Source organism: Momordica charantia (assembly GCF_013281855.1).
Source record: "Momordica charantia cultivar OHB3-1 chromosome 8 unlocalized genomic scaffold, Mcharantia_2.0 BLBB01000008.1, whole genome shotgun sequence".
In the NCBI taxonomy this organism is placed as follows: Eukaryota; Viridiplantae; Streptophyta; class Magnoliopsida; order Cucurbitales; family Cucurbitaceae; genus Momordica; species Momordica charantia.
The window spans coordinates 17,264,686-17,317,107 of NW_028275166.1; the positions used below are offsets into that span (position 1 = coordinate 17,264,686).

The 52,422-nt window shown below is 42.3% G+C and overlaps 4 protein-coding genes and 1 long non-coding RNA gene across 5 annotated transcripts; 3 read left to right on the top strand and 2 right to left on the bottom strand.

Moving 5' to 3' along the window:
- Positions 1-8,526: 8,526 nt before the first annotated feature.
- On the bottom strand, positions 8,527-10,964 carry LOC148209659 (uncharacterized). The gene is made up of 2 exons (XM_088126940.1): positions 10,173-10,964; positions 8,527-9,351 (listed from the first exon to the last, which is right to left on the bottom strand). Exons 1-2 carry the CDS (start codon positions 10,962-10,964, stop codon positions 8,527-8,529), a joined length of 1,617 nt encoding a protein of 538 aa, XP_087983066.1.
- Positions 10,965-29,357: 18,393 nt separating this feature from the next.
- On the top strand, positions 29,358-29,720 carry LOC148209660 (uncharacterized). The gene has a single exon (XM_088126941.1). It carries the CDS (start codon positions 29,358-29,360, stop codon positions 29,718-29,720), a length of 363 nt encoding a protein of 120 aa, XP_087983067.1.
- A 2,296-nt stretch (positions 29,721-32,016) lies between these two features.
- LOC148209661 (uncharacterized) lies at positions 32,017-34,351 on the bottom strand. Its single transcript, XR_015792978.1, has 3 exons — positions 33,997-34,351; positions 33,708-33,892; positions 32,017-32,296 (listed from the first exon to the last, which is right to left on the bottom strand). It is a non-coding gene; the product is annotated as an uncharacterized LOC148209661 (long non-coding RNA).
- Positions 34,352-41,382: 7,031 nt separating this feature from the next.
- Positions 41,383-42,051, top strand: LOC111025667 (uncharacterized). The gene has a single exon (XM_022303562.1). It carries the CDS (start codon positions 41,383-41,385, stop codon positions 42,049-42,051), a length of 669 nt encoding a protein of 222 aa, XP_022159254.1.
- A 4,622-nt stretch (positions 42,052-46,673) lies between these two features.
- LOC111025779 (uncharacterized) lies at positions 46,674-47,120 on the top strand. Its single transcript, XM_022303670.1, has one exon. It carries the CDS (start codon positions 46,674-46,676, stop codon positions 47,118-47,120), a length of 447 nt encoding a protein of 148 aa, XP_022159362.1.
- Positions 47,121-52,422: the final 5,302 nt, after the last annotated feature.

The following is a 52,422-nucleotide window of genomic DNA, read 5'->3' on the forward strand; positions in this document are numbered from 1 at the left end:
AAAAAAGATGTAAAGAGAAGTTTTTAAAAACAAATCCAAAAAGTGCCAAGCGTAATCTGACCAAAATCCCGAGCGTGTTGAAAATCAAATCATTTGACTAAGGCATTCGACAAGGAGGTTGAAAACTAATTTAGCACATAATTAAATGAAAGTAAATGCACGAAAACATAAAGAAAGTATGTTTCATTGAATTTAAATGAATAAATAAGCCGTACAAGGAGTTATAGCTTGACCCTTTTCTCTCTCGAGCGTGAAGGGAGTTGAAACTCGCTAAAGAACTTTAAGATAACAGAATGAATAAAGAACAGAAGTAAGAACTCGAATTAAAAGCATTACGAAAGGTAAATGTGTGAAAAACGAAGAAATGAACAACTAGAACAGGAACATAAACCCTAAAAATGTGTTCTACAACTAGGGAGCATCTAAAAGAAGATGAAATGAAGCTTCGGATGGATGATTTGCTGTTCGAGGGATGGCTTCCTTTTATAGCACCCTAGGTTGGTTGAAACTCCCTTCTATTTTCGGTTGAAAATGGTGAGATTCACCTAACCACCTCACTTGGACTTGAACTCACGGTTTTGAACATGTGGGAAATGTCCTCCTTGCCCTTCATTAATCAAAACGTGCATTTTGACAAATTGCTCTCCAAAAATGCGTCGGGCGCATTTCTACAAAAACAGAATTCTATTATTTTCTTCCAACTTTGACCGCATTTATCTCGTATTATTCCTAAAATACCATAGGTTGACTTTTATGCAGAAATAATCTATGCATGTTCTACTTTAAGAATATGTGGTCCTTTTTGGCAAATAATAATGGGAAATGGGTCAAAAACATAGTCAAACAGGGTTACCGACACATGTTTCTGCAGTAAAAAAACAACCCTAACATTAGTTGTTGGGATGTTGTGCTGTTAGGAATGTATATAAGTTGTGTTTTTGCATATGTTTAATGTTCAAGCTTGCATGCTTCCTTTTTCTAGCTTCTAGATTGTCCTTAGCTTCTTCAATGCATCTTGTCTAAACTTTCAACATGTTCATTTTTTTAATGAAATGCTTTCCTTAGTTCTTTGTTTTTGTTTCATGTCGATCAGGATTCGTAAGGACATGAATAGGTTAGATTTCCTAGTTTTATGACCAAGTCATAAGTCATTTTCCATTTTTTTTGTTTCGGTTATAAAACTGTGTTTTGCATCTTCTTGTTTTGAACCTCAACTTTTTCATTGCTTTGGAAGTTCTTGTCTTTTTTGTGCCAAAATTTTGCATCTTTCAAAATTTATTTCCCCAGTGAGGACACCGTTTCTTTTAAGTTTGGTGGGGATAGTGTGTGTCTTTTTGTTTTAAGAAAGAAAATGCTTTTTATACGTTTTGAAAAAGAGTAAAAAAATAAAATGCAAGGAATAAAAGAGTCCTATGCAATAAAATTTTTCAAAGAAAAAATAGTATGAAAAAAAGAGTTCAAAAGAAGAAAAAGCAAGTAAGAAGAGTACCGAGAGAAAATAAGAGTGGGGAAAGAAAAGAAAAATAAAAGTAAGAGAAATACAATAGTGGTAAAAAAAACATGGACGGTAAGAAAATGCACTTACTTTTTCGTGAATCCCCACGATAGACATTTGTTTTCTTTAAGTGAGTGACGCTAGCATCTTGGAGGGAAGTAGCCTACATATTAAGGTGACGTCGTGAAAACCACTGTGGACAACATTTTATGCCAGGACGCTACCTAACGAGTTTCTATGAGTGGATGTGGTTTGAAACCGATGTTAGTCTGTTGAAAACCTTAGGGGCTGTTAGTCGGTCCATTTGTCTTCTTGGTGTAAAACTTTTTTAATCAAAATGAAAGCGTGCATATTCGTTGGTTTTGTAAGAAAGTTTTGTGTTTTAGAAAAGAATCATTTTTATTTCAAAACAAAGGATGGTTTATGGTTCGTTGGCTTGAGATTAAAGTTAGGACGTTAAGTTTGTGGAGCCTTTCTTGAGACATATATGATTCATTTACTTAGAATCTTTGGATTGTTGCTCATTCATGTTTCCAGCATGATTGATTGTTTTAGATTTGTTGTTGTTGTTTTTGGTTGAGCAAAAGCAACTGGCTAAGTTTCGAGCTGTGTTAGGCTCGACTTTTTACTGCAAAAATATGTGTCTGTTGGCCTGTTTGTCCTCGATTTTGACCTTTTTCCCATCATTATTTGCCAAAAAAGATTACATATTCTTAAAATAGAACATGCATAGAACATTTATGGATAAAAGTCAAAATACGATACTCTAGGAAGAATATTTGAAAAATGCGGTCAAAGTTGGAAGAAAATAACAGTGTTTTATGTTTTGCAGGAATTGCGTCTGGCGCAATTTTGTAGTCCATTGTGCCACAACGTGCATTTTGATTAATGAAGGGCAACGAGGACATTTCCCATTGTTTAAATCAAGCTATAATCATGAGTTTAAGCCAAATGGAATTGGTTATGTGTATCTCAACTCATTTTCACCTAAAATGGTGGGAACTTCAACAACTTCAAGGGCCTATATAAGAAAATCATTCCTCTAGCAACAAATCATCACTTCCAAGCTCGTTTTCAGCTTCATTTACTTTCTCACTCGTTTTATAACTTGGTCTTAGGCTTTTAATTCAAGTTTTAGCTGTTATGTTCTTGTATTTTCATACTTTTGCTTACCTTATTTGATAAGAAAACAATAGCCAATTGGATCTAAGAACCCTTATGGTTATGCAAACCCCTAGATCACAAATGCTAAAACCCCCAAATCGAGATGATGTCAACCCAAGGAAGAAGTTAGAACGGATTTACCTTGATGATCAATATCAAGAGTAGAGAAAACTTGTTTCTAAACTCAAGATTCGAACCACTCCACAAATAGCTTGATCAAGACTACTTGAATGATTCTAGCATGCAAATCTAACACTCAAGAATTGCAAAGAAAAACAAGCTCTAGGCTTTTTGAAGCAAAATAGCAACTTCATTCAATCATCAAAATCTGTCTTTCAAAGAAAACAAGCTAGACTATTTATAGCCTCCAAAACAACCCTAAAAGTAACCTAAAGGCATTTGAAAGGTTGTAACTCCCAATTACATGATGGCCATAACATCCACTAGCTAAAATGTAACTTAAAACACATAAATGAAATGTTTGAAACTGAAAATATAATAAAAAGATGTTTAAATCTGAGAATTGAAGTCTTGGTCACCCTTCAAAGTCTTTGTAACCTCCCAATTATAAATGAAGCTTCACTTGAAGTAGTTTGAAGTGTAGTTCCATTAATTGATGGATAACTTGCAATAAATGAAGCTTGAGATGCACTTAAGTTCATTTAATGCAACTTGAGTTCCTTGAATTGAACTTGGCTTTATTGAATGCAACTTGAGTTAAACTCCACTTCAACTTCAGCTCCTTTAAATGAACTTAGAGTTCATTTAATGCAACGCCTCCCTTAAGCTCTACTTGGAAGATATTGACTTGAAAAGTTCCATCTCTCTCTTGATCATCCCTAGCCGAGCTCACCAAGTATTGAACATGAGAAAGTAAAGCTTGTTGTAGCTTCTTGGCTCTTGATCTCGTTATGGGTCCTTGAGGCATGACAATGGTGCTTCCTTGGTTCACATCATTATTGCTTTTAATTCAAGTTATATCTTTTGTTATGCATTTATTTTGTTCTTATTAAGTTCTTTAGCGAGTTTCCACTCCCCTCACTCTCAAGAGAGAAGAGGGTCAAGCTAGAACTCATTGTACGGCTTGTTTATTCGTTTTGATTCATTGAAAAATACTTCTGCTATGTTTTCAGGCATTTTTTTTCCTTTAAAAATGTTCTAAATTAGTTATAATCTCTTTGTGGAAAACTTTAGTCAAAATGATTTGATTTTCAACACGGTAGAAATTTTGCCTAGAATTGGACCTGGCACTTTTTTGGGTTGATTTCTAAGAACTTCTCTTTACGTCTTTTTTCTATTTGGCCAGTGGGAACTTGATTTATAAACTAAAGTTCAACCATGAGAGGGGTGAGTTAGATAAAATAATAGGAAAACAATATGGGATGTGACTTAGACAAAAGCGCATAAAACATGGTCCTACATATAGGCCCTCTCACCCATAACGCAAATAAGTTGATAAATATTCTCTAGGATTGTAATCACACATAGACATATGATTTGTAGGTTACCTAGCCTCTGCAGCAACCAAAAGCGGTAGTGAAAGAGTAGAACTCAGTTTCCTAAGAAATGCTAGAATTGCATCTGACACGATTTCCCAACAAAGTGTATTTTTCGTGCTTTGCATCAAACTAAGGTTGTAAGGAAAGAGGTTGAGTTTTATTAAATTGCTGGATAGTTAAAACCCAAACAACAATATTTCATCACTATTTTCTCCATAAACCACAATTGCATATTTGAACCATTCACTTCTTTAAAATTGTTTTGAAAAGCAAAAAGTCTCTAAGGATTCGACCTTGGATTACTCCCAAGTATTACTTGTAACCATGTGCAATTGCACGAGTCTCTAATCTTTTTAAAGGTAGAGAAAGTCCCAACACATTTCACCAAGTGGAAGGTCCAAAAAGGGCTCTTACTCAAACACATTCCTGCCTTTACAGGAACACTCAAAGTTCCAAGGCTGCCCCCGAGTCCGGATTGGTAAGGTCGCTCCAGGACAAACATGCAGGCGCATTATAGGACTCTCACGGTGCGACCGAATGGAAGAGACCGTAGGATTTTGTTGACACTAATCCTTCACCCACTTACTATGAACTACTTCCCCTATTCACCCTATTCATAACCCATGCAAACACTCTCCGAAGGGAGGCCGCTCCCAGGGCGGCACGAAGCCCAGCATGGATCTCATGTTGTGAACTCTTAGGGACGCTAGAGCTAATTGTACGTTACTAATCTCCAGCTGAAGTGTCCTAAACGGTTTAGGGTATACTTTCACTTTAGGCATATGTTCAGGCTAAATAAACATATCCTATGTCTAGGTGATTGATCCAAATATAACTCTTATATTGGATTTAAAGCTACGATGTCTAGGGGATAATCCAATTTTATTACCTCACACAGCTCACACATGCTCATGAAATTGGTTAACACAACTCAATAACCGACTCAATCTCTAGGCAGGGGGTGTTCTGTAAACCGTCAACTTAAATACCCCCAGCCTTAGACAAGATTTTATAGGGTGAGTGTTCTTGTTTTACCAATTTATGAGTTAACGACCTAGTTGTTGCCTATGAATACTTTGCATTGGCCATTTAACCGTAAGTGAGTATGCATATTATCTTTGTTATGGATTTTAATGTCTATCTTTTTTTTAACACTTATAAACAATAGGGATGCTCCATAACCATACATTCAAATCATAATTTGAACTATACATTATAACTACTTATAACATATCTAATGCATGATACATGCTTAATCCTATGGTGGGATTTTAAATCTAAATGGCATACATTATTCACATTCAAGATAAAACATTTAATTCACACATTCATAATGCATAATTAAATCAACAATTAAATTGGACCGGTTTTAGCATCCTTACCGCTAATTTAAGCTAAAATATTACAAAAAAAAAAAAAAGTAGAGTCTTGAATCGGTCTTGAACGTCTTCAAACCTAACCAAAATGCATTGCAATGACTTGAACCGGACCTTCTTGAACCAAAACCGGCTTGAAACAGCACGAATCGGACCGAAATGGAGGAAGACCGAACCGGGTCGTGAACCAATTTTCAGTCTTTCTCTATCCCAATTTGACCAAATTACATCCCAATTACAACTCTTTGAAAAAATACAAATAAAAGGACATAATTACAAGCCAAAAATAAAAGGCTTGCCAAAACCATATGATATCCAATTTAATTCAACCACAACATTCATCAAATGAATTTGTACCCACGATTTGCAAATGAATGTTATTCTAGATGCTCTGATACCACATGATGGATCTTATACATACATGCGCAGTGGAAACAAGCAAGGATCGAAATAACAATCTAGATGCATATTCCAACCTAGGATTAAACATGCATGATCATACATTATGATGCTCCAACACCGGATGTTAGCGAACATACTGAAGAGAGCCAGAACGGTAATGGCGACCGTCATTGGAAGCGAACCAAGAGATCCAAGAAATCTTCCCACATCGACGATCAATTTTTTGATGGCGTTTCCAGCAGCTCTCAGATTCCTGACAACGTCGAAGCATTGGTAAGTGGTTCCTTTTCCTTTAGTTCTTACTCTTCTTGCTTTTCCTTTATTATCACGTCTTCTAATTTACCTCATTTCTTTTTATAGCTACCTCTGGAGGATTTCATCGAAAAAGTGGACCAAGAGCATAGTGGAGAATCGATGATGAGTCCAGATGGTTCTGAATCTTCCATAAAACATATTGAAAGTTCCAATACCTCTATAGTTGAGAAGATAACTTCCCCACCTCTTCCTATTATGGTCAATACTCCTCAACTAGCTCAGAATAAAGCACCGGTTGCAAACCCTGAGATCTCTCATTACTCTGCTGAAAATGTAATCTCTAATTTCGCCCAGCAAGCAGCTATGGCTATGTGGGAAGACATACAGGAGAAGATTGTTCGTACTCCCTTTGAGAATGTTGCTGATCTAAAAAACGAAGTACATAAAATATTCGGTTGGATCTCCAACACTCAAACAGGTAACTTAACATCTCTCCAGGCATTCATGGACGACTACTTCCAAAAATTTGAAAGATATAATAATCTAGAGTCCTCATTTTCTACTCAACTAACCAAAGCCCGTCAACAAGAAGAGATGAGAACTAATTTGAAGAAATCATTACTGGATGAAGATCACATACTCGGAGAGCAGCATGCGCTCCAAGAGAGATTCAATAAATTGGCCTCAAGAATCGATGAGCATGAGGCTGAGCTTAAAGCTATGAAGACTGAAGCTGAGACGCTTTCCTGTTTAATTTCTGAGAAAGCAAATGATTTGGACAAACATAGGCTTGAAACCTCTACGATACGTGACGAGATAAGTAGTATGGAATACACTACTATTACCAATGAAACAATTGTGAGATCTCTCGAAGGAGTTCGTAATGCTTTGGAAAGCGCACGCCAAGAGCTGAAAGAGTTCAAGTGGAAGCCCTGATTTTTTTTATTATATATATATATTTTTTGCTTTTATAATCTCATGTAGAGACATTTCATTTGCTTATTTATTAGCTAGTGACATATTAATGTACTTAGCATTGTTTCTTTGGTTTAATAAAATTCTTGAATTTTGTTTACACATTTTTTTTTTTTTTTGCTGAGACTGAACTTAAAATTTTCTTTAAGCTGCCTACGTACCCTCCGATGAAAGGGATCAAGTCATAACGTAGTTCAAATACAAGATACTTTTTTAGGCCGTTCACCTTTTTAACTCATGCGGGCCAGGAGTATCATGTAGTTTAGACTCTTACGATAAGGAGTGTTTACATTTCACGCATAAAATCTTTTAAGAAATTTGCCGTTAATCGGACCAATTCTCAATCCATCTTTATAAACGATCTTATATGCTCCATTTATGTAAACTTCTTTGATGATGTAGGGTCCATCCCATTTAGGTGTGAACTTATTCCCTGTGTGACGCGTCGTGATGATAGGTCTTCGAACAACAAGTAACATATCACCAACTTGAAATGACCGAGGCCGAACATTTTTATTGAAGGCTTTGGTCATTCGAGCCTGATAGCATTCCAATGTTTGCTGCGCATCAAGTCTCTTTTCATCAAGTGCTTCTAACTCTTGAAGGCGTAATTTTGCATTATCTTCAGTGGTTAAACCTTCTAGCACTGCCATTCTTAGTGATGGAATTTCTCGCTCCAATGGAAGGATAGCTTCTACACCGTAAACTAAAGAGTAAGGCGTAGCTCCTGTAGGAGTACGATGAGTAGTTCTATAAGCCCACAACACTTCACCGATCTTTTCTTGCCAGTCTCTTTTTGTCTTGGAGACCACCTTCTTCAATAAGTTGCATAACGTCTTGTTGAATGCTTCTGCCAACCCATTCGCTACAGTATTATACATGGACGATTTATATTGCTTGAAGCCAAACTTTTCACATAGTTTGTCCATCAGACTATTGAAGAATTGTCTACCATTGTCAGTGACAATTCGTTGAGGTATTCCGTACCGAAAAATTATATGAGTTCGTACGAAATTTACAATGTTCTCTTTCTTTGCCTCTTTTAGTGCAATCGCTTCAGCCCACCTTGAAAAATAATCAGTCGCTGCGAGTATGTAAGAATGTCCAGCTGAAGATTTGGGTGTTATAGAACCGACAAGGTCAAGTCCCCAAGATTCGAATGGCCACAAAGCTAGTGTGGGGTGTAGAGGCTCTGGTGGCTGATGTAGGAAATTAGCGTGAATCTGACAAGCTTCACACTTCTTTGCATATTCCATAGAATCTTGAATCATTGTGGGCCAATAATAACCCATTCTCTTTAATCAGAAATGGAGCTTTGGTCCAGATTGGTGAGCACCACAAACTCTCGAGTGTGCTTCTTCTAATGCCTTAGTTGATTCTTCCTTTCCCAAACATCGAAGGAAGAGGCCTTCAAATGAACGACGGTACAAAGTATCTTTGTAGTGATAAATCGAGCAGCTCTTCTACGTATTTCAGTCTTATGCCGAAGATCCACTGGAAGCTTTCCATGTTGAAGATAATCTAGAATGGACTGTCGCCAATCTTCTTCTTCAATAATGCAAACTGATATAGCATTTGCTTCTTGATGCTCACTTTCGATTGGTGGGGTGACCCATTTCTGGCAGAGTGAAATGTGCAACATCTCATCTTCTGAAACCGTAAGAGCAGTAGCCAAATTTGCTAGGGCATCTGCCTTTTTGTTCTCCGAACGAGGAACATGCTCTAGTGTTACACCCGCAAACCACTCCAGTAGTCGTCTCGCATAAACGAAGTAAGGCTTAAGGTCTCCGTGCTTCACATCATACTCCAGTAGAAGTTGGTTGATTATCAACTTCGAATCGTCGTAGATCTCAATGTATGTTATTTCGATTTCTATGGCAATTTGAAGTCCTATGATGAGCGCTTGATATTCAGCAGCATTGTTTGAACACAATTCACCAAGTGTGAAGCTATAGGGTAACATATGTTTCTTAGGTGAGACAAAGACAACACCTGCCCCCGCTCCATTTCTTCGTGCTGCACCATCAAAGTACATGGTCCAAGGTTCCTTTACTTCAACATATAATACTTCTTCATCAGGCAAGTCCTCGCACAATTTCCAATCTGATGGGACTGGATGATTCGCTAGGAAGTCTGCCAATGCTTGCCCTTTCATTGCCTTTTGCGGTATGTAAACAATATCGTACTGTTGGAGCAAAATAGCCCATTTTGCCAAACGTCCCGAAATGATCGGCCTCGACAAGATATATTTCATTGGATCAGCCTTAGCAACTAGATGCACCGTAAAGGCTTGTATATAGTGCCTTAATTTATCGACAGCGAAGAAGAGAGAAAGACAAATCTTCTCAATTGGAGAGTAGTTTAACTCAGCTCCGATTAAGGTTCTACTCAAGTAATAAATGGCTCGTTCTTTCCCTTTTTCTCCTTCTTGCGCCAACAACGCTCTGAGCGATCTTTCTTGCGCCGTGATATATAATATCAACGACTTTTCTGCTATGGGTGCACCTAAGACGAGTGGATTAAGCAAGTATTTTTTTTATGCTTTTAAAAGCATTTTCACATGCTTGATCCCACTCGAAACTTGTATCCTTCCTCATCAATCTCTGGAAAGGTTGGCATCGGCCAGCTAGGTTGGAGATGAATCTCCTGATATAGGCCAGACGACCCTGAAGGCTTCTCAGCTCATGTAAGTTCTTAGGTCTTGGTATTTTTTGAATAGCGTCAATCTTTGACTGATCGATTTCGATTCCCGATGTCTTACAATGAAACCAAGGAACTTTCCCGAAGTAACTCCGAATGCACACTTGAGAGGATTCATCTTTAATTGATACTTTCTCAAGCGATCAAAGACTACTTTTAGATCCCCTAGATGATCTTATCGCTTTTTGGACTTAACCACGAGATCGTCAACGTAACATTCAACATGTTTATGTAGCATGTCATCAAAGACCTTTTGCATGGCGCGCTGATTAGTGGCACCTGCATTTTTTAGTCCAAGGGCATTACCTTATAACAATATATCCCTTTCGGAGTTCGAAATGCTGTCATTTCTTCGTCTTCGAGTGCCATCCGAATTTGATTGTATTCTGATGATCCATCCATGAAAGATAAGGATTCATGTCCTGTAGTAGCATCAACCATGATTTCAGTGATTGGTAATGGAAAATCATCCTTGGGACATGCATTGTTTAAGTCACGAAAATCAACGCACACACGAAGTTGGCCGTTCTTCTTTCTTACCGGAAGAATGTTTGCTATCCATGTTGGATATTTCACCTCACGGATGAAACCCGCCTCTATCAATTTATTGAACTGAACTTCGATTTGAGGTATAAGTTCTGGTCGAAATCGACGTTGTGCTTGTTTCACTGGCCGATATCCTTGTTTAATTGCAAGGTGATGGACTGCCACTTTTGGATCAAGTCCTGGCATTTCTTTGTATGACCAAGCAAAAATATCTCTGTATGTGATGAGTAGGTCCATATATTTACTTTCTTCATCACGAGTAAGTGACGCACTTATGAAGGTTGGACGCGGATCTTCTATCGTGCGAAGATTTACTTCCTTAAGTTCGTCAACTGTTGGCTGATTGCCATCTTCTAATGATGATGGGGCTTCTTCGACATCTTCTTCAGATGTTTCAATGTCTGAGGCCTCTTCAACAGTAACATGGCAACATTCGGCCTTATCTTCCTCATATTCTTCACTCTCATCCAACGGTTTCGTTAGGATGATAGTATGCGGCTTCACCTTCAAGGAGCCCTCCGTACTTACAAAAATACGAGTCCTTCTTCTCATTCTGAAGGGAACACTACTACTGATTTCTTTGTCACCTTTCGTCTCAGTAAATTGCCTCTTTTTTTAAGCTTCTCCTGTCCCTTCATGTCCCAAGCGTTCGAAAACTGATGCAGAACATTTGTCCGTATTTTTCGCTGGTGTAAAGCTTAGTCTTCGGAAAACTGAAGGTCGTTTAGAAGAAATAGGTACACATGAGTTTCCTTCTTCTCTTGTGGTCGTGCCTAACCTCTGAAAAGCCGAAGTGCGCGTAGAACTAGAAGCTGGATATTGATATGAACCAAAGTGTCTTAGTCTTCAAAGAGTTAAAGGAAGTTGTTGGAGAATCCTATGTCCAAGTTGACAACAAATTGGAGTTGCATTAAATGCACTCTAGTGTCATTTATGGCAACCTCAAGTGGCATTGAATGAAGTCAAGAACAAGTCCAACTTCATTTACTACAAACTCAAGTTGCATTAATGGAAGTCAAAGTTGAACTCAAGATGCATTCATGGAAGTCAAAGTGAACTCAAGATGCATTCATGGAAGTCAAAGTTGAACTCAAGTTGCATTCAATGAACTTAAGTACATCTCAAGCTTCATTTATTGCAAGTCATATATCAATTAATGGAACTACACTTCAAACTACTTCAAGTGAAGCTTCACTTACAATTGGGAGGTTACAACCTTTCAAATGCCTTTAGGTTACTTTTAGGGTTGTTTTGGAGGCTATAAATAGCCTAGTTTGTTTCCTTTGAAATAGAGATTTTGATGATTGAATGAAGTTACTATTTTGCTTCAAAAAGCCTAGAGCTTGTTTTTCTTTGCAATTCTTGAGTGTTAGATTTGCATGCTAGAATCATTCAAGTAGTCTTGATCAAGCTATTTGTGGAGTGGTTCGAATCTTGAGTTTAGAAACAAGTTTTCTCTACTCTTGATATTGATCATCAAGGTAAATCAGTTCTAACTTCTTCCTTGGGTTGACATCATCTCGATTTGGGGGTTTTAGCACTTGTGATCTAGGGGTTTGCATAACCATAAGGGTTCTTAGATCCAATTGGCTATTGTTTTCTTATCATTTGGTATCAGAGCTCTAGGCTCTAGATCGGATATATGATTCCGTTTTCGTATTGCTCTTCTTGATCTTTGTTTTGAAATTTTTGTTCTTATTGTTCATCTCGTTACATTCTGTCCACGTATCTAAAATACAAAAAAAGTGTCATTTCCATTCTTCTTTTCGTCTTGTTGTCTTGTATGAGTTTGTAGATCTCTGTCTTATCTACAACTTTGTCTTATTTCATATCTTGTGATTCAATTTGCTTCTGGGTGAAAACTTCGAAAGTTGACATTCTATTCTGGAAAACTGCTATACTCGAGAGCATGTGTTATTCTTTGTTCTTTTCATTTTTACTTCCAAATCATACTAGATCTGAGTTGTGCTGTTGAAATTGCCTATTTTTGTTAATCTAGCTGTTGGTAATAAATCATATCAATTGTGTTTTGATTTATTTCCACAACTAACCGTTACTCATTAAATTTTTGGCGGTTACAATTGTCTCAATTAATTTCCAGCAATTTGTTTTTCAATTCTCATGATGTTTTTCTTGTGTAACTCATATCTGTTGTCAAGGCTAAATTAAACTCCATAAATTCTCAAAATAGCCTAATTGTTCAAGAGTTACATTTTCTGGTCTTTTGAACTTCTTGTTCCATCTTAATTATCATGTTCCAATTCTGTCACTTTCTTCTTTAGCTTGTTGCTAATTTGAGTTTTGAATTTACTCCATAGTCAAGTTATTTGAGTGTTTCTTTGTGTGTTATGTCTAACCACTTGAGTTGCAAACTTTGCTCATTGGCTTATGTGAATGAGATTGTGAGTTTCTTGAGAGTGATGTTTTTGCGTGTGACCACGAGTGACTATACCTTTACGAGTGTAAACACGTGAGGGAGTGCTTGTGAGGTCCATTTTTCTTTGTTACTTTGCTTTCTTTTGCAGCCATGTCTCAGCAAGAGAATTATGCAAAATTTTTCCACAACATGGAGCATTTGACAAAGACGTTTCAAAGGTTGGACTCGAGACTCAAATCTATTGAAAGACAGCCAACCCATCTGAAGCAAAAGAGGAGGAATAAGTCAATGCACCATAAGGAGTATTTGGAGGTCGAAGGAAGGGAACATGGTGGATGTTGCAATGCTGTCCAAAGGAGAAATCTAGGAGGAGTTCCAAGACAAAAAAAAAATACTTATTTTAGTTGATATTGAAATATTATTATTATTAAAAAAAGATATTTATAGTATCCATATAAATAATATTCTTATTTTTATTTTCAAACCAAAAAATAAAAAAATAAAAAACCTTTTATATCACGTGCTTCTCTTTCGCATAGTTTTGTATTAATTTTGTTTATGCAAGGATATGCACAAGCGTGTATTTCCGATTGCAGCTCGAACTCGGCCTCCGGACCGACCTGAATACCTGGGGCGGACCTGCACAAAAAGGTGAGCACTCCGACGATCAAGTCAGTACAGGTCGGACTCTTAGTGTAGTTCGAGGTCAGAAATCATCGTACCTGATCGTGGAGTGAGGTCCTCTACTTATGGGTGGTAGTCCTGCTAATCTCGCGACGGTTACACCCGGTAATCTCGGGACCGTCGGTTACTCCCGATAATCTCGGGACCGTTGGTTACACCCGATAATCACGCCGCTGACAGCAGCTCACATCGGCCCCTACCGAGCTTCCCGGTAGGTCGGACCTTGGCCAGGTTCACCTCGGCCCTCATACTTAGCATCCATCAACGCTAACGGTGGTGATCTCGGCAGTCCGAGCTGGGCATGACTCATAAGTCATCTTGGAGAACCAACAGGGGTCCTCCACGTGTCCAGGGTATTCTTTCCCCAAACATTGGCCCCCTCTCTGTCTGGTCCGATCTCGACCTGGCAGAGAAGTTCATTCGACTTGCTTTGGACGCGTGGCGATTTCCTACTCGTGGGAAAACATAACCGTTGCGGTAGATTTGTCGTCGGAATATTCAAATATTCAGACGTTTCGGATCTTAGGGAGGATCCTAGCCGTTCGTTGATGACACGTGTACGGTGGGGGAAATTTTTCCGACGAGCTATAAATACCCCCAATCCCTCAGGTCATACCTTACGTTCCCTGAATTCTTGGAGTTCGATCTGAAGGTAGCTCGAACCCTTGGCAGGTCGGTCTCTTCCCTCACTTTCTCTTTCGAACGCAATTGCCATGTCGTCCTCTTTTAGCAGCAACTTAGGATCCGATGAGGATTTGGCTCGTAGGTTAGAGTCCGAGCTCGAGGAGATAGAAAACTTTAGGCTCTCCGATGACGGGGAGGATAGTGATGCCTCCACCTCGGGCCAGGGTTTGGAATACCTTTCTAGGCTACCTGAGCATTACCTCGGATCCCTTCGTAGGGGGTTCGCTATTCCTGAGAACGTCCTCCTTAGGATGCCGGAGAAGGGGGAGAGAGCTGACAATCCTCCGGAGGGATGGGTCACTCAGTACGGCTTCAGACTTCCCCTTCACCCTTTTGTCCAAGAGGTTCTTTTCCGAACAGGGCTGGCTCCGGCTCAAGTGGCCCCCAATGGGTGGGGTGTCATTTTTGCTTTGGCCATCCTTTTTTGGCTACGAGCCCGGGATAGTGAAGAGGCCGAGCTGTTGGACGTAGACCAGCTCCTCGCGTGCTTCGAAGCGAAAAGGATAGCTAAGAAGCCTGGTCGGTTCTATATGTGCGCAAGGAAAGGCGCAGGCGGTATAGTTAAGGGGCCGACCTCCATCAAGGGATGGGTGAGGAAGTGGTTCTACGCTTCTGGGGAATGGCTTGCAAAGGACGAGTCAGGTCGTTCCTTCTTTGACGTTCCCACTAGGTTTGGGAACCTAGGTACGAAGTAGTTCTTACTTTTGTGATAACTTCTTTCCTGTTATTCAGGTCTGACTCAAATTTTGTCTTTGTGCAGTTTCAATCCGACCAGTCCCCGAGCTTACGCAAGCCTCCTTCGACACGCTGAAATACTACAAGGAGCGTTTTCCGAGGGGTAGGAAGGTCGGAACCTTGGTGACCGACAAGCTGCTGCTTGAGTCCGGGCTACTAGACTACAACCCCGCAGTTCGTCCCATTGAATCCTCAAGGTCGAACTCCGAACTTGGTATGCCGAGCTTGCTTCCCTCCTTTTCCCTCTGACCTTGTGCTGACCCCTGTTCTTTATTTTGCAGCCATGGTTTGCGGATTTGCAAGCAACGTGAAGCGCAAGTCCAAGGGCCGAGCCCATGCTCTTGAGGCCGCCCAGAGTTCGAAACCTGCCACTCCCGCTGTGGTAGGACCAGCCTCGGAAGATCCAACCCCAGTGATCGAGCTGGAGTCTTCTGGGGGTCCCTCGAGGGAGAAGCGCCCCAGGGATCAGACCGAGGCGGTGGACGCCTTGCCTTCGGGCGAGGAGGTGAGGGAGGAAGTCCCTCTGAAGCGAAGGAAGAAGAAGAAGAAGACAACCTCCCCCTTGGAGGTCGGAGCTCATGGGGTCTTGCCTGCTAGCTACGCAGATCGGGTGGACGATCCCGAGGCCAGGATGGGCGGGACGTCCGACGTGACGGCACGGTTCAGAGTTGAGCCGTCAAGTTTTGGGGTGAGGGACCAGGTGTCCCGCATCTCTGCCGCAAGTTTGGACCGCTGCCTAAGGAGGGCGTCCAAATTTGTGAGCGACCCAGGGTCCGTTCTGCAGAGGACCATTGACTACGCTGCTGAGGTAAGACTAGTGTCTCCATTTTTGCTTAATTTACCTATCAGGTAGCTCGGTCTAATTCTCTTCTTTGTACCTTTTCTCAGGCGTTCGTTGCTTCCATTCAATCGGCTCTGGCTGTAAAGGCCGAGCTGGATGGGAGGGAAGTTCTGGCAGCGAGGGAGAAAGAGGAGTTCTCCGCTGCCTTGGAGGCTGCTTCCTCCACTATGAAGGATGAGCTGCTGAAGGCTCATTCTGAGGTGGAAATTTTGAAGGCCGAGGTGGAGACCAAGGCCGAGCTGCTGAAGAAGGAAGAGGACAGACGCAAGACCCAGCTCCGAGCTGCCCATGCTATCACCAAGGGCTTGGAGAAGGAGAAGTTCCAACTCCTCAAGGAGAAGGACGACATGCTCCAGGCGCTTGAAGCGAAGGAGGAGGAGCTGAAGCGTGCGACTGCCGAGCTGGAGACGGTGAAGGAGCGTCTCAGCAATGGAGCCCTATTGGAGGAATCGTTTAGGCAACATCCTGACTTCGATGGATTTGCCAAAGACTTCTCTGACGCGGGCTTCAAGTTTCTCATGAAGGGCCTTCCCTCTGACATGCCTGACCTCCAGATCGATCTCAGTGGTCTGAAGAAGAAGTATGCCGAGCAGTGGGCGTCTGGGCCTGGCGGCACCCCTGGCCCCCAAGCGTTGGTGGATAAGTATGTCAGAGATCTGGACTCTGACTACTCCGATCTCGAAGAGGACCAGGTCGGCACCACTCAGGAGGGCGCTCCTCAGGCAGGCTTTTAGGCGATCATCCCTCATGAGGCCTTTCTCTGTCTTTCTTCCTTTTTTTTTTTGTAAGTGTCAGGGCAGAGCTGCAAGGTCTATGAGCCTTGGCTCTGCTCTCCAATTAATGAAGAAACTTTCATTTGTTTTTACTTTGTTGCCTTCTTTCTTCGGTTTTTCTTCAAGTTAAAGCCAATGTCACCTCGCGCCTCGTACCTTTGAGGTCGCGCCATTAACTAAAATACTTGAAATTTTGAACTCGGATCGCTGTCTAGTATTCAATGCATTGCACCAACTCTGGACTTTTTAACATCACACCTTTAACTTAAAAACGTTAAAAAGCTAAAATCCTAAGTCCATAACTGTTCTTCATATCGCACCTCGTACCCTCAGGTTCAAAGGCTTGATCATTCTGAACTTTTCACATCGCCCCTTTACCTTGAAGGTTTGAATTTTAAGTTCGTTAGTGATTTTGGCATCGCACCTCGTACCCTTAGGTTTTGGAGGGTTGAATTTTAACCGACTGCTGGAATGTGATCGCGTGGGAGTCCGTGGCCCCCATTTAATTTCTGGTCGAGCTCGGAACCATGAAATTAAATCATCTCATTTATTCCGATCATAATTCTTGTGAAACAGTCTTTACAGATCCATTGAATACCCTTTTGGCATTTCAAGGATAGTAACGCTTCAGGTGCTCCGCGTTTCACGGGTGCGCGAGGACGTCTCCTTTCAGATCGGCCAATACGTACGTCCCAGGTCGGATTATGCCCTTGACCTCAAACGGGCCCTCCCAGGTCGGATTAAGGGCACCCACATGGGTTTGGACCTTCCTTAAGACCAGATGTCCGACCTGAAAGGTCCGAGGTCGAACGCGGGCGTTGTAATGTCTGGCCATTCTGCCCTGATATTCCGCCAGGCGTAGCTGGGCCATCGCTCTTCTTTCTTCCAACAAGTCGAGGTTGAGGAGCAGCTCTGCCGCGTTTGCCGTAGGCTCGTAATGCTCGACTCTGTCAGATGACATGCCGATCTCAACCGGGACTACAGCTTCGGAGCCGAAGGCCAGGGAGAACGGGGTCTCACCCGTCGATCCCCTTTGGGTGGTCCGGTACGACCATAGAACCTCTGGTAGCTCCTCGGCCCACCTGCCTTTCTTGGAGTCCAGTCTAAGTTTGATGCCTCGCTTGATGATCTTGTTGACTGCCTCCACCTGCCCATTTGCTTGCGGATGTGCGGGGGACGAGCTAAGGTGACTTATGCCAAGCTTGCTGCAAAAGTCTTTGAACTTGGCGTTGTCGAACTGCCTCCCATTGTCCGTCACAATGGCCTGCGGTATACCAAAGCGACATATGATATTTGTCCATACGAAGGACGTGACTCTGGATTTCGTTATGTGGGAGAGCGCCTCGGCCTCGGTCCACTTTGTGAAGTAATCCACAGCAACCACAGCAAACTTGGTCTGGCCCTTGCCCAAAGGGAAAGGACCAATGATATCTACCCCCCACTGCGCGAATGGCCATGGGGCCGAGAAGGGGGTGAGCAGCTCGGGAGGTTGGTGGATTATAGTCCCGTAGCGTTGGCAATTGTCGCAAGTTCTAACGAATTTCTTGGCGTCCTGGCTGAGGGTCGGCCAATAGTATCCTTGTCGGATCACTTTGGCTGACAGCGACCGGGCGCCTGAGTGATTGCCGCACACTCCTTCGTGGATTTCTCTGAGGACGTACAAGCCCTCTTCAGGGGTTAGGCATCTCAATAAAGGTAGGGAAAAGCCACGCCGGTACAACACTCCACCGCGGACCACGAACCGAGCTGCTCGCCTCGCCAACTTTCTGCGCTCCTTGGGGTCTTGTGGTGAGTTGCCCCTAATGAAGTCCGCAATCGGGTCCATCCATGAGGACTCTGGAGCGCCGATCTCCATCAGATCTGGCTCTGAGATCGATGGATTATCTAAGATCTCGACGGGGACCGACCTGGCCAGGTCGGTCTCGTACGCCGATGCTAACTTGGCCAGGGCGTCAGCATTAGAATTTTCTGCTCGGGGAACCCGGCCTACTTCGTAAGTTCGAAACTGGGCGAGGTACGATCTGACCTTGCCCAAATACTTCTCCATTCGGGAGTCTTTGGCTTGGTACTCTTCTTTGATCTGGCTCACAACCAGCTGGGAGTCGCTGAAGACCTTAACACAAGAGGCCCCCAATGCTCTAGCGATTCGCAGGCCGGCAATAAATGCTTCATACTCAGCCTCGTTGTTAGAGGTCCGGAAGCCGAACCGCAAGGCATACTCAAATCGCTCGCCTCCTGGTCCGAGCAAGAGGATCCCGGCCCGCACCCCTTCTCATTGGAGGATCCGTCGACATAGACTGTCCACGGTAGGTCGGACTCGCTCAGCTCGGAAGCTGGTGTGAGCTCGGCTATAAAATCTGCCACTGCTTGTCCTTTCAACGCAGTTCTGGGTTCGAACTGGATGTCGTACTCACTTAGCTCCATTGCCCACTTCATCAGGCGTCCAGAAGCTTCTGGCTTATGGAAGATGTTTTTTAGGGGCAGGTTAGTGAGCACCACCACAGTATGGGCTTGGAAGTACGGTCTAAGCCGTCGGGCCGAGGTGACTAGAGCAAGAGCCAACTTTTCCATTTGAGGGTATCTGGTCTCGGCTTCGGTCATAGCCTTGCTTGTGTAGTAGACCGGGTTTTGCCGCGCTTCCACTTGCCTGATTAGGACCGAGCTGACGGCGCTGTCAGACACTGCCAAGTACAACTGGAGCTTGTCCCCCGACATGGGCTTGGCGAGCAAAGGTGCCGAACCGAGGTAGCTTTTCAACTGCTGGAATGCTTGCTCGCACTCCGCTGTCCATTCAAACGGCCCTTTCCTCCGTAGGACTTTGAAGAAAGGAAGGCACTTATCTGTCGATCTCGAAACAAACCGGTTCAGGGCCGCAATCCTGCCATTGAGGCACTGAATCTGTTTCAGCGTCTTAGGTGCCTCCATCTCGAGCACGGCTTTAATCTTTTCGGGGTTGGCCTCGATTCCCCGGTTGTTCACCATGAAGCCAAGGAATTTTCCCGAAGAGACTCCAAAGGCACATTTAGCTGGGTTGAGCTTCATTTGATATGTCCTCAGAACCTCGAAGGCTTCGGTCAGATCGGAGAGATGCGACTTAGACTGCTTACTCTTGACAAGCATGTCGTCCACATACACTTCCATATTCCGGCCGATCTGCTTGGCGAACATTTTGTTCACCATTCTCTGGTAGGTCGCTCCTGCATTCTTTAAACCGAAGGGCATGACCTTGTAACAGTACAGACCTTGGTCTGTTATGAATGCGGTATGATCTTGATCTGGGACATGCATCTTAATTTGGTTGTACCCAGAGTAGGCATCCATGAAAGTGAGCAGTTCGTGCCCGGCTGTGGCATCCACGAGCTGATCGATCCTCGGCAGTGGGAAGCAATCTTTCGGGCATGCCTTATTTAAGTTCGTGAAATCTACGCACATTCTTCACTTTCTGTTAGATTTTTTAACTAATACAACATTGGAGAGCCACTCGGGATACGAAATTTCTCTTATGTATTTAGCTTTCAAAAGTTTGCTAACTTCCTCAACAATTACATCACTCCGCTCCTTGTTATAGGTCTTCTTTTTTGCTTTACAGGTCGGAATGACGGATCTATGCTGAGGCGATGCGTCATGATCTTCGGGTCAATGTCAGGCATGTCCTCATGGGACCACGCAAAGACATCCGAGTTGGACCTGAGGAAGTGGATTAGCTCTTCTCTGTCGGTGGCCCCCAGCTTGGTTCCTATGCTCACTTGCTTCTCGGGACTAAGCAGAGGAACAAGCTCGAGCTCCTCAATGGGTGCGGCAAACTCCCTCCTCGGCAGGTCGGCCTCGAACTCGAGCGTCCCATCCCCACTGGTGAGAGTTTCAAGGGCGCAGACCGATGTACCTTTGAGTGCGGAGGCATAGCACTCCCTTGAAGCGGTCTGTTCTCCTCGGACCGTGCCCACGCCATTGGGGGTGGAATACTTCAAAACTTGATGAAGTGTCGAGGGAATGGCCCGAAATGAATGGATGATGGGCCTTCCAAAGATGGCGTTATAGGCCGACCTACCGTCAATCACCACGAACTCGGCCATTTGGGTGACCCGAGTTTGGTCCTGCCCAAGCGTGACCGGCAAGTCGATGCAACCCTCTGGGACGACTGATTCTCCGGAGAACCCAACCAGCGGTGTCGGGCTTTTCTTCAATTGCGACCTCGTCCATCCCAGGGCGAGGTAGGTCGGTAAGGATAGGATGTTAGCAGATGCGCCTCCGTCTACCAACACCCTCCTGACCACCACATGATCAATCAAGGGAGCGATCACAAGTGCATCATTGTGGGGCAGGTGAACCTCCTCCAAGTCTGCACTGTCGAAGGTGATTGGGCAGGTCGGCCTCTGCTCCCTGATGATACACACCTCGCGCCTGGCTGCACGAGCTAACTCCTTTCTTTTATGTCCGGACTGACCCCCGCTTGGCCCTCCGAAAATGGTATTGATGACCGCAGGTCGGTCAGTGCGCCGGGGCGGCGTCCTCGAACGCTTCCGCTCTTCCTTTTTTTCTGCCGAGTTGGTCCTGGGTTTTCCCACAAACTTCTTGAAGTAGCCATCCTGAATTAGATCTTCAATTTGGCGCTTCAACTCCCAGCAGTCCGACGTGTTATGGCCGTGCTCCCGATGGAAGCGGCAATATTTGTCCTTGCTGCGTCTCTCCGGGGCTCCCCGAAGCTTCTCAGGACGTTTGAGTAGTTTTTCCATTCCAGACTCCTCGATGTTCGTTAGGATCTCGGAAATTGGAATCGTGGTCGGGGTGAAGCGTTCGTAAGGTCGGCTCCTGGTAGGTCCGTTCTCCGCCCTCCGATACTCAGCCCGGCCGCTGGAAAAGGATCCCTTGTCCTTGGACTTGGGATCTGTCTTTTCCATATCTTTTCCACTTCTGCCTCGGCCGATTTTTCGTTCTGGTCGGCCGGTTTTGGTTCGAAGGAGCTCCTGTCCATCGATGACTTTCTTCGCTTTCTGAAGCACCTCGGCGAAGGTGGCCGGGGCCTCCTCTCCGAGTTTCACCGTGAGGGCCTCGTCGGCTAGACCGGTGAGAAAATAGCACATGGCCGAGTCGTAGGAGCAGTGTGCGACCTTCAACTGCTCCTCCTGGAATCTGGTGACATATTCTCGCAGTGTCTCACCCTCCTTCTGCCTGATGGTGGCGAGATGGGTCGCTGTCTTTTTGTCATAATGCCGAGAAGAGAACTGGGCGAGGAACTCCCTTCTCAGCTGAGAGTAGGTCGAGATCGACCTGGCTGGCAGTCTCCGATACCACAATCGCGCGCTGCCAGTAAGCGCGATCTGAAAGGCGCGGCATTTGATTGCGTCTGATGCCGCTTGGAAGTCCATGAGGCCTTCAAAGACCTCAACATAATCCTTGGGGTCTTTCGACCCATCATAAGGTTTCACAGTAGGAGCTTTGAACTTCGGAGGGATCGGTGCTTCCAAAACGTCCGAGGTGAAGGGCGATTCTCCCAAGTCGCCATCGTTCAGTGGACCTTCTTTCTGCTCACATTTAGCCTTTAAGGCCTCCACCTGAGCGTCGAGCTGGCCCCTCAGCTGATCGAACTCCTCCCTGGTAATCATTCCTGCAGGAGTTACTGGGTTGCGAGAGGATTCAGCCTGCTGGTTGGAGCTCCGGTGTGAGCAGGATGGTGACTGTCCTTTTCGGAGGGATGAGTCTCTCTTTCTGTTGAGGTGCTCACGAAGGTCTCCTCTCTGGCGAGTGTGCCCCTCGCTCTCGTTGTCCTCGGGGTGTTCCTCCTCAGCTGGGCCGAGGTGGGAACCCCTTTGCTCCCGTGTGTCAACGCGCGTCACTCGATTTTCAGATCGGGACCCTGCGCCTGCGGCTAGTATCATTTCGTTATACATTTCCTCCATGGACCGCATTTGTGTGCGCATTGCCTCCATTTCTCTCTGGAGTGCATCAAAGTCCTCACTCGCTGGAGCCGGGGCTGGACCCCGGGCGCCCTTCTTAGAGGTCCCACCTCGGCCACGGGTGGCCTTGGATGTCCTCGGGTGCGCAGGCGGTAGAACAGGCGCGGTGATTCGTGCCGACCTGCGGAGGGGTTCTGTTGCCGGGCCGCCGTGGCCTTGCCCCTCTACCACTGCCGCTCCGACCTCCCTCTGGTGGGCATCGCTGGCGGCTAGAGTCCTCCGATCCGCCGTATTGGTCGAGTTTGCTGGTTGAACCATTTTCTCTTGCGTATTGGTTTAAAAGGATTGGGATGACTTAGATTGTCGGTTCCCACAGACAGCGTCAAATGTTTATGCAAGGATATGCACAAGCGTGTATTTCTGATTGCAGCTCGAACTCGGCCTCCGGACCGACCTGAATACCTGGGGCGGACCTGCACAAAAAGGTGAGCACTCCGACGATCAAGTCAGTACAGGTCGGACTCTTAGTGTAGTTCGAGGTCAGAAATCATCGTACCTGATCGTGGAGTGAGGTCCTCTACTTATGGGTGGTAGTCCCGCTAATCTCGCGACGGTTACACCCGGTAATCTCGGGACCGTCGGTTACTCCCGATAATCTCGGGACCGTTGGTTACACCCGATAATCACGCCGCTGACAGCAGCTCACATCGGCCCCTACCGAGCTTCCCGGTAGGTCGGACCTTGGCCAGGTTCACCTCGGCCCTCATACTTAGCATCCATCAACGCTAACGGTGGTGATCTCGGCAGTCCGAGCTGGGCATGACTCATAAGTCATCTTGGAGAACCAACAGGGATCCTCCACGTGTCCAGGGTATTCTTTCCCCAAACAAATTTCTATGGAGAACAATGAAAACTAACGCAAAAACTTATTCCTTTCATTCTTTGATTTTCATTTTTTTTATTATTTTTCTTTTATAACTTGGACGGGGTTCATAGCACAAAATTTTCATAATTCAAGCATAAATTAATTAATAGTTTTACATCTTTTATTTTTTTTATTATTCTTCTTTTACAACTTGGACGGGTTCAATAACACAAATTTTTCATATTCAAGCCTAAATTCACTAATAAGTGTTACAGATTCTAAATAACTTAAATTTAAGTACAAACAAGATATATATACCAGCACAACAACAAAAGTTACAGATTTTATATAAACACTATAGGACGTTTGGCCCACACGTTCGGAATCAGTAGCATGAGTCTGTGAAGCTTGAGAATTTGATGTTGAGGTATTGTGTAGTTTGGATTTGGATAACCTCTAGGTTTGAAGTGCAGGGTTGGGAAACTTGGTTTCACAAGTTTTTTTTTCAATTTTTTTTTTAGCAAAAGGCTAAGTAGGTTATATAATCTAATTAAATTTGTAGACAATTTTTAAAAATGTAATTAATCTATCTATTTTGAAATTTACATATCTTAATTTATATATTTTTCAACCATCATTTGAATTTCGACAAATGTGGGATTAGACTCAATTGACTCTCTCCTCCCTCCCTCGATATTTTCATTATTATTATTTTTTTTTTTTTGATATTTCTTTTTTACATTATTTCTTGTTTTAAAAATAATAATTTAAACAAATTCTTTCAAATTTTTATATTTCTTTTTTAAAATTAATATATTAGCTATTCAAATACTTTTACTCATATACTAAAATTATTTCTCGTAGAAAAATATTAAAATTATTTCTATCACGTAGTAAAATTATAAAATTATTCAATTTTTTTTATAATTTAAAAAATATCAACATTATTAAAAATTACAACTTTTGAGATTGAAATGATTGAATTTTAGTCCAATTAAGCTACCATTAAAGTTTCATTTATTAACTAAACAATTTCTATAAGTTTTCGTGATTTTCACAAATGTTCTCAAAATTTTTACCAATATCAATGTGTACTTGGTGAATTTAGAAGCTCAACATTTCCCTCGATATCAATATTTCAATGTTGCTTAAATATATTTTATTACAACTTAATTAATAACATAATTGAGCAGGACTAAACTCTCACTTGCAAATTAAAACATTTTTCACTCATTTTCACGTGTCTCTATGGTTATTTATGAAATTTTTATTGACATCGATATTTAAATATAAATATTACTTATATGTTTAGATATGGTGATTAAAAATTGTCAATTATAACCTTAATTATATAATTAAACACTCCTCTACTAATTTAAATAATTTATATTAAGTTCCATAATTTACAAGTTTCCTTCTGAAATATCCGTCTGATGTCCATATTTCCATTGATCAACATTTTAAATCTTGGCAAGACATTTAAAAAGAAAAAAAATAATAAAAAATATCAAGAAAAAGAAAGAAATTGTTTTTTGTTTAGTTCAACCATACAAGAATATCGTTTGTTCGAGAATTCCATGTTTTAACCAATTGATTTATGTCCAGATTGAAAACTAGTAATTAGGGATGACAAAAATACCTGCAGGACCTGATCTTTGCGGGTACCCAACCCAATCGGGTTGGGGATTTCCCGATTTGACCGGGCATGGGGTCAAACCGGGGATCCCAATCGTGTTCCCCAGCGGGGACGGGGATCGGTCCACCACCCCGTCACATCCCCGACCTCACCCCGTTTAATTTTTTTATTAGTTTTTCTATTTTTTATATAATAATATTAATATATATTAATTTTATGAATATTTTTTTAACTCAAGCTAATACCCAATTTAGCCACTTTTTATTCACTTTTTATATTAATCATAATAAAAATTAATTAAAAAATATATTTATAACGGGGGATCCCCGCCCCGTCCCCGCCTCCAAAATTTGGGAGACAGGAGCGGGGATGGGGAAAAATCCCCAACGGGGCCGGGATGGGAATGGCCTCCCCGACCCCGCCCGCCCCGTTCTGTTGCCATCCCTACTAGTAATCAATATAAAATGACAATCGAATACTTTTTCATGTAATAGATTGATATTGCAACGTAAAAATTTATGAGAAAGAGAGGCTTTCATTTCGTAAATGTTTTTTTTTTATTTTACAATTTTATAGATGTTATTTAATATAAATATTTGGTCAAAATGATCATGGTTTAATTCATAATACATCAATAATGAATAATACACAGAGAAGAACAAAAAAAATTAAAAGAAATTTAAGAAAAATATAAAAAATATAAAAAGTAGTAGAATGACGATGGAGGTGTAATCCCATTTGAAATTATGACCAATAACATAAACATTAACAATGTTAAATATTCATTACCAAATTACTAATCTCATATTAGTTTATTATAAAGAAAAAAAAGCATGTTGGCACTCTGTGATCGGGTGTGCTCTCCTTGCACGTGTTTCGTTCACAATCCCCATTTCATCAGTCTCCCTCATTTTCTTCATTGATCTTCAGTATAATTTGGTTCTTGCTTTCCTACAATTTTTTTTAATATAATTGTTATAGGGAACAAAAACGAGATTCGAGATCATGGACAGGGGGAGACCGACCCGCGACGTAACGGGCCGACCCATACCAAAAGGCGACCTAGCACCGAGGCCATCATGGCGCTTCAGTGCCGACCCCACCTCGGCGCCGAGCAGCGCCGACTTCTCACCTTGGCCTTCAGACCAAGATACCATTTGAACTTCCTTTGCTCGGATTTACATCAAAACGTTCAACACACCTGTTCGTGGTTGAGTCCAGCATCCACCCTCTTCTGCTGATTAACGATCATTGAGCCTTGCAACTTTGAATTAGGGCTCGACTGTAGAAAGTTCTGGAACCATCCTCACAGCTATAAATAGCAGTGCAGCTTAACCCTGTAGAGGCAAGTAACATACTTGAAACCTACTGTTTCCCAACTCCCCTTTGCTAATTTAGGCATCGAAGCCCGTGTGACTAAGGTCACGCCGGTTTACATCGGTTTATTTTTGCAGGTATCAGATCCAGTATCATCGAGTTAGATGTGTGCGAAAAAGAAACCGGAAGGTCGAAATCCACGCATCAACAATTGGCACCATCTATGGGGACGATACATCAAAGCAAGCTTAGTCGAAGCGAAATCCTAATCCGAGACGTGTAGAGTAGAGTAAGACGACATTAATCCTGGTGAGAGCCAGCGGTGTTCTGAAAAAAAGGGCCTGAATGAAGCGGCGAACCCTTCGGGTGAGGCAAGACCGAGCCCTGATCATCAACTTAATCCGACCACCCTTGACAAGAGAGAACCGACTTCGAACCTGAATGAAGCGACCAATCACTCGGGGAAGGGCCTGAATGAAGCGGTCGACCCCTCGGGTGAGGCAAGATCGAACTCTGGTCATCAATTTAATTCGACCACCATTGATAGGGGATAACTGACTGAAGAGGTAGAATCTGTCCCTCTTACAATCGAAGATCGACGAGTGAACATTGGAAGTAGATTGAGGAATGACGAAAAGGAAAGCCTAATAAACTTCCTCATAAGCAACGCCGACGTATTCGCATGGTCACATGAAGACATGCCGTGAATCGATCGAGGAGTCATGGTACATCGACTCAACGTCAACAAGAGCTATAAACCAGTGAAACAGAAGCGTCGCGCGTACAACCAAGAAAGGAATGAGATTGTAGCTGAGCAGGTGGACGAGCTACTGAAAGCAGGCTTCATTCGGGAAGTACATTATCCCCAGTGGATATCCAACGTAGTGCTGGTAAAAAAGCCCAACGGCAAATGGAAAATGTGCATCATCTTCACAGACCTAAATAAGGCATGTCCAAAGGATTCTTTTCCTTTGCCTCGAATAGATCAACTGGTTGATGCCACTGCAGGACATGAGAGATTGAGTTTCATGGACGCCTACTTTGGATATAATCAAATCAAGATGCATTTACTGGATCAGGAGAAAACCTCTTTTGTCACGAGCCGAGGTTTGTATTGCTACACGGTGATGCCGTTCGAATTGAAGAATGCACGTGCGACCTACCAGCGAATGGTGAATCAGATGTTTGCAGCCTTAATTGGCAAAAATATGGAAGTCTACGTAGACGATATGCTGGTAAAGAGTCGAAAGAACAAGCAACACGAGGAGGATTTGGCAGAAACATTCGACGTTTTGCAAAAGTACAAGATGAAGCTGAATCCTACCAAATGCACGTTTGGAGTGACCTCAGGCAAGTTCCTAAGATTTTTAGTACACCAAAGGGGAATCGAAGCCAATCCAGATAAGATCAAAAGCTGTTCTGGAGATGGATTCACCTAGAACTCGAAAGCAACTACAGGGACTCAACGGAAGGATAGCAGCACTCAACAGATTCGTTAGCCGTTCAACAGACAAGTGTCCACCCTTCTTCAAAATCCTGAGGAAGAAAGGACAGTTTGAATGGACATAAAAGTGTGAGGCTGCCTTTAAGGAGTTGAAGCATACCTTGGGGCAGCCCTACTCCTCTCAAAGCCGATCGTGGGTGATGAACTGTACTTATACTTAGCTGTAACTGACATTGCAGTAAGTTCCGCGTTCATAAAGGAAGAAGATGGACAACAGTCTCCAATCTACTACACAAGCAAAGCAGTGGTAGATATAGAGCTTAGATATCCGCAAATGGAGAAGTTGGCGTTAGCACTGGTCACTTCGGCTCGGAGGCTACGTCCGTATTTCTAAGCTCACATAATAACCGTCCTCACCAACTTTCCCTTGCGACAGATTTTGCAAAGGTCAGACATTTCTGGACGACTGGTAAAGTGGGCTGTGGAGCTCAGCGAGTACGACATTTACTATAAGCCAAGAGCTGTCATGAAATGGTAGGCTGTGGTAGACTTCATAGCAGAATTAACACCAACAGAACCTCAAGTATATAGTATCGACCCACAAGTGGTTGAGGAAGAGTAACCCTGGACACTCTACGTAGATGGGTCCTGAAATTTTCGAGGATGCGAGACAGAACTTCTACTAATCTCACAAGATAGAGAGAGATTCAAATATGCACTACGATTCAGCTTTTATGCATCCAACAACGAAGCCGAATGTGAAGCTCTACTAGCAAGACTAAAAGTGGCCAAGTACATTGGAGTCAAGAACATACTGATACTCAGTGATTCACAGCTGATTGTAGGTCAGGTGAAATAGGAGTTCTAGGCTAGAAAACCGCGAATGGCGAAATACCTTTCTCAGGTAAAAAGCCAGCTCGACCAGTTCTTAAAATACAAGATTCGACAAATTTCACGTACTTAAAACGTTAACGTAGATGCATTAGCTCGACTTGCTGCAGCTTATGAAACCGACCTAGGAAGAACTGTACCAGTCGAGATTCTGTCCGAGCCAAGCATAGAAGCTCAGGAAACAGTACATATCGACGAACAAGGGCAACCAGAAGAAAACTGGATGAGCCCTTTGATCAAATATTTGAGAAACGGGGATCCTGCCTACTGAAAAGATAAAAGCCCAGCAATTACAACGACGAGTAGCTAGATATGTGCTTAAAAACGGCAATCTATTCAAAAAAAAGGCTACTCGTTGCCACTTTTAAAATGTCTGGCACCCGATGAAGCTGACTATCATGAGAGAGATACATGAGGGCGTTTATTGGAACCATTCCAGAGCACGATCCCTAAGTTACAAAATAGTTCGACAAGGGTACTATTGGCCGACCATGCTAAGCGACATAAAGCAATTCACCAAAAAATGCGACAAATGTCAACGGTTTGCAACAGTACCTAGGCAACCGCCAGAGCCTCTAACAAGCATTATGAGTCCTTGGCCCTTTGCTCAGTGGGGAATAGACCTTATAGGACCCCTCCCACTAGGAAAGAGCCAGACCGAATTTGCAATGGTGGCAGTCGACTATTTTACTAAGTGGGCCGAAGCCAATGCCCTAGCTACAATTACTGAGAAAAAGGTCACCGACTTTATCTGGAAGACCATAATTTGCCGCTTTGGAATACCCTACACCATTATCAGTGATAATGGGAAGCAGTTCAACAATGATGCCTTTCGAGAATTTTGCAGGGAGTTGGGCAGCACATCCGCAAGCTAATGGGCAGGTTAAAGTAGTCAACAAAATCATCAAAAGAACTCTAAAACCCATATTAAAAAAGCTTAAAGGGTTGTGGGCAGAGGAACTTCCCAATGCATTATGGGCCTACAAGACAACGCCTTGTACTTCGATTGGAGAAACGCCATTTTCACTATCATTTGGCTCTGAAGCAGTAGTGCCAGTGGAGATTGGTCTCCCCTCCCCAAAGGTAGAGCAGTTCAGTCTACCTGACAACAATGAATCCGTGCAACTTAGCATCGACCTGTTAGAAGAACATCGAGAAACAGCGTGACTACGAACGATTGAATACAAAAATCGTATAGCTCGATACTACAACTCGAGGGTTAAGAAACATGACTTTAAAGAAGGTGATCTAGTGTTAAGAAAGATCATGCCTAATACCAAAGATTCAACTAGCGGGACGTTCGGGCCAACGGGGAAAGGCATTACTACACCCATGGCACGATCCGCACCTCAAAAGATACTACCACTAGTTTGACACATTTCTAAACATTTTTATGTTTTTCCATTATTTGGACCAACTAAGATTATTGTAACTAAATGTTCGACAGGACGATCTTCCTACTAATAAAGTCTTCGACATTCTACGTGATACTTAGTTTTTATGTTCATTCTGAAATAAATTTCTCAACCAATGGTGCATCATGTGAATATCTACATATCTACGACCAATCAAGAAACTCAAAATTGGAATAGGCCTAGAAGCAAGCCAAACAGGCAAAAAGTCAACAATGGTCTGCATGGTCAAAACTAAAGCAGAAAAATGCAGGATATAAAACTGTTTGGCATAAAAAGCCAGGCGTGTTAGAAATCCAAAGGTACCAACATTAGTTCTGTTAAAGTTAGATCCCAAGGCCAAAAGTAAATAGTTTAAATCAGATGAGAATAAAACATGGTCCAGGAGACTTGATTATGGCCAACAAAAATTGGAAAAAACTTCTAATTCATGAATAATATCGACAAGCACAAGGCACAAAACCAATAGCAGGAACCAAGCAGATAAAATCAAAAATTGGATCAAAAGCATTTGGTAGAAGCTCTATGCGTTAGAAACCTTGACATTATTAGCGACTGATATACATATGAATTAGGCTACGTTATAGAATGATCTCGTGGTAACGACACGCGACAGGTACTCTCAAAACAAAGATCTTGACACAATTATTCGCCTTCTGTTTTGAGAATTGGGGCCATTGTTATAGGAAACAAAAACGACACAAAACAAGACCCGAGATCATTGATTGGGGGAGACCGGCCCGCGACGTAATGGGCCGACCCGTACCAAAAGGCGACCTAGCACCGAGGCCATCACGGCGCCTCGGTGCCGACCCCACCTCGACGCCGTGGCCATCACAGTGCCTCGGCGCCGAGACCTCATCGACCCCGAGGCGTCGGCTTCTCACCTTGGCCTTCGGGCCAAGGTACCATTTGGACTTCCTCTGCTCGGATTTACATCAAGAGGTTCAACACACCTGTTTGGACCGAGCCCAACATCCACCCTCTTTATTGATTAACGATCACTGGGCCTTGCAACTCCGAATTAGGGCTCGACTGCAGAAGGTTCTGGAACCATCCTCACAGCTATAAATAGCAGTGCAGCCTAACCCTTTAGAGGCAAGTAACATACTTGAAACCTACTGTTTCCCAACTCCCATTTGCTAACTTAGACATCGGAGCTCATGTGACTAAGGTCACATCGATTTAGATCGGTTTGGTTTTGCAGGTATCAGTTTCCGTATCATCGAATTAGGTGTGTGCGAAAAGGAAAACCGAAAGGTCGAAATCCACGCATCAACAATAATAAAAAATAGTAACAAAATAAATTTGGACAAAAACTAAATAACAGAAGGGCTACTCCATATTCTTCTCTCGTTAGTCGGTTATGCAAGATTCGATGGGAAGTTGGCAATCCACATGTGTTTTGAAGCAAATTATATCTCATTGAAACTTTCACTTCCACAGATAGATCTCTATTACATTTATATGTATTTTTATTAATGGAATTTGAATAGACAACTGTTTTATTTTATTTATCATCAAAATTAAAATTGTAACTGTTTGCTAATAATTAGCTAGCAATATTGAATAATTAATTTGTTTCGGTTATGCAAATAAATTGAATTTCCTCCAATTGAATGTAATAGAATATTGAGAATTCAAAATTTTTATGAAAATGAAATGAAATTTTTTTTATTTGAAATATTTTATTAAAGTAAATAGCATTGTTTGACGAGAAATTCAATAAGAGAAATGACTCGAATTAATAAACTTGTATTTGTATTTATGTATGTGGGTGTTACAGTCTCTAATGTATAATCCTCTGATTAATTCTCTCAAATGTAAACTTTAATTCAAAGTGTAACGCCCCAAGATTTCATATAAACATCCTAGGCAATGCTAAATAATTCTTCTGGCTAACCTTAACTCTAAACACGAGATAAGCAACCTCCTGGAAAATAATTTAGATGAATTAAAGCTTCGACTTCTATACGTTCTAACAGAAATATAAATGTCATAAACTGTCAGAACTCCGCCCTCCGTGGGCAATTTAAAAGAAAACAACAACATCTCAAATTCGCCTCAGTGGCAAAAATTATTAAATAAGTAAAAACAACCGTGCACCTAAACTCCAATGACAACAACGACGCGTTTACCAACAACATCCATAACAATTAAAGTAGTTCTAAAGAATACAAAATTTCCTCCGCGGTTCACACCTAGCAATAACATATGTCTCAAGGCTACTCGTACCCAACTACCCTTCCCCCTATCCTCACTAACTAAACTAGTGATCCTTCCTCGGTCAAGTCCTCTCCACATCATCACCGCGGTCGACCCCGTTCACACCTGAAACATATAAAGGTACAAAGGGGGGTGAGTACATAAGGTACTCCGTAAGTAGCACTTCCTAACTAGCACAAAATAAATTATGCTCACAGTCACAACATAAAGAACAAAACAATAGCGAGGCAATCAAATAAGCAGTGAGAGATAGCGAACAATTAACTTGACATTTAGAACAAAACAAGAGCAAGACAACCAAATAAGCAGAGAGAGATAGCGAACAAATAACTTGACATTTACATACAACAACTAAGCGTCGAAACTACCAATACCACAACCCATGAATCGCTAGCCCTTGTTTCATAGTACTAAACCTTCCTCAACACCCCCCTTTATCACTCCCCGCTTAACTTCTCGAGGCATGACGGCTCTTGACATTTATTCCCAAGTCACCGTACCTCCTCCTTCTCCAGTACTTGATGTCCGACCTTGCCATTTATTCCCAAGGCCAAACACCACTACTTCGCAAGCTCCACTCTTCTTTAATCCCTCAAGCCTAACTCCTCGAGTCGTATTGACCCTTGACATTTATCCCCAAGGCCTCAATACTCCTCTCCAGAAACTTGACGTTTGGCCTTGCCATTTATTCCCAAGGCCTGAACTGTGCACCGGTCCTTGCCGTTTATTCCCAAGGTACCGATGACTTCCCAGCGTATTGGTCCTTGACATGTATCCCCAAGACCCCAATACACGTTTACAGAAATTTGATGTCTAGCCTTGTCATTTATCCCCAAGGCCACTACTCAAGGCTTTGAACCTCCAAGCGATTTATATGCATTTTTCAGGTCAGAACACCCATGGTTAACGGACTATCAACCCGTCCCTTTACCCTTCACCCTTCACCACTTCACTAACCCTTCCATGACCACCTACAAGTAAACCTCCCACATTCTAAATCACTGCACCGTTTACAAACATGCTTTTCCACGTAATAAACAAAATTCATCCAACAGCTCACAACCAGACAATATGAATTAAATTATCGGTATAACCAAGCTAGCATTTCATCTACATCCCATTTGCAAAACGTCATGAGCCAATTACTTCTAACTACAACAGTTCAGAATCTACTAGTCACCTACAACAACAAGAATAGGAAGCATGTTTCCTCAAAAGTGTTCAATAATAGAAATACGGCAACAAGTTCGCTAGAATTCACAAATCAAACCAACAATCCTTACATGCTCATTTAAATTATTTTAACAAGAAAAACAAAAAAAAAAAACAGCATCAAGAACATTCCGTTAACGCTAAATAACGCACGCACTCGCCCCCTGGTGCTACTTACACAACCACGTGTTTAAGTTTGCGTCGGCCTCACATCTAAGCATAAAAACAGAAAAATACAGCAATTTAAATGTACCATTCAGCCTTCAAAAAAACATCTTTAAGAGGGTTCAAAGGGGCTCGTTACCGCAAAACGACTTCGTATAGGTGTGGGTAAATTAGATCTAGCTTGCCAAGACGTGGGTAGCGTAAATCGGGTTTCAAACGGATGTAGATAATCGCCGAACACCACCAATACGCTGCTGTCCACGTTTTTGCAGCAGCGAAAAGCGTCCAATACGATCTCCAACGGCTTCGTTTCAATGTCCCTTGCTACAAAACAACCCTGCTTAGGTGTGGGTAATCTAAATCGATTTCGTTTGGGTGTGGGTACTCCAAATCTAACTTCGAACAAAGGTAGGTCAAAGAAAAGTTACCGGGTTTCACGGATCTAAGTTGTTCGAGGTCGTTAGGCTTGTTGAATCGGAGAAAGGACGCCGCGAACACAGCCCCGCGTGTATCGATGCTGCCTGCAGCTGCCCGAACGTCACGCGCCACCGCTGATCGTCGCACACCGCCGCTGCCCGTCGGACGCCGCCGCCGCCCGTCACGCGCTGCTGCTGTTCGACGCTGCACCTGCTGCCGCCGCCGCTGCTGCCGCTGTGTCCGCCTGAGATGGCTGCCGTCGGTGCTGCTGTGTCGGAAAGGGAGAGTCCGAGTGGGAGGGGGGTGGCCGACGGCTTCAACAAGAGAGGAAAAGGGGAAAAGGAGAAGAGGAATGAGAACAAGTGGCTAGGGTTCCCTTTTCTTGTTTCAAACTTTTAACTCCTTTGGGCTTGGGTTCTTTTCCTTATGTTTAAGGCCCACATACCCAACCCTTCCTTGTTAAAACAAACCAATAATAGAGTTTCGTAATTGGCCCAATGATCCAAAACAAGTGTCGCATTCAACAATCATAATTATGATTCATTAAAAATGAGAAGGGTAATATAGTCTAAAAATGTTTTCTAAGGATGCTTGCTTCTTAATATGGTATAGATAATTCTTAGTAGCTCCCTCATCTTTTAAACATGGATCCTTAGCACCTTTCTTGTTTAAAGTTAGATAAATATATCTATTTTACCATTTTTCTATTCTAATTGTCAAAACATTTCCTTCTTTCTCTCTTCTTATTCCAAATCTCCAATTCATTCGTTCCTCCCTCTTGGTCAATGAAGGTCGTTAGAAGTCAGCAGTGGTTACATTGATGGACGACAAAGACGAAAACAATAGCTTATGGTGAGTTTCAGAAACAAACGGTAGATTATTAAAAAGAAAGAAAGAAAAAAGAGTACCATCATGAAAAATAAATTATTAAATCAATATATTGTCAAATCAACCAAATAAAATAACTAATTTAGTTAACTACCACGTCATCTTACTATTAGTCAACTAACAGTTAAACGAGGTTACAGAACTCTACTTTTTAAGTTTTAGGGATTAAAAATGTAAGTGATCAAATAGATACTAGCCTCAAATATAAAAAGATCAAAACTTCTTTTCCTTTCTTTTGTTTTGATATTAGATCTCATGTCAAGCTATCCGCCCAATGTTTTTCATTTTGATATTCTTTATTTAATTTGGTTTATTTTCATGTTCTTTGTATAAACTTGTAAGAAACAAAAGCATTAGGTTTATGTTTGTGACTTTTGTTTCTTAGCATATATTTTTTTTCAAAGGTAAATATATTAAGCAAAGAAAACATAGGATCTCAAAGCCCGAGATCAAGACACAACATCCAACGGACAGACACAAGACAAGAAAACAGAGAGTAAATTAAGAAAACAAATCGTAGGTCGAGATAAACATAGGATCAGAGTTTAAGCAGCAACTTCCAGGCCAAGTAGTACAAGGAAAATAGACCTCAGCTTTCAAAGTGCGCAAGACGACAGAAGTCGACCGGCCCACCCCACCCATATGAACTCTAGCATTACACTCCCTCCAAATAAAGGAAACAGCCGAAGTCCATGCCAAACGCCACACACAACGACGAGCAGACTTCCTAACACTAATGTGATAGATCCAAGTAAGCTCAGTAGACCAATATGAAATCCAGTGATAAGAACCAACCCACACAATCATTTTAGACCAGACCTCCCAACTAAAAGGACACTCAAAGAATAGATGATCCCGGGACTCAAAGCCAGCAAAAAACACACTGGAAACTAACGGAAGAATCCCAATGACATAAGCGATCTCGCGTAGCAAACCAATCACGTACCACCGACCAAGCAATGAAAAAATGATTCGGAATGTTCCCACCGAACCAAAGCGAAGAGAACCAAGGAACAGGAGGCCTAGCCGGCTGCAACACATCCCACGCACTCTGTAACGCCGCATAACATTTTACACGCTTCTAGGTAACGTTAACTAAACCACCTGTCTAATCTTATCTCTAAACACGAGATAACTAACTCCCTGTGAAATAATTATATAAAATAAAGCTTCAGCTCCCATCAATTCACCAAAAATCAATCCTATAGATTATCAATCAATCGTCATCCGTGGACAACTCCATAAAGCAATTCTATTATTCCAACTAAGCAAACTCAATGAATGGAAGAAACTAAAATAAACACCTATTCTGAGTCAAAGTAGACAACAAGTGGGAACCTCCCAATTAATCAGATAGGAACAAGTAGTTTGTTGTCCAAGCAATAAAGCATAAACCATCTAAACCTAAGCTAAGCAAAAGTAACTATGCAGCCTATGGTCCTCTCTCGTCATGTCTCCTCCACGTCATCGCCATGGTCGTCAACAAAATCTCCGCCTGAAACAATAATTGCAGGGGGGGTGAGTATATAAAAATATACTCCGTAAGTAGCCCTCACCAACTACACACAAACATCATGCTCAAAAATCATGAAACATTCATAGTCATGCTCTTCATCACATTATACGATCAAACATAGACACGCTCTATAAGATCCGGCGATAACCACAACCATGTACGATTCAACTACCAACCTCGAGGCTCCCTAACATCTCAAGCACCTCTATGCTCATCATAGCTATCCTAGCTTTCCAAGGCTAACTCTTTCGAGTAGTGTTAGCCCCTGACCATTTTTACCCAGAGCCCCGACACTGCTACATCGACCCTCGACCATTTTTACCCAAGGCCTCGATGACTTTACAATCTATTGGCCCCTTGACCATTTTTACCCAAGGCCCCAATAGTTTTCCTTTCAAAAGTCTCCTCGCATCGACCCTCGACCATTTATACCCGAGGCCTCGACACTCATCTTTATCCAATATTGGCGTATCGACCCTCGACCATTTTTACCCGAGGCCTCGATACCCAATTAGTGACGTATCAGCCCCCGACCATTTATACCCGAGGCCCTAACACTCACCCATTCACTTTCCACAAGAATCCAACGTTCTTTATCATAACCAACTCCACAACAACCCCTATCCTACGAACAGGGTCCGAAAACATGCTTCTATTACACCCACATCTCATAAGAAAATAATATGACTCGCACCAGCACGCTCGCATCATAAAGAAACGTTTATATAAACTGTACTAGCACGCTCACATCATAAGAAAGCATAATCGCAATAATTCCATTTTAACGAGCATCCTTTGTAAACACACATCATTCCACAACAATTCTCAGCAGCTTAACAATACAAAATTCCACCATTATCACCGACAAATATTCAACACTACACCAAGCATACAGATTAACACAAACGAGTGTTACCTAGCACAATAGCGTATCAAAATCAATATTAAACATCACAAAACAGCACAATGGAAACCAACTAATATACATTAACGCACGCACACGCCCCTTGTCTACTTACTCACGCCTAACGCTCCTAGTTCTCGATCGAAAGCAACCAAAATCAATTGGGTCTTTCCCGAAAACGTTGAAATGGCTTAAACGAGGGGTGGGTTATGCGTAACGGGTTAGATCTGATGTGGGTTGATGCCAAAAGTGCCCGAACGCTACTTTCGACAAGAAAATCACGCCCAGACTCGAACAACGCCACCACCAAAGCTTCCTGCTGCTGGCTGGCCGATGGAGACGCGCTTCACGCAGCCAAAATCGAAGAAACCGCCGGTAATACCCGAAATCTTTCGAAGTCGAAACGCCGCGAACACTGCCTGGGTTTTGCACCGCTGCACCGAGCTCACCGTCGCTGCTGTTCCGCGGAGGAGACGCTGCCGCCGTGCGCCGCCGCTATTGCGAAAGGATGCTGTGCACGCGAACTGTTGGCCGGACGAAGAAGGCACCGACGAGGAATGGTAGTCGACGGAGAAGAAGAAGGAACGATGTGGGCGGGGGTACGGCGGCTGAAAGTGGGGAAGAGAAAAAAAATAATTTGATTCTTTTCCTTAGGGTTTCTTTTATTTTGCCCTTTGTTTTAAAACCAAACCAACCCAACTAAAAGCCCAGCATAAACAAAACCCAAAAGAAAAACCCATCCCAACCTGAGATAAAACCAATCATGCGTAATACGATATACATAAATTTAATTAAAATTAATTTAGAATTAAATGAAAATCTCCTAATTCGAGACTAAACTAACCTGAAGGACACGAGGCGTTACACACTCGACACCGAGAAAAGACCTGACGGTGCTAGAATCCAAACGGGCACATCTTCCATCCCAACAAAAACCAAAACAGATGAAACCTCAAAGACCAACTGATGAAGATCGGGCGACCCCCGAGGCCAGCACCACGAACCATCGGGAAAAGGAAAATAAGTAACCTTTGCCCGGGACAAGCTTGTAGCATCCGATCACCAAACCTCGAATAAATTGGACCCCCGGAAACCAAGCGTCATGCCAAACAAAAGAATGATGACCATCACGAATCGCAAACCGAAACAAAGACCAAAAAACATCCTGGACAAAAGAATATCTGCCAACACCAATAGAAGCAAGGTGAAGTACGAATGGTCCAAATACACTCCCAGAAAGGGATAAAAATATATTTCTCAGTGACCTTTACGATGAAGAATAAAAATATGGAAAAATTAAATGTAACATAATAACTATAGAATCTTTTTCTTCTTTCTTTTCTTTGTTGGTTCTTCAATTCCAATATATATTGCTTGACAATATCCCCATTTCTGTAAGATGTCTCTAGTTCCTCATTGCCTTTCAAAATGGAAGATTTTAATTTTTTTCCATAATTTTGTTTTATTTTAATTATATATTAAGAATGATTTTTTTTTTAATTTCTATAACTTACATCTTTCATAAACTCAACGTAGAAGAAGATGTGCCACGTATTGTAAATCATATTTTATGTAGAGTAGCGAGTACCATAGCGTGGATTTATTTTTTTTAATTTACTATGTCAAATTACAGATTCATATCTTTTTTTTTCTTTTTTAGTAAATAAACAAACAACTTAATATAAACGAGGTCTCAAAAGAACTAAAATGTGCAGCCATACAAAGGAATGATTTTTCCCTACTTTTAGCCCTCGTAAAGTTACCATGAACAAAATATTTACCCCTCATAACCCTCACAAGTATACTATCAGGATTCTTAATCAATCTCCAACATCCTTTTGCAAGCATAGCTTGTTGGAATTTTCAATAATATGGGGCCACACATGTATTAATTTATTGTGTTTTTGCTATTTAATTAGACCGAGATAAGTGATCTAATTATTTGTAAGCTTTTGGTATAATGGAGTAATTATAAAATGGCTATGGGCAAAATGTATAGATACCATGAAATAATTTTCAATTTGATGAGGGGTCAAATTGAAAATATCAAAACGTTGTAACCGACCAGTGGTTTTTGGTCGATTACATAGGGGTTATGGTCCCCAAGTCAGATCATCCTCACGTCAGTTTTATCTTATCCCTTCAAGAGAACCTATTTCCTCTTCTATGAATATACATAGTAGAAACCAGAAGAAAATCGTGATTCATCTAGCCTTGGAAGATCAAACCCGTCAATCGACATTCAATTATGGATCAAGGTACGCTTCCGCTTATTTGGTATTAATTCTCTTTAATTGAAATGGGAACTCGATCTATGGATTTGAAGGATTTGAAGTCGGAAAATGACTCATATGACCCTCTCAAGTATCTATTTGGCTCAAATAACTCTGCCCTCTAAAATTGTTTTGAATGACCTACCTTATTATTTTAATTAATTAAAAAAGAAATCAAATTACATTTGTGCCCCTGAAGTCAAAAACCAACTATTGGCCTTTCCCCCTCTTTCTCTTCCGTTTCGTTTCGTTTCTGCGTCTTCTTCTTCTTCTCATTTTCGATTCCCTCCGTTCCCTTCAACACAGAAAGCTTCGATTCGAGGTTCCATTTCGTTTTGAACGTAGCGTGGACATTGAAGATTCGATTAGAGGTTCCATTTTATTTATTTCCTATTTTCCTTTTCGATTTCGTTTTTTTTTCCGTCGATTTCATTTTAGATTTTTAGGGGTTTTAGTTTCCGGCGAGTATTTGTACTGATTTCTGGTTGTTTGAGGTGTATGGGAGGTTGAAGATGACCATCGTTGTGGGTTTTTCAAATGGGAGGTATTCTCGGAGTTATTTCGTAGGAAGTGGGTTAGGGCTTAGATTGTTTAGAATCTGGAGAATTCTCGGTGGGTTTCGGGCGAAGTCGGTTAGGATTACCAACGTTTTGGAGTGTGTTCTTAGGAATCTGAAGATTTCTCGGTGATTTTCAGGCGAATTAGGTTAGGGATTTGAGAAATTAAGAATTCTCGGGGTCTTTCGGGCGTGGTGGGTTTGGATTTGTAGTATTATTTTATCATCTGGAAAAATTCTCAAGGCATTTCGGGCGAAGTAGATGCCCCGAGAATTTTGCTAGACGGATAAATAACACTACAAATTCTCGAGGCATTTCGCGTGAAGTAAATTGAAACTGGGGGGTTATAGGCTTTGGAAAAATTCTCGGTGCTCGTTCTCGCCCGAGAAAGTCCACGAGAATTTTTACAGGATTAATGATTCCCGAGCGAAATGTTCGAGTTCATTAATACTGCTAACATTGATATGAACCAAGGAGCTCTCTTTGTCATGCCTCATGGACCAATTACAAGATCAAGAGCTCGAAAGCTTCAACAAGCCTTACTACTTCGTGTCCAAGCGTTCGTGAACTCGACACGAGAATTAAAAGGAAGATGTGCAAGAAGTTGGAACTATGCACTTCAATTTGGTGCAAGTTATGCATTTTTAAGTGTTTTTAAGGCAAGTCAAAGTCTACTTGGTCAAGGTCAAAGTTAACTCCATGAAGACAAGTCAAAGTCAACTCATTCAATTCAAAAACCAAGTCAAACACTCACATCCCTCATTATGGACGAGATAGCACTTATTTTGGTTGACTTTCCATGTTCTTAACCTTTCATTTGCTTGTCTTTTTATTTCTTGTGAGTTATGTCTTTTCATTTACAAGTCTTTTCATTTCTTGTAAGTTACAAGTCTTTTCATTTGCTTAAGACTTTTCATATGGCTTGCTAGGATGGCTATATATAACCTTGAGATGTCTTGTTGTAAACACAATTGGAAGTTGAATGAAAAGTGAGTTTTCTCATTAGCTTGGTTGAGAGATTTATCTCCCATTTCTTGTGCAATTTCTTGTGTCTTTAGAATTTGCATGTTAGGATCATTCAAGTGGTGTTGAATCTCGTACACGACTTTGCTCGAAATGTGGCCCAAGAAAGTTTACAGAATTAGTTTTTTTTTTTTTGGGTTGGATGGTTATTAGCATATATTTATATGTATGGTTTGTCATTTTCTCTGATCATAAAATCCTTTATTTACCAATCTACAGGTTAATTCAAAATGGAAATGGTAGCTAAAATCCCTCCCTCATCCAATGCCTCCGCCAACTTAACCTATCTGTCGCACCTAGCGAAGACTACAACAGCCATTAAGAGTAAATTGACCCCACCACAGCTTAGTATGTTTAGGAAAACTGTATTCGGCCACCTCCTTGACTTGGACCTCGTATTTAACGTGTCATTGATACACAAAATCCTACTTAGGGAGATCGAGGATAGTAGTACACCTAACACCATTAGCTTCAACCTGTTTGGGAGTAAGGTGTTATTTCGGCGGAGAGAGTTTGACATTATTTCTGGCCTTAAGTATGATAGGAGTCCTGTTAGAAAAGACACATCTCCCCACAGACTTAGGGCTCTTTACTTTAATGATAGCAACGACATTCTGTTAAGTGATTTTGAGAAGATTTATATTGTCACACGGTTCGAGGATGACTTCGACGCGGCCAAGATATCTATTGTTTACTTAATGGAGTTAGTTCTATTGGGGAGAGAGAGGACCCTGAAGTACGATTATACATTGTTGGGAATAGTCGATGATTGTGAAACGTGCTGCAACCACGACTGGGGTATGATGTCCTTTGATAAGACTATATATAGTCTGAAGCGTGGCCCAACGAAGAGGTCGAAGGATGGCGGGTTCAGGAAATTGTACAGTCTTTACGGTTTCCCTTAGGCGTTCCAGGTATGAGCATCAATACTTTTTTCCAGTTTTCGTTCCTTTAATCTGGTCAATAACGTCCACAACTAATACTTACAGGTGTGGGCCTACGAGACTATATCTTCCTTATCTAGGCGTGTGGCCAATAAGGTAAATCCTGATGCCGTGCCACGGATTCTTCGGTGGAGGTGTGGCCATTCAACTGCATGGCATGTGCTGGAAAGAGAGATTTTTCGATCTAGCACAGTAAGTTCAATCATGTTTATACCTATAAGTTTCTTTAATTTCCATATTTATGCCGACACGTTCATTACCATTGCCGTATGGAAAAACTCGATCAATTGAAGCAATGGATGCTGAGACGACCTTCCTAAATAAGACGTTCGAACCATCGGAGCCCGAAAGTGAGGACGAAGTCCCGCGCGAGAACGATGCTACTGAACCATCAAGTGCACGTGCAGGACCAGAGAAGGATGACGGGAGACAAGAAGCGAACGTGTACGAAGGCATCAGAGAAGACGTCCACGAAGAGGTGAGGAGAAGGAGGAGAAGGGACGTGGTAAGAAGGTACACATGTCTAGTGTGCATCTGAGGAAAGTTGAGAAACGGATGATATAACGCCCCAGAACTTCCCACACACTTCTAGGTCACGTTAACTACCCAACTGTCTAAACTTAACCCCAAACACGAGATGTCAACTCCCTGTGAAAAAATTATATAAACTCAAGCTTCACCTCTCATCAATTTAACAATGAATCAACTCTATAGAATATCAATCAACATCATTCGTGGACAACCTCATGAGGCAACTTTATTATTCCAACTAGGCAAAACTCAATGAATGGAAGAAAACTAAAATAAACACCTATCCCGAAATAAAATAAACAACAAGTGGGAACCTCCCAATTATTCAAATAAGAACAAATAGTTTATTGACCAAAACATAAGGTCTTAACCATCTAAAACTTAAGCTAAGCAAAAGTAACTACGCAGCCTATGGTCCCCGCTCGTCATGTCTCCTCCGTCTCATCACCACGGTTGCCAATGAAACCTTCACCTGAAACAATAATTGTAGAGGGGGGGGGGAGTATATAAAATATACTCCGTAAGTAGCCCTCACCAACAACACACAAACATCATGCTCAACAAACAATCATGTAACATTCACAGTCATGCTCTTCATCACATTATGCAATTAAACATAGACACACTCTATAAGATTCGGCGTCAACCACAACCATGAACAATTTAGTTACCACCCTCGAGTCTTCCTAACATCTCAAGTACCTCTACGCTTATCACAGATATCCCAGCCTTCCACAGCTAACTCTTTCGAGTAGAGTCGGCCCCTGACCATTTATACCCAGAGCCCCGACACTATTGCATCGGCCCTCGACCATTTTTACCCAAAGCCCCGATGACTTCACCATCTATCGGCCCTTGACCATTTTTACCCAAGGCCCCAATAGTTTTCCTTCCAAAAGACTCCTCGCATCGACCCTCGACCATTTCTACCGGAGGCCTCGATACTCAATTAGTGACGTATCAGCCCCCGACCATTTATACCTGACGCCCTGACACTCACCCATTCACTTTCCCCAAGAATCCAACGTTCCTTATCATAGCCAACTCCACATCAACCCCTAGCCTGCGAACAGGGTCCGAAAATATGCTTCTATTACACCCACATCTCATAAGAAAATAATATGACTTAGACCAGCATGCTCGCAACATAAAGAAACGTTTATATATGCTCAACCAGCACGCTCACATCATAAATGAACACTTATGTAAACTATACAAGCACGCCCACATCATAAGAAAACATAATCACAATAATTCTGATTTAACGTGCATCCTTTGTAAACATACATCATCCCACAACAATTCTCAACCGTTTAGCAAGGCAAAATTTCACCATCATCACCGACGAATATTCAACACTACACCAAGTATATAGATTAACACAAACGAGAGTTACCTAGCACAATAGCGTATCAGAATCAATATTAAACATCACAAAACAGCACATTAGAGACCAACTAGCACACATTAACGCACGAACACGCCCCTTGTCTACTTACACACAACCGCACCCTTAAGTTTTGCGTCGATCTCACACCGAGGAACTAAAACAAGAAAAGCAGCAAGTTACATATACGTTTCAGCCTTCGAAATTAATCCTAAGAGGGTTCAAATGACTCATTACCACAAAATCGACTTCGTATAGGTGTGGGTAACCTAGATCTAGCTCACCAAGGTGTGGGTAGCCTAAATCGAGCTCCGAACAGATGTGGGTAAGCCCGAATGCTACTGAAACACTGCTGTCCATGAGTTGCAGCAGAAGAAAAATACTCCAACTCCTCTTTCGACGTTGTTGAACGCTAAAACAACGTCTGGGTCATCCAAACCACGCTTCCACGTGTTGTAGGTCATCATCGAAACTCTGAGACGCCGCCAAAAACACCCAAACAAAGCTGCTACACTCCAGTCCGCCGCTGCACCTGCTACGAATTGCAGCCGCTGGAACGCCGTGGGTCGCCGGCCGCCGCTGCTCGAACGCCACCGAGGGGAAGATCGTGCCGCCGTTCGTGGGTCTCTGTCGGAAAACGCCGCACTGCTGTCGTCGACGACTACCGAAGGGATTCGAAGTCGCGCCGCCGCTGAGTTGCTACCGTTGCTCGCGAACCGCCGCCGATGGAGATCGCCGAGGGGTCGCGCTGCTGCTGGTTCGAGGAGACGCCGCCTCTACAATTGCCGCCGTGAGGTGTGGTCGCCGGAGAAGAAACTCAACGAGGAGGGGGGGTGACGGCGGCTAGGGCAAGAAGGAAGAAGAAGATAGAAAAACTCTATGTGTTTTCTTTTCTTTTCTTTTTATTAACTTTCTTTTCCTTTGTGTTAAAACCAAACCAACCCAAAAGGCCCAACATGACCAAGCCCAAGAGAAAAGAAATCCATTCCAACTTAAGACAAAACTAACCACACGGAGCCCGATATATATATAAATTTAATTAAAGTTTAATTTAACATAAATGAAAATCTCCTGATTCGAGATTAACCAACGGCCTGAGGGACCCGAGGCGTTACAGATGAAGCGCATGGACAAGCGCATGGATGATGGGTACGAAGGTATTAAGCTGAATTAAAATCCATCCGGAAGTTGTTGCGAAGAATCGCTAAGGTAATAACAGTTTTCACTTATAATAAGTATGATGTCGTTTTCATATAGCGATAACTAACTTGTCCTCTATTGTATAGGGTTTACCTGTCGACCCGAATGACATGAGAAGAGGCAGCATTCATGATGGTACTGGGCAAGGAGATGGTTCGAGTGATGGCCCTGGGCCAGGAGATGGTCCGAGTGATGCACCTAGTGGGGGACCAAGTGATCGGGGTGATGGTCCTAAGGATGGCGATGGTTCTACACCATCTCCTGGGGACGAGGACGACACGGATGACATGATCATCGATCCCCCCCATATGATCGTGCACGAGACAAAGGAACATCAGTCCGGCCAAACGATTGGGGACCAGGTCTTACCAGAACGTGAGGTATGTGTTCGTAATCCATAAGTTCAAATTCGATCGTAAGCATGGTCTAAAGAAGGTTACTCTTACCTGTATCAACAACATCCACCAGCCTTATCGCGCAAGGAAGACATGGGTACAGAGGACGTGCACAAGGAGTGTATGGATACCGGTCTACATGCGCGTTTTGAGGCTGCCCCTCTCGAGGAGACTCCTGTTCAGAGCAGACCGGTGAACCATATTATGATCGATTTCGCTTCCGTTAGAGTCATCTATGGACAACGAGTTATTTATTTTTGACTTTTCATCTCTAAACACAAGATTTTATTTGCTAACATAATTTATCCAGGACGAATACGCCGAGGATTTCACAGACTCTGATGCGGAAGGGCCGGGAGAAGCAAAATCTCATAATGCTGAGCATGCATCGACGTCGCAACCGGACTTGGATGAGGTACGTGTGCTATCGCAGCCCATTGAACGTTAGAACCCTCGGCAGGGGTCTCGGAAGAGGAAGCTCCTATGGAAGCTTCGGGGTCGTTCAATGTCATGGTGGACGGAAAGCGGAAGAAGGTAATGCGATATGACCCACTAGTCCACGTCCGCTCTGAACAAATCCAAAAGTTTCATGCTTGGCTGGCAAACCCTAACACCGACCGCGCCACTTGCAAATCATGTTATGGTGATCGAGGAAAGATATGGTTCCGTGACCTTATCACCTCAGGCAAGTGGATGACGAATGAGGTACGGGTTCGAAACCCTAAATATGTGTTGTACTGGTATTTAGTTTTTTTCTAACAACAATAACTTATATAGGTGATCGATTCGTTGTTTATGTTCACGCGGAACAAACTTGAGCAACGGCAGGACTTGTGTTGTCGAAGATTCACCACCAGTGACATTGTCCTTGCGGTATGTAATATATATATATATCTCATACGCTGACCATTCTTACAAATTCATGGGCTAATCGAACTTTTTTCTTCGTTGCAGAACTTTCTTCGACGAACAGACGAACTATATCAACGCATGACGGCTCGAACGCAGTACCTGCAAGAGTTGCAGCGGAATACGATTGGGTTGGCAAGTGTACGACCATCCTGAGCTATATGGACGGGACGCACACCGACTATCAGACACGATGGCTTGATCTGGATGTTGTTTACCTGCCATACAACATCGGTGGCAACCATTGGATTATGGTACACATCGATCTGCAGGATGATGAGATCATTATGTGGGATTTGATGAGGTCGATGACACCCTTTCCAACTCTGGAGTCGGAGTTACGTCTGATGACTGTTGTCCTATCGGCGTTGATGCACAGGGCCGGTGTTCAGGTATTGAGGCAGACACTACCGTATATGCCATGGCGCATTCATCAAGTAACGTCCGCACCTCAGCAAAGCGGGTCTGGCGACTGCGGGATGTTTTGTGTTAAATACTTCGAGTATGATGTAACAAGGTCAAATATGACCAGCTTAACTCAGGACAACATTAGTTTCTTTAGGGAGAAATTAGCCATAGAAATGTGGGCAAACCGATCTATATTCTGAATCAAATTCGCTTATTAGTACTCTGCCATCATTTTATTACCTAGCTCTTATAAACTACTTATCTTGCTTCGTATAAGAAAAATATGTTAAAAAGGCAATTTGATACATAAAACGAACCAATACAACATCGACCATTCATATTCTACCCAAAAACAACAAAGTATGGAAATCACTGAAACATTTCACGAGCGAGGAATATTTCAGTTAGTGCAAATGAAGTCGCTGAAATATTTCTTGGGCGAGAATATGGCCGTTTCGCCCGAAAAATGTTTTCATAACGCTGTTCTTGATGGAACTCTTAGACATGCACAGCGGAAGCTAAGGATCATAATACACTTAATGAAGCAATTTAACTAAAATAAGCATGCTTGAAAAAATGATGAAAAAGGTAAAGAGAAAGAGATTAACTTCATACCTTTGAAGACCTCCATTATAACTTCTTCTCCTAACTCAATGGGACCACCAATGACAAATCTATGCTATCCTCGGGTTGATGAACACGGTTCTGGGATCGAATTTTGAGTGAAAACAAAGGGAAAACACTAATTGCTAGGAGAAGACAATAGAAATTTGAGTGGAAAAATTCTGCACTTATGCAAGGAAGCATTAGCCTTATCCAAGTGATCTTCATCGCCTATATAAAGACCAAATGCATGCAAAGACAAGCCTTGCATGCCTTCCACTTCAAATCAATATCTCATATTAATTGGTTTTTGACACCTAAGCTTGATTAATCACATTAATCAAATTACAACTCTTTTTCATGCTTTGAACTTATTTAAAACTAATTTAAATAAGTCATACTCTCCATAATAATTAAATTTCAATTAGATTATATATTATATCTCATATAAAATACAATATTCCCTTAAAAACTGAATTTGAACACTTCAAATTCTTGCTTCACCTAGTTCATCAATTTTATCCTTTATGAGCTAGCATGGAGACCCGTTGGACCTACAGATCATGGGCTCCAACGATTCGAGACTAACCGGTCAAACTCTTTAACTTAGTTAATCAACATTCGTTAACTAACAGGACTGTCCACTATAGCCTGTAGATGCGTTCCCCTCACAGTAGATATATTTGTGTCCATTCGATATAACCGTCATCGGTAAGTTGATCCTTCACAGGCCGTTCGTAACCTCAGCTAGGTAAAAAAAACCGTTTTACCCCTGAGTTACATCTTTTCTCCTTAAGTACCACTATCCCTCTAATGAACAATTGATGTAGGATCAAATCACTAAATCCAATTCCTCTCGGGCCAGTGAGAGGATGAGGCCCCTTATTCAAGACCCGGGATCAGCCCTTAAGGGAAAACCTCTTTACTATCCCTAAATCGGGTAGGAGTGAATTCCATCTTGCTAATTCTATATCCCCATCTATCTACCCAGTCTTATCCCTGAAATGGGAGGCATATTGAGCAGTGCTGATGAGCTTACTCTCACTTATGCAGATCAAGGGAGAATCCTGAATAAATAGGAATTCATAGATGGCTCAGGATTTAGATCAAGTTATTTAGGTCATCAATAAACGAAATTAATCAGTGTTATCCATAAACGGTGTTAATACGTAACAGTGATTATTTCAGGGTCAGTCTTACACAATCTCATTGTGTAGAACACCCCCGCTCACATGTTTCTACACGAACGAATCAGTATCACTTCGTTTATGACACCTTACAACATTTTTAACAATCATAAAGCGGGCCGTATTTAATAGTGTCTCCAGGAAAAGGTACCCAACTTGACCCATGTACTATAGACTGTTTAGGCTATTTACTTGAACTTGATCCAGTTTATGTCTCCACATAAAGTCCAAGTACTCATTATAATAGCCAAGGGTTCGTAGATTATTGGATTTATTAAAAAACAAATTCACTTTCATTTAACAACATTTGTCTGAATAACCTCACATTAATGTTCACTGTTTACAAACTACGAGTTTTAGGACAGAGTACCCAACGGTTCTCTGCAATAGAACTGCATTCATGGACTCTGCAATGTTAGTTGTCATCTGATTGTACCTCAATCCAGGTTGATATGCGCGTGACCATTTATCGAACCCGAGTTCCTCCAAGTACTTTCGCAGTTCTGGGAATCCCGCAAGCTGATTCCAATAATACCTGAAGGTGTTCTTGAATGCCTTAGCTGCTAGGAGGTATAGCCATTCCACGCCTTCGCTCCTAATCTTGAACTTATCATTCAAGTTCATCTGCACGTGATGCATGCAACTAACGTGTTCAGTAGTGGGGAAGACAGAAGTTACAGAGTTATTAATGATTCGGTGCCGGTCAGACACGAACACCAATCTTTCAACATCTTCAATATAGCTCTTCACCCGCTCCAAGAACCAAGTCCATGAAGGGCTGTGAATCCCGAAGTGGAAATGGATTTTCGTTGCTGATTTTCGGGATACAAAATCGAGTTTTAAAGAAGAAAATACAGGGGAAATTCAAACCTTTGAAGAACGTTTCTTCAGTGAATTCCCCTCGAACACCACCACCAGATCTTCCTCGCTATCCTCTTGGGTCTCGGGATCGTGCTTGTGGTAGCACCTTGATCGAAGAGAGGGAGAGATTGAGAGAGTTTGAGAGAAATCCTGGGAGCATTTTTTTTTCCTCTTCTGTGTAACCTTCTATCTAATTCGCCAACACTTGGAGAAGAAGAAGAAGGGTGACGTGGGGTAACTCCCCACGTCACAAAACCTCCCACTCCCCTGCAATTTTGCAGGGGAGTTAATATTAATAATAATATTAATATATATATAATATATAATAATAATTAAAAAATATATATAATATATATATATATATAATTAATTAACCAAGGGGACCTAATGGACCTACAGATCCGAAGCTCCAACGATGCAAGATTAATCGGTCAAACTCATTGACCGAGTTAATCTAGATTCGTTAACTACGGGTCATTCCACTAAAGACCCACAGTTGCACTCTTCTCACTGCAGAATGTTTTCGTGTCCATGGATATACAACCATTAATGACGAGTCAATCCTTCACGAGTGTTCGTAACTCAAGTTGGGTCAAATTACCGTTTTACCCCTGAGTTACGTCTTACTCCTTAAACACCACTGCTCCTCTAATGAACAACCCGGTTATGGTTCAACCAATAACCGGAAGTTCCTCTCTGCCAATGAGAGGGTGAGGCCCCTTGTTCAAGTCCCGGAGTCAGCATTTAAGGGAACACTCACCTACTTCCCTAAAGTCGGGGAGGAGTGAATTCCATCTTGTGAAGTTATGTTCCTAGCTCCCCACTTGGTCTCGTCCCCAAAATGGTAGGAATGTTGAGTCGGCGACTCAGGCCACTCTCACCCATACAGATCAAAGAACGAGCCCTCAGGGCGGGAGTCCATAACTCACTCAGGATTGAGAATGAGTTGCCTGGTCATCCTAAGAAATGGCAATCTATTAGTTAACGGTGTTACATCTAAAGATTGCCTATTTCGCGGTCCGGTCTTATACAAACTCATTGTATAGGATACCCCCACTCGCATGTCTCCACACGAACGATCTGGATCGAGTCGTCTGTAACCTTTACAAAGCGGGTTGTATCCATAGTGTTGCCAGGATAAGGTACCTAGCTTTATCCATATATTGTAGACCCTTTAGGTTATTCACGGGATATTATCCATTCATATATCAGGGGTACATCAAATATATACCCCGTATATCAACTATATACTCAGTATATATACTGTCCCGATTACATCAAAAATAACCTTGGATGTTTAGTTTATTGGATTTTGGACAATGCAAAGCTATGATTCAACAACAAATTTATTGAATAAAACTTTATTAAATAGACATTTGTTTTTAGAAAATACAAACTACGAGTTTAGGGCAACACACCCAACAATCCATGACTCGTCCATTTCCCTGTCTACGATTCCAAATGCAAATGGATATATCTGATTATTACCATCAACAGAGGAAGCTATCAATATCACACCTTTATATTTTCGCTTCAAATGTTCACCGTCGATGACAATACGGCACGAATGCAACTTCTAAATCCTCGGATAGAGCAGCCTAGGGCCATGAATGCATATTGGAAATATTTATCATCCTCCAACTTCAACGAAAATACCGTGCCCGGGTTCACCGATTTCAACGCCTCACCGTGTTTACGCAAAAGAGTGTACGACTTCTTCGGCGATCCCATTACTAGTTCCAAAGGCCTTTCTCTCGCACGCCACGCTTTTTCATATCGGATGTTAACGTCGTAATTTTTCCGCATGTCATTAACAATATCCTTCAATCGATAATGACGACTTACATCCTCAAAGGTGGACTTTATAATCTGACCCACCACACGACTTTGAGCTTGCCGGTGGTCATGTTTCATTACCTCACGAGTGCAACTGTGAACCTCATAGAATGTAGGGATAAGAAAAGTATCTGAACCTTTAATTTTCCTTGAACGTAGGCTTCATTTGCACCCATCCTCGATGCATCCGACAGTGTACAAACTTTTTGTCGACTTCTTCACACGATATTCAAAATTCATCTTCATTGCGTACATCGAGAGTTTGAACTGCAAATCTTCTTTCGATCGAAAAGTACTCCCTACCGCAATGTCCTCCGCTTACGAACAAACTTCATCACCTGTCCTAACAATTTCCCTTGAGCAAGAAGCTTGACCGGTTGCACACGGTGCATTCATACTCACCACGTGCACTTCGGTCGAGCGATCCAACGATGGACCGGCTACATCCACTGGGTCTACTTCCTCATCGTTGTCAAAATCAACATCATCCTCGAATTCAGTATCGTGGTTGTCATCATCGTCGGCCTCATACTCGTACTCCACGTCGTTCTCATCGTTATCGTCCCATTGACCGCAATAGTTTGTTTCATCGTCACCCAAGTTACATGGGATTAGATTGTCTGTCAGCGGCGTCATTGATGGGACATAACATGATGGGCTTGGGAGCGTGGAATCAAAAGGAAGCGATGACGCATAATACAGAACGGTCTGCCCTAACTGGTGGGGAAATGATTGGAATGCTTCTGCTTCTAGAATGTTACGATTCATTGAACTACTTCCACTGCAATGTATTTCCTTCGGTACGACAGATACATACAATCGGACTTCGGAGGGATGTGGAGGGCCTCTTAAAAAAAATCTAAGGCTATGGTCATCAAAGATGTAATACTTCGGAACTTGGTACTGCAGATTGAACTTATATACACAGTGTATCATCATTTTGAACCGGTCTGGATCTATTCGGGTAAGGCTGAACATAGCACTAAGGAGCTCCTCATAAGTTATATAGTCGTCC

Bases quoted from the DNA above. Each gene is read 5' to 3' on its own strand.
- LOC148209659 (XM_088126940.1), bottom strand. From the start codon at position 10,964: ATGAGAAGAAGGACTCGTATTTTTGTAAGTACGGAGGGCTCCTTGAAG. The intron at 9,352-10,172 runs GTAATGCCCTTG...TTGCTCCAACAG, and splicing joins AAGGGATATATTGTTATAAG to TACGATATTGTTTACATACC.
- LOC148209660 (XM_088126941.1), top strand. From the start codon at position 29,358: ATGGGAAGCAGTTCAACAATGATGCCTTTCGAGAATTTTGCAGGGAGT.
- LOC111025667 (XM_022303562.1), top strand. From the start codon at position 41,383: ATGGTAGCTAAAATCCCTCCCTCATCCAATGCCTCCGCCAACTTAACC.
- LOC111025779 (XM_022303670.1), top strand. From the start codon at position 46,674: ATGGACGGGACGCACACCGACTATCAGACACGATGGCTTGATCTGGAT.